A 72089-nucleotide genomic window follows, 5' to 3' on the forward strand; every position below is an offset into this window, starting at 1 on the left:
GTAAACGTAGTGGTGCTTGATGGGAGTGGGAGGGAGCAGGGTGAACTTATGGCTATGTTTTTTGTTATAGTCAAATATACATAACAGAAATTTTTACTTTTTTAACCCTTTTTAGGTGTATGAGTCAGTGCCATTAAGTACATTCACACTGGGGTGCAACCATCACCACAATCCACCTCCTCAGCTTGGCCATTGTCCCAAACTGAAACTCTGTACCCATTAAACAGTAACTCCTCACTGTCCCACTGCTCTGCTCTTGTGGTGTCTTTAGCTTTGGTATCAAGTCTCATACTTATTTTAGCCACTAAGAACATGATGATAGTTGATAAATGATAGGTAGATAGATAGATGATAGATAGATGATAGATAGATAGATAAATAGATAGATGATATTCATGTTTGCATAGGTTAGGATACACACATGTGTGTTCTAACTCAGTCTGTCTCCTGACAGAGCCTAGAAGTAGGAATAGCCCAGTGAAAGAAACTAGTGCTCCTTGCAGAAATGGTTGATTCCAGGGCTGGAGCAGGAAAAAGCCGAGATGAACTGGGAGCATCTCATGGTGGTAAAATGTAAAAAGGTGATTATAAAAAAGAAGAAGAGAAGGCATGTTAAAAGGCACAGGATTCAACCTCAAACAGCTTCCAATGACTGAAGCTGGAGTAATCTGGGCAATAAAATAAATAACAGTACTACTGGATTATAACCCCAAAAAATAAAATAAATACCCCTGAGTCCATAGTGGGTAAGTAAATGATTGAGTGAATGAATGAATGAATGAATACATACATACATACATACATACATAGGGGAGAAAGTACAACACTTCCTTACAGAAGAATTCCAATTAATAAATGTAAACAGAATGAGAAAAATAGAAAATCGCTATTAGAACATCACAGTAGTACCTACTGTGTACTGAGTAGGTACACAGTAGTACCTACTCAGAAGTACTGAGAGACACTGAGAGACACTGAAATTAGTGAGTGAAAATTTAAGAAGAAACAAGTTATTTCCATAGTCTCAAACGATTTCCCCCTGAAATAAATATTTATTAATTTCAAAGGTAAAACACAGTTATTTTACAGCAGAGAAACCATCTTAGCCAACTGATCAAGGCTAACGTTGCTAGTGATGTCATTATGATGGCATGTACCACCTGATAGGATCCACTCAGAAGGGCAGGCACATCACCTCTGTGGTATTCTTTCCCCAAATCCATAACTCATATGATCCTGAGAAAATGTCAGACAAACCCAAATTGAAGGACATTCTACAAAATACATGATCAGGATTCTTCAAAACTATCAAAGTCATGAAAAGCAAAAAAGACTGAGGAACTGTCCTAGATAGGGATGGGGGGAGGCCAAGGAGACACGATGCTTAAGTGCAACGTAGTGTCCCAGATTGGATTCTGGAACAGAAGACATCAGTAGGAAAACTGGGAAAATCCTACCATCATCTGTAGTTTAGTTACTAGCATTGTGCCAGTCTTAATGTCTTAGTTTTCTTTATTATACTGTATTTACATAAGATTTTAAGATCAGGGAGAACTTGGTAAAGGGTATACTAGGTAACTCCCTGTACTGTTTTGGCAACTTCCCTATAAGTTTAAAATTATCTCAAAATAAGAAGTTTTTTAAAAAATAGAAGTTTTTTTTAAATACCTGAAAGAAAATCAAAGCACACAGAGTAAATACTTTGAGAGTCCTGAAACACCATCCTTCCTGACAAAGAAGGCACATCTTCATTTTTCATGAATTAGTTACTCATAGGAGGAGTTCACCACCCCTCCCGCCCAGGAGTATAGAATCTAAGGGGCAATTGGTTGGTCGGGCGATGTATTTAGGAATCACTGTGGCATGTGGTGAGGCAGATTTAAATTTGAGTTGGGGGAATTTGCCAGGGGAAAGTTGTTTCATATCTCCAAAAGGTAAAAATATCTTTCCAGGGTAACTGTGGAAATTAAATGAGGTCATGCTAAGAAAGCATTTTATCCATAATTGGCATTCAATAAAAATCCTTCCTTTTCTTTTCTCTTGCTTTAAACGTTTTGGAATACAAAAGGAAAACAACATGGGGTAGCTTTTACATCCAGCCCTTATAATCTAGATTGAGACAAAATACACACATGTGTGAAACAATTACCAAAGAACAGCTTTACACTCTGATAAATCAAATGCTGAGTTCACCTGGTTGGGGGGGGGGGGGGGGGGGGGAGGGGAGGGGTTGGTACGTTCCAGAGCACAACCCACACAAAATCAGAGTTGGGAGCCACGGGAGCTAGCGTCCCCCTAGCACTCCCCAAAAGGATGGGACTGTCCTGGGTGGTGTGCACAGATAAAGGAGGGATGGGACTGGTAGGGACAACTGAGCCCAGAGGGGGAAAAGCAAAAGCCTGAAGACAGAAGGACCTCTGGGTGGGCACCAGGTATTCTCACCCCGCAGATTGGAGCAGACCAGGGGGAGATACACTCATTTGGAGCACAGGATGAATTAAGGAAAACACCAAAACCAGACTAACAAGGGAACGGAGCCAGATCCTGGGGAGGCTGAAAGGCAGGCTGAGTCATTCTTGATGCCAGAGGCAGGAGAGGCTGTGACGGGTCGGTGAGTAGAAGTGGGGCTCACGGAAGCATATAATGCCGAGGTTTGAACTGGATTTGCTAGAAGTGTTTTAAGCAGAGGAGACGTGTGATGCTAGCATGGTATCTCAGGCAGGGTTCTGTTGCAGGAAATCACAACCACTGTGGCAATGTTAAGTGGAAAGAGAATTCAGTGCCTAGAAAACCACTGAAAGGCCTAGAGGATTGAGCTCTGGGCTGTTCTATTAGAGACACTGCCGATTGGTGAAGCCTTTTTGGAAAGCTGCAGGATGGCACCTACCAAAACTAAATGTACATAATGTTTGACCCAGGAATTCCATGCGAGAACAAACAATTCCAGAAACATCTATCCCAGAAAAGATATATACCTATGAACACAAAGATAAATACACAAGGCTATTTGTTCATAGGAGCATTTTTTTTTCTACTAGTGAAAAATAAGAAACTCCTAAATGGGAAAGGTTAAAGTATGATACAGAATATTATGTGCTTGTTAAGAGAATATATGGAGCCTTTATGGAAAGAAATCCCAGACACATTGTTACTTGAAAAAAACAAGTCACAAAACAAAAGTCATAGTATGTCCCAATTATGTGTTTTAAAGTATATGGACTAAACAAATGCAAAGCAGCATTTATCGTTCCTGCCACGTGGGGCAGGAGACAAGATGATGGGGCCACCGGCCCAGAAGCCTACAGTGTGTTCCTCTGAGCTTTCCTGCATTGTTTGAACTTTTATGGGGAGCACGCATCCATGCGTGACCTGTGTGCTAAAAATATCAGTCACCGGTCACCTCCTCTGAACTTCTCCCTAAAATGCAATAAAGTAAACAAGCTTGGCCTTGATTCAGATCACGATAGGGGTGGGTGAGCAGTGACATTCCTCTTGGATAAAAAATGAACCATTGTCCATCTCAGGTAAAAGTGATGAACTGAAATGGAGCGCCAAGCCAGGGTCTTCTGATTTTTCTCTAGTGGCTTGCACGGTGGACAGAGGGGTGGGAGAGTTCATGTTTCCTTTGTGTGTCGGTTAGGTTGTACCAAAAGGGACGTATTGAAAGGATAAGGGAAGACTGAGGATCTAGGCATGGAAAATAGACAGAAAACAGGAAGCCGGGCATCCCAGGACCACAGGCAAGCCCCGATCCAGGCAGAGTGTTGTCACGCCATCCCCACCAGGGCCAATGCCGCCCAGCTCCGCCTGCCACAGCGCATCTCCAATGGCCTGTGCATCCTGCGTCACTCCCCGAAAATTCCAAGTTTGGGTGGAAGTGTCTTATTTCCCAAGCAAACAAGGAGTAAGGAATGAAGAGTATTTGTCACCCTCCTTGGTTTTATGGTGAGCATCTGGGTCCCGCCCCTCCCCAAGACCCCTCGAGGAGAGATGTGTCTCCAACAAGAAGGATGCTCTGATGCCGAGAAGGCCAACAGTGGCGAATGTCAACCACACTTGGGTTGGCTGAAAATTTTGCCTGATTATGAATCTGATACCCGCCTGCCTGTTCATTTAGTCATAGCAAATTCATTTGCTTCTGATTTCTGAACACTTCAAGCTAGCTGAGCACTTTACAAACTGCATGAAGGAAGAAGGCTCCACAGAGAAAAGGGAGCCCCGCTTCTGAAGAGGGCATCAGTAGCGACATCCACGAGACACGTATTTATTGAGCTTCGGAACAGAGGAGGTGACTGATGCCATGTCCCACAGGCCTCAGCTGAAGCTGTGTGCCCCATTTCAAGTGCCCCATTGTATTAGGAAATGAAGCAGATGATTGGAAAGAGTCTAGGCTGGCTGGCTGGGAAGGCTGGGGCAGGGGCGGGAAGGAGGGATTCGTATTCATTGCCTTCAGCGGACTGACAGGTTATATTCCAGAAAGAAGCTATTCAGCCTAGACAGGGAGACAAAAAAGCAAATTCAATTGAGGTTCATAAAACTTATGAAGCATATGCTGAAAAGTGCCTCAGCAACTCACTCCTCAGCCTTGTCCCATAAACATCACAAGGACAAAGGGGTAAGGGAAATGAAATTGGAGACCAGGAAAAAAATCTCTTTTGCGCAACAAGGAGTTTAGCTGAGGAGGAGCACACTTGCAGAGAGCAATAGTGGCCAGAGCTCACAGGATACAGCGTGTCTTTGGAGAGGCCCGTTTCTTTTTAATTTTTTTTTTACCACTTTTGGCATTTGCAAGTGTGTGGTATTGGCACTTCTTGATTTAGGGCGTAATTACATGTTTGTTGGAAAAGGAAGGACTCGGAGGGTGATTATTTCCCACATGTAAGAACAGTTCATAAATGCCATCCTGGCTTCTGCTTGTCACCCCAGGCTCTCCGCATGACCCTCAGCACGCTGAGAAAGGAACTCTGTGAATTTTTTTCTCTCAGGGAAGTCCCTGGCAGATGGTGGCCCCAAGCAAAGAGGGGTCGGGAGGTTTGGCCACCTCTCGGCACACATCCGAGTCCCTGTGTGCCGATGGCTGAAGGAGCACGCACATGCTGTTTCCAGCACTCTCTTGCTTTTACCAGGCCACATGGAGGAGTAAGCAGGGGAATACCAGCCTCCAAACTGTAACCACACACCAGAAGCCCCTTGCCTAAAACCACATTTCCCTTTCTCAGCCAGTAGACCAGAGGCCAAAATAAAGGGGCGAGAAGATACCATTAACTACGAATGTTGTTGAACTTTTTTCTAGTGGACCAAGAAAAGCAAATAGGACTATGGCCTGTCTCTCTCTCTGGCCATTCTCTTGGCTTTCGGTCAAGTCGCTCCTGGTCAAAATCAAAGGGCAAGAGCCGCCTCTGAAATCATAACTCAGGGAGAGCAGTATTTGTGTGGTAAACACAGCCAAGAAGTTGGGGCATGTGACCAAGAAGAAGAGACAGTACAAGAAATCAGGCTAAATAGGAACAGAATGAAGCCTCGCCAGATCTGGAAACCCAGTGGCTTGTCAGTCAGTGTCCTCACAAAGGATTGTTTCCATTTACATTTTTTTTTAAGGAACAAAAGACACAGGAAGACTCAGGCCATAATCTAAGACAAAGCAAGGGCTAGAAAGGCCAATTCTCCTGCAGAGAACAAGACTATCTATTGTTTCCATTACGCACTCATATTGCCCTCTGTTTTTACATAAAATCTAGTGCTTATTTCAAAAAGAGGAAATGTATTTTTGTCAGCTAGCTCATTGTTACGGTAGTTATTTTTATCAGTTACAAATGTGTGCAGCTGCAAATAACAGAAAACCTGAGTACCAAAGGCTTAAATAGATGAGGATTTATTGGTCTTCTGCGAAAAGCAGTCCGCGGGTCAGCAGTCGAGCAAGAGCTCAGAAGCTCAACATTGGCATCAGGATCCCAGGCTCCACTCTACTGTCTGCCCCACAAGCCTTCTATTTTAGGCCTCTGTCCTCATTCTTGTTGCCTCATGGTTCCAAAATAGCTGCAGCACCTCAGTTATCCCATCTACGTTCAGGCAGGAAGAAGAGAAAGAAACAGAAAGGGGAAGAATTTGTATTGAGAAAGCAAATACTTTCCCCAAAATCGTTTAGCAGCATTTTCCTTACAACTTAGTGACCAGAATGGTGTCATATAGCCACTTTTACCTGCAAGGGAGTCTGAGAGGTGTGCATTTTTAGCTGGACATATTGCCAACCCCTAACAAACGTACCATCCTGTTAAAAGTGCAAATACATGTTGGGCAGACCAGCAGCAGGGCCACCAGAATGGTTGGGCTGTGTATCTGTCATTTAGTGCAAGTGTTGTCATCTGCTGAGTTCCGATGGTTGTGTGAAGAACACTGGCATTTTATAGTACTGTACAAATGCATAATGCTGATAAGGTTGCCTATGGGTTCGTCTTAATAGCTCAGTTTTCCACACCTCTAAAGTGGGTCTAAGCAGAGCTGGAATTATCTGGTGTGAAACATACATTTCATTTAGTTTTCTCCTCAGTTGCACAGAATCTTCCATTTTCATAATTACCCAGTTTCCAATTCCATGAAAAGCCCCTAAGCTTTTCATGAAAAGCTGCCTTTGCGATTGTTGCTGTTAAGTGAGGGGGCACAGATCACATGGACCTTCGAGTCATATCGTCAGAACTCCTGCATCCCCACCTGCTCCTGCTGCCGGCCCCTGGGCGCTTCCAGGTGGAGGCCGAGGAAAGAGAGGAAAGAGAGCGAAGAGGGTGAGTGGGTGGGGAGTTGAGACAGAAGCTGCTCTGGCACCCGGTCTGACTGCCCAAGCAGTTCCTAGACCCAGCTCCCACGGCCAGGGCTCGCCAGAGAGGCTCTCGGTCCCTCGGGGTGACGCTGGGCTGGTCGGCTGCTCAGGCTGGCACTGGTAGCAGCTATGGAGTGCCCAGGAGAATCAAAGTCTCTCGGCCGTGGTCCCTCCCTGGGCATCACCTCCTCGGTCCACACCTCCAGAAAACAATGAGCCATCTGACAAGAAGGGCATGGGCTGCCACTTTGCACTGTCATTTCTTCCAGAGAATTCCTTTTTGAATGTACTCCACTCTGTGTGGATAACCTGCTGACAGGCCACTGCCAGTGCTCATGGGGTTGTGGAACAACATAACATCTCAGGGAGGTCCTGACCACAGGACCATGTCACAGGTCTGGAATCCTCTTGAAAGTTAGTCTTTCAAGGGGCGCCTGGCTGGCTCAGTCGTTAAGCGTCTGCCTTCGGCTCAGATCATGATCCCAGGGTCCTGGGATCGAGCCCCGCATCAGGCTCCCTGCTCAGTGGGAAGCCTGCTTCTCCCTCTCCCACTCCCCCTGCTTGTGTTCCCTCTCTCTCTGTCTCTCTCTGTCAAATAAATAAGTAAAGTCTTTATAAAAAAGAAAGAAAGAAAGAAAGAAAGAAAGTTAGTCTTTCTCTACCTCCAACTCTTACTATTGGCTCTAAACTCACCAGGCATTCATCATCTGTCATATCAAATGTCATTTTCCCTGGCCACCCTCCCTAACACATGAGGTGTTTCCTGGCTCTCCTTTATTTTCCTTCGCAGTGCTTCTAGTATACTACGCTGCTTACATGTGTAAGAGCTCCGCGAGGGCAAGCATTCTGCCGGTTTCGTCCCCTGTGCCTAGAGCAGTGCCCAGCAGAGAGGACGTGCTCAGTAAATGTCAGCCCAGTCATCTGGAAGTAAACATTCATTGAGTATGCTTAGTCATGATTTTAAATGCTTTACATATATTAATTCATTTACACTTTATAGCAAAGTCTGAGGTAAGTGCTGTCATCCCCTTTTCCAGATGAGAAAAGTAAAGCTTGGAGAGGTTAAGGTTGCCCCGTAAGTGGCGGAGCTGAGACGCAAAGCTAGACGGCAGCTGCAGAGCCATGATGTTGACCACTACCCTGTTCTGCCCCCACGTCGTAGTTCCCATAACACAGTGGGCTGGGCTGCATCACGGCCTATCCATTAGCATGGGAACCTCATTCAGCTCTGCAGTTATCTTTTTCTCCCTTCTCAGACGCCGCTTCCCCACAGCTTGAAGTGACCCCAGATCTCCATTAGTACTTCACTAATTGGGCACAAAAATAGACACTGATAAATGTATTTAAAACAGTCTTAAGGTCCTTAAATGCTTGGGAGAGTCCTAGGTTTGTTGGAAATAATATATATTTTAAAGCCAGCTGTGAAAATGGTTATCCTTTTCTGCTCAAGGAGTTTCAGTGACGGCACATAGAATTTATTGAGTACCTACTGCATGCCCGCAGGAGCAATGCTAATGCTTTTCAAATCCTTTCAACAATCCCGTAATGAAGGCAACATCATCCTGTTTTTGAGTTGGGAAACAGAAGCCTCACGAGTTTCAATTAATTGTCTAAGTTTGTGTCATAAGGAATAAGTGGAGGACTGGTATTCCCATTCACCAGGTTTCACCATTTTGTGAAAGAAGTAAGCACCTACCCAGGCCTGAGGTCCTCACAAAGAAAATTTATGAAGCAGTAAACATTCAACCATGGTCTCAAAGGAAATAAAGATCCATAGGGCATCATGCGATCCATAAGAGAGTTTAACAACCTGAACTTTTCCATCCCGATGAGAGAAGGTGCTACATTTCTTCCAACAATTGTGCTGTTTCTGAAATTATCACCGAACCAGTCGATAAATCGCATGAGGAAAGGAGCATCGTGACTGGGCCCTCACATCTCTGCCCAGCTTCTCCCAGAGAGACAGCCCACTTTATTCACAGCTCCTTTCTGCCAAGGTTTTTTAGCTTTATTCCAAAGACCAAACCCATCCTCAAAAGATAAAGACCGGCCCATCGCTGGAGATGATGATGAGCTTGTAATTACCTCCCTTTTACAAAGGAGGAAGACTCAAGAGTTTGAGTAAATTGCCTGAGGTCATTTATTTTGTGGTCAGTGCAGCCCAGGCTTGAGCCTCCACTGGATGACACTAAATCCTGTGCTTTCCCCCCATTTCTAAGAGGAGCTTCATTGTCCAGCATAGGATGTAGAGGCCAAGGAGAAGGAGGAAGAGAGAACATGTTGTGGGCATTGGCAGCGTCATTGGAACTAGCTGATCTGGCTCGGATTTTGACTTTGGAGAATGCTGTATCTACACGTGTTAAAAAGCCATTGATTTACTTCATAGTCCCAACTCATGAGCTTTGTTATGTGAAGCGTTGATGGTTCTTGTCCCCACAGAGAAACCTCACCAGGCTCTCTCTGTAAAATGTATCCCCCTAGATATCAGGGTTTAGAGATTTCTAAGATTCCTGTTCATGTCCTCAGTCAAGCAAGTGGTACGATTGAAGGACATCTAGGGCCTTTAGATGACAGGCCACATGTCATGATGGCTTGGAACCTTCCATGGGCTCTGGAGTCTGACTTCCAGGGCCAGGTCCCATCTCTGCCACCGACCAGGTGAATAACGTCAGTTTCTCCCGCCAGTAAATTGGGGTTAGCTGGCACATTCTTCGGGGTGGGCATGAGGGCTGGACAAGTTCATGGACGCCAAGCCCTGAGCACAGTGCTGGCACTGAACAAGCTCCGCTATTTTTTATTTCTGTCCCTTCCAGCTGGAAGTCGAGGGTCCCACAGAAGCCACTTCTGCCCAGCTGTGGGGAGTTAACAGGGCAGAGGAGGTAGAACCTGCTCTTCCTTCAAAGGTCAGCAAGACATTGCCTCAGGGCCCTCTGACTTCAGGCTCCCCGAAGGAATCACTCAGTGTGGGTGAGCCGGGAAGCAGCCCACATCCTGCCACCACAGCCCGTGGGCAATGTTTGCCGAGGAACACCATCACTCAGGGAGAAAAGTGAGGCGAAGGAAAATACCCAGGAGCAGCTTGTTTGCAAAGCAACCATCCAGACTCTAAGTACACTTTTTCAATAAAAATGCCTGAAAATACTGTTTTTCTTTGTTTATACCATTTCTAGCAACGAAACGTTGTCTAAGAGACACATTACCATAACTGTGGTCACCCTCTGTGCACATAACCTGCTTCTTTCACAAAATATAATTATTCCCGCTCTCCATGCTTTTAGCCCAAGATTAACTTGTAGCAATTTAAAAGGTCAAAGCTGGGATCAAACTGCGTGTGTTTTAATCTCCAAAAAAATGTAAATTGGGCAAAAATTTCAAAAATAACAAGCCCTGCGGGTAGACTATATATTCACGAAAAGATTTCCGTGACATAGGAACTGGTCTTTGGATAACCAGCTTTGCGTCTGAGCAGCAGATGTAACCTCTGATGAGGTATTAGCCATGGTACAGGAAATGCTGATGCTTTATCGAAAAGGAACACGCAAACAGAATAGAAACATCATGGCCTCCAACACATTCCATGGTTGAAGTGAAGGTTGTTTCCAGTGCAGTGGCCACAGTGATTTATTCAGCCAAATGTTTAAAATATATGCTGTGGTATGTTTGTAACTGCTTGCACTTATTTTCGCTGACAGAAACCGTATCTGCCAACTCCATGTCTGGGTAGAGGGGTTGGGATGTGGGGATATAAATTCCACCAATGGGCACCATAAACCGTCCTGAAAAAATGAGCTCCACTTTGCACAGAAACAAAATGCATTCCTTTCCACATGGCTGTTCTTCAACAAGAAATAATGAAGGAAAACAGTGCTGAAATGTGCCGTGCGATTCTTAACGGCATTTTAATAGTTTAAATTAGGAGCAAAAGGCCTCTCAGCATGCGGTTTTGCATAAACATTGCCCTTCCGTGAGAGTAATTGGGATGGGGAGAGACGAGCGAGGGGAGAGGCGTCAGACGGCAGGCCGCGGTCCCCGCACGGTCAGGTGGCCGGCCGCACAGGCTCCCCTCGGCCCCGCAGTAGCGGCAACCAGACCCAGAATGTCATGGCAGAGCAAATCCTCTCGGCACCCCTCCTTGGGAAATGACTTACAGTGTGAAGTGCCCTCCACACACGGCTGACCGCTTGCTGGCTTGGACGCTGCAACCGCTTAATTTATGTAACATTCAGCCAGGGAAGAAGGCTTGAAAGTAAGTAAGAGGCAAATGACTCCTCACTTGCCACCAGAATTCATCTTTTCTAATCGCTACAAAGAGGGCGATCATAATAATGAAATTCCAAGAGACAGACAGCCACGGGAGCGTGTGGATTTATAATCTGGTGATGTACCTGAGACCACAGCATAGCAATGAAGGAGGCACGTGGACTTGTTTCTCCCGGGCAAAGTTGATGGTTCTATGTACGAACTGACACGGGCATCACAGACCTGTTCTAAGACAGATCTCACCATTCCTGTTCTAAACCTTGGGTATACACTCACGACCAAAACAGACAAGGTCACGGCTTTCAAGGGGTTCCCATGCTAGCCCCAAGGTGTCCAATAAACAACTCAACCAATGGAATAATATCAGATAATAAGTGCTAGGAAGAAAATAAAACTGGAAGACGAGAAAGAGAGCACCCGCGAGGTCAGGGAAGCTTCTTTGAGAAAAGCATATTTAAGCTGAGACCTGAACGGCAAGAGAGGAACAGCCATGAAAAGATCTCAGGAAATAAACATTCCACGCAGATGGTACTGCAAGTGCAAAGGCCCTGGGGTGAGTCTGTGCTATGTTCTCTTCCTTTCTCCATTCAAGCAGGTCATGTTATGTCAGATCTTCTCACTGCAACATTTGTTGAACAGGGTAGAACATACAGAACATGACCACCTTATCTACATTCACTTATTGAAGAAGTGAATGTAGGGCACAGAATCCCAAGAGAAGGCACAGAATCCCAAGAGGGTAGGAAAATATAATTGCTGTTGTCTGGGTGCAAGAACTAGTCTATAGAACTCCCTCTGAACCCTCTAGGGCAATTACCAACAGCAACAACACCTGGAATCAAAAGGCCTGAGTTGGGGGGGGAGGGAAGGGGGGAGGAAGGGGATCCTGAAAAGGCGTTTGACAAACACCAGGCTGTTTGTTAAGTTTTTAACAAATACTGAAGGATGTTGCCAAGGTGGCTGATCTGGGTCAGTCATGCATTTTCCTCTGTCCCACAGTTTTCATGATGGCAACAATACCTCCTGTTGGGGGTCATCTGTGAAGGGGAGTTGAAATTAAGGATTATCAGCTGGAGCAGCAGGGGCCACCAGGAAGAGGAGTCTCTGTTCACTGAAGAGGGAGAAGTTGACTGTCTCTACATCAGGAGCCCTGGATGAAGAAATGATGCTCCCAAGTGGCTTCAAAATGGTATTATATTGTGTCTTGAGAGGATAGGATGGAAGCTGAATGGACCTTCGTTTTTCAGAATACAATTTTAGGGGAAGAACTACTCATATGAAGCACCCTTCTGTTGAAATAGTCCCTTGAGGCACAGAGGAAGTAGTAGAGATATCTGGGTGGCCTTTCCAAGCCTGTTGGGGATGTTCTTCTCTCTGGAACGGCAATGCCATTGTCAAGTCTGGTAAACATCCTATTCAGATGTAGCTCTTGAACAGCGACTACTTTTATAATGACAACCCAGGTTTGATCATATCAGGAGCTGCTCATCTTTCGGGGGAACTGGCTCAGGCAACAGTAACAACAAAAATGTATTTTTTCAAAAAGAATATATAGAATATTCCTCCTACGTTCTCTCTTGAAATCTTGCATTTTCCTTCTTAATCTCTCGCTTGGCGCCAGATACATCAAATACAATGTAGACAAGTCTTTGACTTTCTCAAGAAGAATTAGGTGTTTTGATTTATATGATTGCTCTAACTGCATTACCCATGTGGGAAATTGTTGGCTAAATCAACGTGATTAAATCGTGTTCCAAGGGTTTCCTCACTGCACTCTTGTTTGAGCTATAGAGTGAATTTGATGAGGAATCCATAGCAAATGAAATAGAGACAGGCTTCACCAAAACAGAATGGATGAGCTTTTGCACGGGGACATTTGGCCTTGGAGTTCATAAATTACCTGTTGACTATGCATATAACTCTACGATATCCTTCAGGGGAATAGGTGCTCCAGTGTATCAGCTATGCTGAAATTTGATACGATTCAACCATCTTGACAAATGCATTACAAACTGGGAAATTGAATTTCTAACTAAAGTCGGATCTACACAAGAGCACAACTGTTTAAAAAATGAAAAATGCAGCTAGTTAATTGGAATCTAACAATGCCAAACATCTAGCCAAACTGATTTTTGCTCCACTAAATTGAACAGTAGCTTGAGCAAATGGTTTGAGTTACCCAGTTGATAAGGAAGTAAGTAGATACCGTCTATTCACAACAAAACATAAGTATATAATCAGACTTAGATCACCCATAATCTCATCTCTTTTTGGCTATAGTAGCAATAAATTTTGATGCTCACAGGTAAAAAAGATGAATTGTTAGAATAGTAAGTGTCCCGTAAATATTTGTTGAAACATAGTAAATAAAAATAAATATATACACTGGTATCTCTGTAACTGTTAGAACAATAGCTTATATTCTGACACCTCACGGGTCAAAAATAAGTGGATGATAAAGAAGTGACTGAGCAGGAAAGAATGAAAAATGGTAACACACAACCAACCCCACGTATTGAGGTTTCAGTTATTCTGGTTTATGACCAGATCTAGCACCCAGATCTTAATTTCTAAATACCATTCTTCAATAAAAGGAATCTTGGGGAAATGGCTGATTCCAGGACAGGGGAGGAAAAGTAAAAGAAGAGCCTAGAGCATCTTATGCCAAAAAGTAAGACACGCTCAGGAGGGCCTGGCTGACTCAGTCAGTAGAATAGATGACTCTTGACCTTGGGGTTATGAGTTCAAGCCCCACATTGGGTGTAAAGATTACTTAGAAAAGAAAAACAGAATCAAGAGATGCTCAGAAAATGATGGATATGTCAAAACAACACAGAAACCAACTGACCAAATGTGTGACAATTATGACAACAAGGTTAATAGTAATAGTAATAAATAATTGTCCATACAATAAAGTAAAATTTGTTAATCCATACCAACATACATAACTGAATAGACAAATAGATGAGAGAGAAAGGAAAGCTCTTTTTTGCTATTGCAAAAATTAATGTAGAACAAATGGTGGTAATAGAGAATTACTATGTGACAAATACTGTAAAAAACAATATATTTACATAGGTCTCAGAGTATCTCCCCATAAAGTACTTACTAATTGCAAAGGGGAAAATAGTAGCTTGCCACTGGAAAAATCTTAACCAAGTTATCAAAGTTCATATCACCATTTATGGAACAGGTCAATCTCATGCCTTCTGATATGTTGCACAAGAAGGATACGATATCACTTCTGTGGTGTTCTTGTCAAAAAAGCATAATGTGAATTTAATCATCATGAAAACCGGACAAACGCTAATTAAGGGACATTCCACAAAGTAACTGGCCAGTACTCTTCAAAAATGTCAAGGTCATGAATGACAAAGACAGAGGAGCAAGCTGTCACAAATTAAAGGAAACTATACACATTTAGTATAACAACTAAATGTAACGTATTAACCTCAGTTGGATCCTGGACCAGAAAAGGGACATTAGATGGACAACTGGAGAAATGTGAATAAGGTCTCTAGGTTATACAACAGTACTGCATCAGTGTTACATTTCTGATCTTCATAATTTTACTGCGGCTATGTGAGATGGGTTAACATTTGGGGGATCTGGGCGAAGGGGTTCTGAACACTCTTTGTACTATTCCTGTGACATTTTGTCAGTCTGAAATTATTTCAAAATCAAGTATTAAAAAATAAAATGTTTATAATGGTTCTGGTTGGGATTTGGCTGGAGGTGGCAAGCAGGGGGCAGGATACTATTAGAACCAGCTTTGTAGGGGCGCTTGGGTGGCTCAGTCGGTGAAGGTCTGCCTTCGGCTCAGGTCATGATCCCAGGGTCCTGGGATCGAGCCCCGAATCAGGCTCCCTGCTCAGCGGGGAGCCTGCTTCTCCCTCTGCGTGCCGCTCCCCCTGCTTGTGCGCTCTCTCTCTCTCTCTCTGACAAATAAGTAAATAAAATATTTAAAAAAAAAAAAAAAAAAAAAAGAACTAGCTTTGTAGAGACCAGCCCGTGTGGTCTGCCAGAGAGCTAAGAAGTCAGCCGCCAACAGGAGGCAGCAGTGACCTGAAAGTGCAAAAGTTTAACTAAACCCTACGGAAACCTAATCCCATTCCTTCGGCCACACTTACCTATTTATACCCACAGGTGTTTCAGACCCCACCCCGCTTCCAACTGCTCTCAAAATGGAGAACAAACTTCTTAATGGGGCTTGAGACGAGTTACTTAATGTCTTCATTCCTCATCTGTAAAATGGGGACACAAACGCAGTTAAGCCATCGGGCTATGGTGAGGACTACCTGAGGTAATGTGACAAGTACTCAGCACGGTGTCCAGCAGACAGAAAGCTCTTGATCAATGTTGGCTGCTCTAATCATCTTCATCATCATCATCATCATCATCATCATTAGGCTTTGGCTTACAAAGCCCCCTACACATCACCACACGAGACTCGAGTTCCATGGGAGTGGGCGCTCTGCCCAGCCTGGTCACCATTGCAACCGCAGTGGTGGGACCACAGTCCCTCCACAGAGCAGGCTCCCAGTAAGCATGCTATTCAGATGGAGGAAAGAAACATCTGGCCCCAGCTTACCCCTTGAATGACTGTGGACATAAATATACCTACAATAACAGAAACCCCAATTACCAGTAACTTCAATAAGACAGGAGTTTATTTTTCTTTCGCATAACCATCTGAGCATGAGCAGTCGGTGACGGGAAGGTGTCTCCAGTTTCCCAGATCCTTTCTTGGGTGACCTCATCCACATTCCAGCCCGCAGGAGGCAGGAAAGGCAAGGAGGAAGGACACACTCTTTAAGGGCACAGCCAAGAGGATATACGCATCACTCCATTTCCTTTGCAAGGCCCCAACGTAGACAGGGACCACACCCCGATGCAAGGGAGGCAGGGAAATGTAGTCTTTATACTGGGTAGCCACGTGCCTCAGTGAAGTGTGGTGGTTCTGTGACGGTTGATGAAGAAGGTAATGCTGTTGGAAAGCCCCCGGCAGTCCTGCCAGTCTCTCCAGCTTCATCACGCACCCCCCACAACGCCAACCCTACTGCTCTCCTCCCAGGCGTTTGCACACCCTGCTCCCTCTGCCGGACACCCTAACCTGGTCCCAACTCCGCCCCTCTCTAGAATTCCTTTTTCAGCTTTCAGACCCCTGGAGAGGCATCACCTCTTCTTTGAAGCCTTTCTGAACCACCCCCAACCACCACCACCACCACCACCACCACCACCACCACCACCACCACCCAGTAAGAATTAGCTCTTCCGCCTTCCATGTAAGTTTTCCTTCTTCCACGAACTTGTCCCACGGTGGCACTTGTCACACTGTATCTGAACTGTTTATTAGTCTGTCTCTCCTACTCCTGCGTAGACTCCAAGAGGACCGAGGATATGATTTTCTGGGTCTGAATTATTAAGTATATACTTCTGAGAATCTGTATTTCAATTTCCAAGCTACTCTTGCTTTCCCCAATGGAAAACTATTCTTGGCATAAATATGACCACACCACCCCAGACCCAGGCAGTTTGTAGAGAAGGTACCAGTAAAATGAGACCCACTGCTTAAGAGAGAAAGGCATCCAGATGCTGTGGGTTCCACGGGACCCTGAGAATGCTTGTCTTACTCCTCACTTATGTTTATGTCCAACTGAGCTAGAGGACAAAAGAGACCCGTTGCCAACCCCTCCCTATGTGAAATCAGCTGGGCTGGGGGCTGTCTTTGGACTCAAGACATCACATGCTCACTTCCTGGGCAAGGAGACCTAGTGTGGCAACATCAGGACTCTGCTGGTTGAAGTCACAGCACAGATGGCTTATGAACATGAAAAGGCTGTTTAATGTTAAAAGCCTTTGATTTTTTTTTCCCCCCAGATGAACTCCTTCAGAGCCCTGCAAGCTGTAGGCAAAATTATATGAGCCAAGGAGAAAGGGCATTTCAACCAAAACACTAAATTTCCTTGCTTAATACCATTTCCATGAGTTCCAAGTCAGAGTCTTAAATACATGTTTGTGGATTCCAAGTTAGTTTTGTTTGTTTGAGAAAGGGGAGTGAAGGAATGGGTTTAGGCTGTTTTGTTGCCCAAGTTTTCAACAAAGGGGAAGAGGGAAAAATATCAAGCTCCGATGGAAGAACAAAGAGAAGTAACCATTTGCTAAAGATGTCCTAGCAAGGAAACCTAATTTTAAACCTAATCCTAACTCGCTATTACTGAGCTTAGAATTCCTGCTTCACCTTTCTTTCCTCGTTTAACACTTCCAGATCAAACATATATTTAATAAGTTCTGGGATTGAGGGCGTGCTTTTGTTTGTTTAAGGAAGAGTTCCTTCAATATTAGGCCATCAAGCACTCTAAGTGTTGGCTCTCCTGGGAGTTTCATCTCATCTAATTTTCTTGCCAACTCTATAAAGTCAGTAACAAAACAGGGTTCAGAATGGTCCCCAGATGTCTAAAAGACAGTGTCTTCTCCTCAGAAACCACCACCTGGAAAAAGAAACTAAAGACACAATGTTTTCTCTGGATATTCAGGGAAAGTTAAGGGGAAGCCAAGAACTCTTTCATGAGGAAGTAAATAAGCCATAGATCATTCTAGGTCCTTTGCCCAAACTAGTCTATGATGTTATCATTTGATAACATCACTTTTCGTCAACAGCTCCCTGACTTCCTGCCTCTCACTGGCTGCTCTATGGGCCAGAGTGATTTGGGTCTGTGCTCTGCAGTGCCCTCCTTTGTCAGTGAGCACAGAGCTATGACATGAAACAGTAGTAGTTGTCACACACACACAGTGTCTGCATCCTTATTGTTAAGTACATAATACTGTGGATTTTGTTTTCAACCTACTCTAAACATCATACGATATCTTCATAATGCTTTGAGGATCCCATCTCTGAAAAACAATATCCATGTGCGACTATGTTTTCATGTGGATCTTTATTAACAGTGGGGTCACTAAGGTCCCCTGCTTATACTTCTGATTAAGAAAACATGTAAATAAGTCCCCCTAAATCATTCCGTGTTGGCTGATTCTATATGGCACCAAAACAGAAATAATTGTTTTCCTCATGTACCCAGATTGGACATTCGCATTAAAACCATTCATTTGATTCAAAATATGGATAATACATGATGATGATTCAAATCAGAAATTAGAGGGGTGCCTGAGTGCCTCAGTCGGTTGAGCATCTAACTCTTGATTTTAGCTCAGGTCGTGATGTTGGGATTATGAGATCGAGCCCCGAGTTGGGCTCCACGATCCGCACCAGGTCTGCTTGAGATTCTCCTTCTCCCTCTCCCTCAGCCGCTCTCCTCCCCACCGCAACACCACTTATGCATACTTTTTCTCTCAAAAATAAATAAAATCTAAAAAAAAAAAATCAGAAATTAGATCCTAATGGTGACTCTGGATTAGATAACTTGAAGTTTTCTTTTAAAGATTTATTTATTTATTTTACAGAGAGAAAAAGAGCACAAGAGGGAGGGGCAGTAGGAGAGAGAAACTCAAGCAGACTCCCTGCTGAGCATGGAGACCGATGCCAGGCTCTATCCCACGACCCTGAGATCAGGACCTGAGCCAAAACCAACAGCACCACCCAGGTGCCCCCTGAACTTTTCTTTAAAAAAAAAAAAAAACCTGAAAAAGTGAGAAACAAAAGATTCCTCAGTCAGTATCCACTGGTAAGGAAGGAGTGAAGTGATGTTTTCCTCTTCTCAGCAAACAATCAGGTTTCGTCTAGGTTTTTAAATTGACAGAAGGTAGCCATGTCCGTCTGAGGTGAGAACGATCTTTCACTGGGAAAAGAAAGTTGAATGGTGAGAGCCTGGGCTCTGGGCTGAGACGGCAGGCTCTATGATCACTAGTGCGTGAAGCTGGGCGGGTTACTCCGCCTGCAAATCGATGTGAGTAGTGCTGCCTCAGAGGCCAACTGTGAGGATTAAATATGTGCACCGCACAGGGGCTACAACCGTACATTCGGTCAAGGTAGGCAAACTGTTCCCATCCTCTGGAAGTCAAAGGAAGACTCTTTTGTACCCATTCTTTGCAAATATAAAGTTGCTTTTGAAAAGTGAACCAACCACCAACTTGGCAAATCTCAAAGGGCTGGTATCTCTCCTGGAGGAAGAGGGCATTATCTGCCCCAGCTGGCTGTTAGGTTAGGTGCCTGTTAGATGAGATACCACCTGTTAGGTGTGCTTAAGCCCAAAGGGGGGCGTTTAGCCCCACCTTGTTCAGCTCCGATATATTAAAATGCTATTTGTCCATGAGATAGTTTCCTTAAAAATCCATATGTGTATCTATATAGACAGATATAATGTGTAAATAACCGTCTATTGCCATGCTCTTGATTTTTCCCCACACCTGGGGCTGTCCTCAGCCTTCACTGGTGAGAGCCAGCGTAGCCAACTGCACCGAACTCTTGCCCAAGGAGTGTTCTCCGGGCTGCCCCTGGTTGAGTGGGTTGCACTATGGGTCTTGTTTAGTCAGTGGTGACTTTGCTCTCTCCCATTTATTGAGTTGTAAACCACATTGGTTGTCAAAAATTGTGTAAACGAAGGCACTTAGAAACAAAGGATCCCACAAAAAACAAAGGATGAGTAGCATGTTAGATATTAACATGCAAGTTATCACACTGGGATATTTTTATCAGAGTGGGAAGGTCACAATCTATAAACAATTAAGAGCTCATGGAAGTCCTCCGAAGGTATCATCAGAACATTACTGCAACCCAGAGAACCGATGCACAACCCACCCACAATTGTGGACTGGAAGCTGGAAGAAATGGTGGCCAAAGTTCTGAATTATTTCAGGGGTTTCGAAAAGCCTAGAAGAGCAACTGCCCATGGCAATGCCAGAACCAGGTCCCCGTAGGGACGATGCTGAGTCAGTCATTGCTCCCACTTCCAGGAGAGCAAACCGCAGTTAGAGGGATATGAGTGTCTTCTTCTTCCCCCAGCTTAAAGTCTCCTAACAGCCAGTTTTAAACAAATTCTTAATTTGCAGAAAAGAAATGACTCATTCCTTCTGCCCTGTGTTATTCAAACGTTGTGCAGATCATTTATGTCACATGTACACATGTATAAAAACATGCAAATATGATTCTTACATGAGACTCTGTCTTTCTGAACTCATTCAGACTTCGTGTGTTATGGTTGGATGTAAAACTAATGGTAAAATATATTCACACTAAATGGAGTGAGCAGAAATGGGGGGGGGACCACAGGGAATCTACATTGTTCTTTAATAGCTAACATGCAATTTTTAGGGGGTCTGGGAAGCCAAACTTTCTCATCACCTGAAAATAAGCTAAGAAATCAGAGCGTTCCTCGTCTTTTCTATTTACACAATGCTTGTTTGCCTTTACCTCTCCTAATAATACATGCTCAAAAAGACGCCTAAAAACCAAATTCTTGAGTCAACCACATGGCTAAAACACCGCAGGATGGAAGCCCAGAATTCATTTTAATGTGTAGTATTCCCTAGACTGTGACAGAATTCAGGTTTCAATTAACCTTCTCCAGGCTCCCCAAACCAAAAAGAATCTAGCGGGTTGTTAACATATTCATAAATAAACAAATGCTCGGTCTCTTGGCAGGGTGCCAGGATGTGGTGCCAGGGAGGGATCCAGGCATCTATGGTGAAGCCATGGGGGTCTTTCACTTCCCTCCCTCTATGGGACTGGACCAGCGACGGATGCCACTCCTGGCTTTCTGAGCATCTTTATCTCTACATGTATGGAACCCTGTGGGCAAGATGTCCACGGAAGAGGCCTGACATGCAGCCAGAATTGCTGAACGAGGCGCTGCTTCAAGTGCATGAGCACTCCAGGCTGGGTGTTGGCAAAAGGGAGTTGTCTATAGGTCTGCGGAGCAGTCCTTCCCAAACGTTAATGTGCATACACATCACCCAGGGATCCTATTAAAATGCAGATTCCCATTGGGCAGGATAATGGTGCACTGATGCTGCTGGTCTGAGGACCCCACTTTGAGTAGCGATGTTGTAAAGTGAGCACAAGAGTTGGGACGCCTGGGTGGCTCAGTCGGTTAAGCGGCTGCCTTCGGCCCAGGTCATGATGCCAGGGTCCTGGGATTGAGTCCCACATCAGGCTCCTTGCTCAGCAGGGAGCCTGCTTCTCCCTCTCTCTCCCTCTGCTTGTGCTCTGTCAAATAAATAAAATCTAAAAAAAAAAAAAAAAGTAAAGTGAGCACAAGACCATTTGGTTCACAATTAAATAAACATGGTTTGGACACATCCCAGGTGCCAGGCAGTGTGCCCTCCACTGAAAACACAAAGACAATAAGACAAGGGCCCTGCTTAGAGGAGCCTGCCATGTAATAGGAGAGGGAGTTTATAACGCAGTATTCACTGAGATTCTTTGCATTACAAGGAAGAAAAAGCTCATCCAAAATGGCTCAAGTGAAAAAAGGGAATGTCCCTGGCTCCTTGTATTTGCAAAGCCCAAGTAAGGCCGACTTCAGGTCCAGTTGGAAGCAGAGCTAAAATGTCACCAATACCTAGTTTCCCTTTCTCCACCAAGACCTAATTTCTCTCTCTCCATCGTTTTGCTCTTCTTCCTGTGGTTTGACTCCTTTCTTCTTTTTTTTTTTTTTTAAGATTTTATTTATTTATTTGACAGAGAGAGACACAGCAGGAGAGGGAACATAAGCAGGGGGAGTGGGAGAGGGAGAAGCAGGCTTCCCGCGGAGCAGGGAGCCCGATGCGGGGCTCGATTCCAGGACCCTGTGATCATGACCTGAGCTGAAGGCAGACGCTTAAAGACTGAGCCACCCATAGGCCCTCTCTTAATGAGAGTGTCTGTCAATTCCAGCCATCTCAGAAAAAACTCAAGGTATCTATCTCATTGGATCTAATTGGGTCATGTGCTCAGCCCTTAACCAATCACTGTGTCCCGAGAAGTCAGACGTTCAGCCTGGCAAGCCCTAGAGTTTAGGAAGGAGTTAGCTCCTGCAGAACCACCTGTACCAAGAGAGCAGAAGGCATGGATTCCCAAAAGAAAATCAAGGGTTGGATGCTGAGCAGCCAAAGCCCACAGTCACCACTGCAACGGTGTGATACAAGCTTGTGCAGGGGGCAGTGGGAGCATGGAGAAAAGCACTGATACTTGATAAATACTATCAACAACGATGGCGGGGGGGGGGGGGGGGGGGGCCGGAAGGACCAGCCGCAGGGCAAAGCATGCAGAATCTGGAAAGGACCGGGCCCTGGCTGGTTCGTTGGGGGTCTTCAACTCAACACTGCCCCACCTCCCCCTCAACCGTGGTGTAATTCAGTCACTCCAGAAATATTTCATTACACTACTTCCTGTGCAGATGAGAAATGAAAAGTGTGGTTAAATTGCTCCCGAGATTAGAGGTAAATTGGAATGTAGACTAGCTTGACACACATCAAAGACTTAGAAGCCAGTGTAAGTACTCTACAGCTGCGTGCTAACTGGTGCTCACAGGGAAAAGGCATTGGTGTGAACTGGAATAGAAGCTTCCACAAGGCATCAACACACAGATGCTGGTTTGTGCATTGGGATGTGATAAGACCAAACAAGTAGTGGGCAAGGACAGTGTCATCTTCAGAAACCAGGGACACCTGCAAGATGTGAGCACCCAGGTCAGTGACCTCTTCTCCACCACGGCCTCTGCCACCATTATCCGTGACTTCAGTATTCACGTTGACATCTGACATCTTAGCCCTTCAGCATCTTAACATCTCCACCTTCAATCCAACACAACTACCAACTGCCTTAGCCCTTGACCAGTAACAACTACAGAAATGTAGGTTTCAGGAATTCCTGACCAACATTTTACATTTTATCCTGCCCGAATTACTTGTATTTTTTTATTTTATTTTTATTTATATAAAATCTCAAATCTTGGATCTCACTGAGTCTCAACCCAGCATCCCTCCTATTTTCCCCCCAATCCATTACACATCATCCAGTAAGCCGTCTTCTTTACACTTAACCTAAAACAGCAGGATGTAGCTAGAGAAACGTGCAACTTGTAAATTCATTATCACCACAAATGCCAAAAAATAGCAGTGATAATTATGCTAATGACGATGGTGATATCATTATCATTTCACATGTGTTGAGCATCATTTATGAGCCAGCCTGATTCTCGATTTTGAGTCAGTAAGTACATAATTCTCTTTGGTTTAATTTAGCGCAGTGTTTCTCAATGGAACCACTATTGGCATTTTTAGTGGGACAATTCTTCATACATGGGACTGTCCTGTGCATGGCAGAACATTCAGCATTACTCCCCAGGCATGGCAACACACACACACACATACACACGCACATGGCCCCCAATCCACCCTCCCAACCAGATTGTAGGAACATTCCCACACCCAGTTGAGAACCACTGGCTGAGTGAGAAGAGCACTAACTTGAGCATGAAAACTGACATTGACTATACTTTGAGACCTTGAGCAAACAACTTAGCCTCTCTGACTACCAGGTTATTCTCCTGTAAAAGGTGGATCATAATCTTACTTCTGCCTAGAGGTGGCAAGTTTCAAGTGATCTCAGAAAATACTAGTGAGAATATTTAGTGTATTCATTAAGATTATGTTTGGCCGTGACAAAAAAGTGGCAGCAACAGCATAAACAGTTAGATGTTGATTTTTCCCACATCACAGGTATCCTGAAGGCTGGTCGTCCAAGGCCGGTGCGAACCATCCCCTGTATCATCAATGTCCCCAGCTTCTGTCTTTCTGCAAGTTGCCTTTACCTTCATGGCTGCCTCTCAGTCATGAAATAGAGTCCCCACTTCCAGACTCAATCTGCAAGAAAGATAGAAAGAAAGGGAAGGAGGAAGGAAGGAAGAAGACAAAACAGGCAAGAAAAAGCTTTGTCTGTATCAGAAACATAACACTTGCTCCAAAATCCCCAGCAGACTTCCATTTACACCTCACTGACTGTCACATGATCCTTCCCACCTACAAAGGAGACTGGAAATATTTTCAGCTGAGTACATTGCCTCCTTGAACAAAATGAAGGTTCTGTGAGTGAGAAAGAAGGGGAGAATGGATAGTGGGTGGGAAACCAGCAGTATCTGCCATCCTGGGCAAGTTACAAAGCATTATGGAAGTATAGGGTGGCATTAGGATTAGAACCTGAAGGAAAGCACATACCAAAATACAGTATCTACATGAATTTCACTACATAAATTCCATCTGGAGTCTCATTTATCCACATTACTTAAGACTAAATAAGTGAATGTCCTTATATATGTCCAACAGGCATGGTGGCCCAATTAGCTAATGAGGCACATCTCTGCCTCATTTTAACTTAACAATGCAGAGTGAACCACCTTGTGTGTAGCGGACTCTAAAGAAAATAGCCCCCAATTATTCAAGATAACAGGAGAATAATACGTGTGTAAATGAATATAAAAAGACATCTATTGGTTTAAGGCTACCTGACATCCACCTCCCTACTTTTAATAATTGCATTCTGATTTTCTTGTGGGAAAATACTTCCCCACATTGTGTGCTCGTTGGTTGGACTGTCAGTCAAGGTGCCCTGCTCAGGTGCCAAGGAACAGACACCTGACCTAACCTCAGCCAATGCAACTCTCTCATCCAGCACTTTGAATATTGAATGTGTGAAGCAAGACAAAGAAGGGAGAGAGGGTGGGAGGGACAAAGGGAAAGGGAGAGGGAGAGAGAAACGGAGGGAGGAGGGAGACAGGGGAAAAGGAAAGAAAAAAGAAAGGATTGAAGAAGGGAAGGAAGGAAGGATGGAAGAAAAGAAGGAAGGAAGGGAGGATGGAAGAAAAGAAGGGAGGGAGGGAGGGAGGGAGGGAGGGAAAGAAAGGGGGAGAGAAAAGAAGAGAGGAGAGAGGTGGGGAGGGCATGGGAGGGGAGAGGAGAGGACTCCAAATTGTCCAGCCTTGCTCCCTAGCTGTTCTTCAATTCTGTGGGCTCCCCACATCTTTTCCAGTTAATTTGTTATTTTTCTCAATGTAGATGAGTCAGTTTTGCAACCAAAGAACCTTGACCGATGCCTAACAGAATGACATTTTCAGACCACCCAGAAACTCAGCCGTTGGCTTTGGTTTCAACCTCATCTCCTACTAAAGCTTGACCAGAATCCCAAACGGCACTCCTTCTCTGATCCCCAGACATTCTATAGAGACATTGAGAAATACTGGAGTGGTCAAAAGACTGGTGAGAACCAAGAAAATAAAAAGTCCTAGGATGGGAATGTCAAAGAGCCCCCCATTGGGAATCAGGAGCTGTGATTTCTAGTTTGTGCTCTTCCTCCAACTGGGGACACAGAGCACATCTCACGGCCTTTCTGCACCTCAGTTTCCACACTTGTAAATGACTGACCTGACTCTATCACATCTGTTTTTATAAGATACCAACACTTCTTAACTTTGCTAGGTCTGCACATGCCCACTGAGTTCCTACCCTCAAACAGTTAACAAACCATATATATCAGCCTCCTGACATTCTCCCTCCTTGAGCCCTGCTCCTCCGCCTACCTTGTCCTTTATAATTTACATAAGATTGCCTAGAAGCCCCATCTCACACTTGGACAGAAAATCCCCTCCCTTCCAAACTACCCCCGCCCCCGCCCCGGGGTCTCCTAGGGTAAGTCAACCCTTCCAGGGTGGACTACAGAATTTACGAATTCTTCTCTGCATTTCACCGGTTGTGGTTTCTTGACCCATGCCATCCTGGCTGGCACTACTCTGATCCCTTCCACCTGCAAAGCCCCAACCACCCAAGGTGAAGCATGTAGCAGCCTTTACTGGAGGTTTGGGCAACAGAGGCAGCTCCAGTGCAGCTCGATGGGGCAAACGATGCCAAGCTGAACATGAATCTTCCTGCCCTTGGCCATTCTCTTCTTGGGAGCATCGCGGCAGCGTCCCTTCCTTGGGCGCCAGCATCCTGAGCCCCCTGTCAAGTTGCTTATCCCCTGTCATTCCTCCCTTTACCTCTCCCCTCTCCATTCACTCTTTTTCTCCCAACCCCAAAATGTCCTGTCCAGGTGTTTTCTTCCCACCACCTAAAGGGCCTGTTACTTGTTTGGCCAACAAAGGCCATTCTGAAATGAATTTTGTCCAACAGTACTTAAAACAACAGTTAACCTTTCTCTTTCTGCTGCATAAAAATGCATCTCTAAAGATACAGATAACACCTGTTCTTTGGCTGAAGGCATAATGCCTCAAGCATTCAGGAGGTATTTCTCAGAAAGCATTTGGCTGGGACAAAAAGACTTGCATTTTGTTGGTATCCCTTAATGGAAAGAGTGTGATCTCTGATCTACCAAGCAAAAAGAAAGAGGCTTTGTCACTTACTAGCTATGTGACCTTAGGAAAAGGACCCATCTAAACCTACATTGTTCTTCTGTAAAATAAAGACAATACTTATTCCATAGGATTGTGGTGAGGATAAAATAGAATCATACATAAAAAGCGCTGTGCACAGTGACTGGCCCATAACAAATGATCTACAAAGGGTAAATGATGGTATTATGATTATTACCATCATCACTGCTACTTACGGCACTTAAAAGTGAAATCAAAATGGTGATAGCAAGTTGTAAAGAGCACAGCACATCAAGAAGTCACTTGGGAAGTGCGGAAATATAAATGAAAAACTATGTGCAACAAAGACTTAACCTAAATGAAGGGCACTTGGAACTCATGTCCTGGGAAGGATACCGGTCTCGCTAGCAAGTCGGGCTGGTTAAATAACGGGGCTAAAAACTATAAATGTGAATACCGTTATTTCAGAAAGAAAATGTGTTTCATTTATATTTTTCTTTGAAAAAGGAATCACATAATATCCTCCTTCATCTAAAGATACTGAGCACCAAGATGAGAACATCAAATATCTTAATTCCTCCCAGGAGCTCGTTCAGCCCTAGAGAGAATAAGAGTTTGCCAGAGTAACTGGGACATCTGAAAATGGAAATGGAATATTTAGACCTCCATGTTGTTTCTTGAAAATTTCCAGTCCCTGGAAAGGTTAAAAGAGAACCACAGTGGAGGTAAGCACCACACATCAAAAACAGATACACAGCCTCAGCCTCCTTTACAGTAATACATTTTCCTACTGGGCTCTTTAAAACTTGCATCATTTCTGCTGGACTGTAGTTCAGTTGTTACTTTTCTTGGTGGGGGGGACTCCATTATTGTTTCTCTGTTTCAAACACTAACATGGAAGGATCACATTCGAGGCCTTCCACGGGCATGATTTGGTATATTCCTTTTGTCCATATTAATTTGCCTTCCTTTTCAGCTTTTGTGTGCCACACATATGAAGTTCAAGACATCATGGAATGTAGCATACTACTCTAAAGCTTCTTGGACAGTGTCTGCCCCTCAATCCCTTTTGCTCTGTCTTCTTGGGCTACGTCTTTTATTTCGCACTCACTTACTAAAGACCTGTGAGCAAGACACTGCTTTGGTGCTGGGGAGATAAACACACACACAAATAGGATCTGGTCCCTTCCCTCCTGAAGAACTTAGACTAGGAGAGGAAGTAGGCTATGAACCAAGAGTCTCGATCTGCAGTGACTCCCACTGATAGATCTGTGCACAGGGCAGTAAGGGGAAGGGGGGACAGAAAGACACTTGTGCATCTTAGAGCTGGGCCAATAAATAAAACCTTCGGAAAGATCCAGGATCTTCAATTATGAGTAGGAATTCACAAAGCAAAAAGAAGAAATGGGAGGCAGGAGGTGGAGAAGGTGGAGAACCTGCTACCCAGAGGAAAATGGGACATATCACACCTATAATAAAAACAAACTTAGCCAACTAAGCACAATGAGGAGGCACACCAGTTGGCTTAATACATCTTGCACCTTTACTCTTTGAGTTTATTGTGACTTGACCTTCTTCTCTTCCATACATAAGCTTTCTCTCTCTATTATACACAAAGCAAAATCAGAGTCCCACGGTAGTTCCAGAAGGAAGGGAACATTGTCATTAGTGGAACTCACCAGTATCCACATGCTAAGGACAAAGAGGGCATGCTCGCCATCCTCATGGAAGACGTCTAACCTGTTCTTATGGGGATTCCCACAACAACACAAGCTGTCTTGCACCTGACCAATCCCGAGAACACTCAGTCTCAAGTGTTCTCAAGCCCAGCTGATGACTCACAGGGGCTTTTCAATCACTTGCTGCAATTACTAAGGATCATTTGTCATGTGTGCATGCACCTCCTTAGAATTCCATCATGCAAAGTGCATTTGTCTCGCTAGGATGTCTTTGCTTTAATTATAGTTACACACAATAACTCCTACCTTTGCACCGATTTCCCAGGAACTTGAGGGCCACTATTATTTGCTCTCTCGTCTAGCTGGGCGTTTCAGTCCCTGCACCCGGATCCAGGAGTGCCTCCAGGGCATACAACCTGCGCAGCTGGCCAGCCCCACGCACAGAAGGACCCCGTGCTTGGCTTAATTCTTATGCTATTGCTGAACTGAAATGCTTAAAAGCTTTTTAACAAGGGGTTCCACACTTTCATTTTGCACTGAGCTCCACAAATTATGTAGCTGGTCCTATCTAGGGGACTAACTGCTTGAAGGTGAGTTTCTGTCAAGCCCTTGCCTAGACACCCAAGATGGGAGCCATTTTGATCATAGCGATCATTTTCACCCTCATTCTCATGGCAGGGTGACTATCACAAACCTGCAAGCTCAGGCAGCCCCAAAACACCTTTTGACATCTGATCACAAATAACCAGTTCCACCAAAAGTTAAGCTTTGGCCTTGGCCATACTTGATCATTCTTTATCATCCTTCCAAGTCTGCAGATAGGCTCCTACTCCTTCAAGGCTCCTCCAAGTTTACAAACAATACCACCTCCAAACACTGGTTCATAAAGTTTCCCATTCTATAAACTTAATGTGTTACTCAGGATTTAACAGTTTCCTTAGCATAATTTGATTAAGGGTGTGCAGAATTGCATCAGCTGTAATAAAAGTCAAGTCCTGTAATTTCAGTTACTAAACACTTGTACAAGAAAGAGCCTGTACCCAAGCAGCTGTGAACTTGAACCGCAAAAGTATCAGCCGGGATGCCCAGAAAAGTGGGAAAGGATATGAGCAAATCATGTTCTTCCTGTGACAGATTTGAGAGGGCCCCCTCAAGGTGAGTGACAATGGGGTCTGTAAATTGCGCATTTACCTCAAGCCATCCCCTCACGCAGCTCAGACCATTCCTCACATTGCGATTGTCATTTACTACCTGTCCACACTGGATCCTGACACAGAACTGTCATAGGTTGTGATAGAATCATCGGCCACTCACTCTCCTGAGGCCTGAAATCAAAAGCATCACTCCCCACATACCTCTTTACAGGCATTAAAACATCCTCTTCCCCTCCCCCCGCCCCCGCCCGGACCTGAAGACGATGCAGGAACTCAACTGCATGTGTGCGTGGGCGGGGGTGTCGTGTGGACGGAGGGAAGACGGTTGGGGGAGGGTGGTAAAGTGACGCCTCGGCCTTATTCACAACTACAGATAAGACATGCTTTTTTATTTCCCTCTTGGTCTTTCTGAAGTCATCTCTAGAGACGGGGTTTCAAACATGATCTTTATTTCATTGCTGAGACCCAGGGAATATTAATTAACAGCCTTACTCAGATTCACATTAATTTCAAACTGACAGCATAATCCAGCCGCAACTACACCGTCTGCTACAAGAAATCCTGGACAGGACTGGCCACAGCCAGGCAGGGATGCATGGGAACAGGCAAGCATTGTCTCATTCAGCATCCACAAGAGGCCAAACTTCCTGAAAGTAACTATTCCTCTGCCTGGTTAAACTGCACATTCAAAACCCTCAAAATAATAAACAAATATTATAACCTCAGAGCCCTCCCTTAGGTACCAAGGCAGCATTTGTTCTTCAGGGATGTTTTGGTCCCTGCCTTTATCTTGTTAATGCAATTGAGAAAACAAATAATAAACGTCACATCCTTCATTTGGAAATTTTAACTTCTCCACCTTCAGAAATTCTGAATTTTCGTTTCTAATTCCTCCGTGGGAAATATGAGCCTCTACCCGGTCCCCCTGGAAATCTTGCAGATGTTCCTGTTGCCCACTCCCCACATCTAAATAGAGCCCAAGGCTCCCTTCCTCCAGCAAACTTTGGTGAACAGCCTGGCAATTTTTCTAAACGGGGAACACATTCTTCCACTCTTTCTCCCTTCTGAGCGCTTTGCACTTTTGATAGTTCGATACTTCATTCACTTACTTATCGAGTGTTTATCAAGTACTCACTATGCGGTGGACAATGAAGGGTCCAGGATTGCCCCAGTCCCTGCCTGCAAGGTGCCCACGAGTCAGCCTGAATGAGGCCTTTGAGTGCCTCCGAGCTCCCTGAAATTCAAGCCCCCAGCCGTGTCACTGCCTTGTTCCAAACTCATATTTGTTGACTAAATGCACCGGGTAGACTTCGTTTTATAAATAGAGCTTTCTAATTAACAAAGGAATTCCAAAGTCAAAGGGGTCAGTCAGGCGTGCTATCAGCTGAGCAGAATTTGAAAATAAAAATCACTCTGATAAGCCGCTCTGAAGAATATTTCCTCCTGGCTGATGGACATATTGCCAAGTTGGGAAACGTGAAGGGATCGCCTTCACATCTGCTGCCGCAGAAATGGTCACGGGCGCGGCTGCAGTTTGCTGTGGCCCAGGTCTGCTCGCACCGGGGGCTGACAGAAGCTTATTAACGCCAAAAAATGCTTCACTCCTTCTCAGACCCGTGGAAGCTGAATGTCACTGATACGACGATCTCGGCCGTTAGTGGGGGCTACACCTGTCTTGCCTTCCTAGAAGGCAGCTACGTACAAAGCTCCAGGAGTCACAGTTCGCCTTTTCCAATTACAGAGTGGCAGAGTGGAGAGAAAGCATCTGCCACAAACAAGGGTATTGGGCAGAAACCCCGTTCCAACACCGCGAGGGGACAAATGTTGGTGTTTATGCTTCAAATTTCCTCTGAGCAGAGGCCACGAATGCGCTGCCCGCGGCAGAGGCTCCACGCAGCACCCGGGATTTTTTTAAAAACAAAAGATCCAAACACATCGCAATTCTACTTTAACACAAAGTCCTTAGACATACTGAGAGAAGAATGAATTCCACTGTTTAAAAAACCCTTCACTCAAAAACGAAGCATGAATTTTACTGTGATTAAGTGAGAAGAGCTGATTCTAACGCCACATGAAATTTGTTTTTAAATGGTTATTTTATTCAGAATGGTTGCCTTTTAATGACGCTGTCTTGATTTCCTGTTAAACCTATTTCATCGATAGTCTTCCAACATTAATACTTATTTTTTTCATTTAATTTTAAAGTATTCTTAAATTAAAGCTATTGCAATATTCTATTGCTGCCGATGATAATTCCACAGAGGCGCTACCATGAAAATATCATAGAAAACATGATCAATGTGTTATAGCTGTCATCTGGTTTAATAAACACAATACTCTAAACTATTTTAGGAAATTAAGAACTAGCCATCCTAGAGTATGTTATAAAGTCCACTGCTAAATACAACTCTTTTTTTAACTTCTGTGCTTCTTTATCTTGAATTCTTAACAGTGTAGTTAGATTTCACATTGTAATGAAAATTATACTTAAGATTCTTACATTCTTATACTTAAGGATCACCTTGGGTTAAAATCTTTCCCAAGTACATATTATTTTTCATCATATTTTCCTTCAAATCCCCCGCATTTAACCAACACGGGTTGGCCTGCGGAGATTTCACAATAAATTATAGTAAAATAAAGTCATGATGATCTCGAACTTGTACCGTCTATAATGAAATATATAACTACACTGTCTCTTTTACCTATTTAGGCTTTAAAACTTCGTACTGTAATATGACATTCTACAGAATGCTTCAGTAGAAATGGGCTCAGGACGGCAGCACACCATTACCATTGCCAGAAAACTGGCATGGTTTTCTCCCTGGAAAATACCAAATCTCAAAATCCAACACATTTACTCATAATTCATTTTCATTTCCTCTTTCTCAGAATTCATTTTCATATCTAAAAGAAGCTCTTGGCTGAAGCCTTCTACTGTCTGCAACATGTTATAGCTTCTTTGCAATTTCACTTTTAGGAAACACAGTAAGGAAAAGTAATGCACCCTCATGGGCATCCCACGTAAGCCATGAGAAATTCATATTCTTGTTTTGCACTGATTTGAATGGGAAGCAAGAAAGAAAAGGAGAAGCCTGTGAGTGCCCTGATAGCTCACAGGTGAAACTTCCCTTTTCAAATGCCTCCATGTACTGGGTCACAGGCAGGAAAACACTCCAGACATAGAGACTTGTCATTTTTCTAACCAAAGAAGTTGCTACCATCGTCAACAATACCTTCACGCTGATTTTTGAGGTCTGTTTTAATCATCAGAAATTTTTTTTTTACTTATATACTTTTCTTCCAAAAAATCCTTTTTCTGAACTAACCTCAGAACCAAAACATGTCTCCGCTTCAAGGTTCCCCAGTCTTAACTGAACAGTAATCAAAACCCAATGCTTCAAACCCCCAAGGGAGTTGCTTCTTCATTTCTGTGCTCAAAGTGGAACAGGAAAGGAGTGCGAGCTTTTCCCTCCACTGCCTTGCTTGGTGTTTGCCTTTAGAATTCGAAGGTCTGTCCCCATTCCTGCGCACCTGACAGGCTGTGATTTATATGTGAGAAAACAACTCCAAGGTTCTTATCAAGGAGTCAGAAGCTGCTCCCACCCACCTTAGCGGTTTTCTAGGAAACAGACTGGGAAAGGGGGGTGGGGGGAGGGGAAGCAAATTCTGTCTGAAGCTACCCAGGACAAGTAGCATAGGTAAATCCAAAGTAATGGAGGCAAATATTAAAAAGAATATTATTTATTATCTTTTTTATTAATACTCACGGAGAACCTTTGCTTTTTACACAAGTCTACTTTTAGAAGAATGCCTCCTCGGCTATCGTGCCCAATGGAGCTCTGTGCTCGGGCCAACTTCCAACTTCCCCTTTCTCCACCCCACCCCTCACGACCAAATTACTCTTGTACATGTTCACAGATACCACGAAAATTTTGTAAACAAGATTTAGGTTACTGGATCTTGATTTAATCAACATCCCACTTCAAAACGGAAGGTAGGTAGGAGAGAGGGTAGGAAAGGGGAGAAAAAGGAAGGGAGAAAAGGCAGGGGAGAGGAGAGGAGGGGAGCTGGTCAGAACTTTCAAGTCTTGCCTTTGCTGAGATGTGTGCGTATTGTGGCTGTTCCTTGAAATTCAATGACTCAAAACATTGACAGCAAGTGCCTGTGTGGTTATTTATACTATATATCTATAATAGAATATGTGGGTTTCCTCAGTTTGGGTCTGGGCTGTTTTTGTTGCAATACACCACAATCCTCCTGTGGGTGTCTCCACAGGGAGTCAGGTCTCCCAGGAAACCCTCTCAGAGCCGGGGCTTCCGGAGCAGGGTCTTACTGAGGTCTTTGACCTCCTCGGGACTATTGACCCGCTCATAGCCCAGCACCGCCATGGGCTGGTAGCAAAACTCCTCCACCTGTTTGATCTGCTGGAAGGTGAGGGCCGTCCGCCAGGCGTTGGCGGCCTGCGTGGCGTTGCGCGCGGACACCACAAAGGGTTTAGAGGAGGAGCCTGAGCCACTGGTCATGTTGAGGGCAAACTGTTCCATTTCGGGGCTCACCAGCAGCCCCACAAAGTCGTACACCCTCCGTAGGGTCTTGACGGGGTCTCCCACTAGGTCCTCGTACCGCACTACCAGGTAGTGGCCTTGCAGCCAGTCAGGGGGCTGCAGGGCTGTCTGCAGTGTCTTGGCCATGCTGTTGCAGATGACCTCCATAGCGCCAAGAGCGTGGTAGTCCGCCGGGCCGCCCACACCCTCCTTCTTGACGCCCAGCTTGTGGCCAGCGGCCTCCAGGAAGGGCATGCGGTGGGCGCGCGGGTCCCGGCTGCGCACCACCTGAAGGCTCTCACGGATGAGACCGTGGCGCGAGCGGATGCGTGAGCTGGCCACGGCACGCGGATCGCGCACTAGGTGGATGACCTTGAGGTCCAGGGCAGGGTCGCGCAGCAGCGGCGCCAACACGGCCACGTCGAAGACACGCACGCCCTTGATGACCAGCGTGCGGTACTTGCGGCACTCCTCCTCAAAGCGCGCCAGCCGCTGCGGCGGACACTTCTTGCACACGCGATCGTCCACCAGCCCCACGACCTCCTTGCGGTAGGCGGGGCAGAGTGGCGAGGAGCACACCACCTTGTTGGTGGCTGCACCGAAAATGCCCAGCGTGGTGAGGTTGCGCCCCCCGCTGCCCGCGGGGCTGTACAGCTGGAAGACCGAGAGGTCGCAGCGATAGAGAGCGCTCAGCATGTCCCGCGCAGCTCCTTGCAGGGAAACAGCGTCCCCTGGGTACAGTTTTTGCCACACGTGCCACACTGGCTCGTAGAGAAAGAACACCTCGGGGTTCTGGTTGAAGAGCTCACCGAAGAAAGAGGAGCCCGAGCGCCACGTGGTGAACACATACACCAACTGCCTCTTCTCTCCGCCACCCCCGGTGCCCCGAGTGCCATTGCGGGGAGGGGCCACCGCCCCTGCTGCGCCTGCTGCTGCGGCGGGGGCCGCCCCGACGGCGGCGGCGGCGGCGGCGGCGGCGGCAGGAGGGCGGTACGGCGTACGGGGGTCCAAGCGGGTGTGTGCGCGGGGTGGCACTGCCGGAGGAGGCCCCGGGCGCCCCCAGCCGCCCCCAGCCGCCCCCGCCGCGGCACCCAGCGGCCCCTCGGGGCTGCACTGCTGCAGCGGCTCCTTGTGCCACTTGTAGTCCAGGAGGTTGAGCATGGTGAGCACCAGCAGCAGCGCATAGCCCGCGCACAGCACCAGCGCCTTCCTGCGGAACACCTTCATTCCGAGCGGGGACGCGGGCCAGCGACGGCCCGGGCGCCGGGGCCACGGCGGGAGCAGGGCGCGCGGCGCGGCGGCAGGCGCGGCCGGGAGCAACCGGGGGGGCGCGCCCGGGGGCAGGGCTCGCGGCGGGCTGCGGCTCATCACAGGCACAGCCGGGGCCGGCGGCGCGGCGGAGGCGGCCCTGCAGCCCAGGAGGGGGACGCAGCGGGCCGACTTCGGGCGCGGGGACTGGGGCCGCGGCTCCGAGACGGGCGCGGCAGCAGCGGCGGCTGGTCCCCGACGCCCAAGGCTGGCTCTCCCATGGCAGCGGCTCCGAGAAAGACCTGCGAGCGGAAGCGGAGTAAGCCGATGCGCCCCAATCCTCCTCCCCACCCGCCTCTTCCACCTAAGTAACGCCCACCCTCGGGTCAGCCGGGCTCCCCCGCTCACCTGGAGCCGCGGGCGCACCCCGGAGCCGCCCGGGATCACGGCCGGGTGGTCTGTCCTGCTGTCACTCGTTCCTCGATTTCTCGCTCACAGTCCTTCCTGGGAGTCCCCGCGCCTAAGAGGGGGTCGCGGGACTCGGCAGCCCAAGCCCTGGGCAGTTTCCGGGCAGTGGGCGCCCTGCGGCTCGGGAAGGGAAACTTTCACCGGGCCTGGAACCCTGCTCCGCGCTCCGCTGAGCCCAGCGTGCCCAGCTCCAGCGGCGTCTCCGCCGACCTCTCGAGACCGCAGCTTCCTTCCTCGCTCCGGGGGGCGAAGCCGGCTGGGGGAGGGGGCTTATACAGGACCCAGCTCCCGGCAAAGCGGCTCCGCCTTTCTCGCTGTCGGCCTCCGCGCCCGGAATCTTCCCATCTCTCTGGCGGCGGTGGATGGGGCGCAGCGCGACCCTGCAGCGACAGCAGCTGCTTCTTCCATCACTCGGAGGATGCCCGGGCCGGCATAGCCGGCAGCGCCCGCCGCTCCGCAGCCTCCGACTGGCCCGGGAGGAACCCTACACACACAACAATCGGCCAAGGAGCCCGAGTCTGCAGCGCTCCCTTGCCACCGCCTCCCCCCCGCCCCCGCCGGCACCAGCCGCTTCTGGCCAACGAGGTATCGGGGCAGAGGAAGCCCCCGCCGCTGCCGCCGCCGCGCGAAAGCGGCGCCCGGGAGGATGCTGCTACCCGACTCCCCCTACGCGGAGCGGCTGCAACGCGCTCGGGCCAGCCTCTGCGCGGCTCCTGCCAGCCTGCGCCGGGTTGGTGCGCGCCGCCGTCTGTCGCTGCGGCTCCTCCCCTTCGCCGCGCTGCCCTCCTCCTCCGCCGTCCCGTGCCCGCCCCCCTCGCAGAGTCGGGCTCCAGCCGCCGCCGCCTCGGGGACTGGAGATGCGGGGCTCGATTCACCGCGACGCCGCTCGGGCTGCCACCCACACGACCGAGGCCGTAGCAATACGTGCGCAAAGCGCCTGGACGCGGACGCGGGGTTCGGAGAGATCGGGCGCCCGGGGCTCTGAGAAACTTGGGAGTCTCCTTGCGGCTGCCGGGCTCAGCCGCACGTTTTTGCTCTCGGAAAGAGTTGGTGATAAAGTTTGGGCAGAAATCCCCCAGCGGCCGCCCACTCCACTCTTCCCTTCGGCGTCGGCACCGCCCGCCCCTCCAGGAACCGAGGACGCACCCGGATGCGGGTGCGCTCGGAGGACGCCGAGCGCCGCTTGCAGGCTTTCTACTCCCGGCTCACGCGTTCCAGCTGGTCTGGGGCTTCTCCCTCACCGAGGAAGTAATAAATCTTTCTGACCTCGGGGTCAAAGAAGACGCATCAGTTCTAGGGAGGAGTGTGCAGGCGGGGCGCCTCGGCCCCCCCCCCCCCCCGTTTACTCCACCTACGGATAGGGCAGCCTGGATTTCACTACGCCCCCCGCAGATGCCCTCGGTCCCCGCTCGTAGTGACGCGTCCGCTGTGAGCGAGTGCTCGGGAACTGGGGTGGTGGGGGGTCGGGGAGTGACTCTATGTTGTTCTGCTATACAGTAAAATATTTGTCTTGCTTCTTGCTTTTACAAATGAGTTTAAATCATTTGGCTAAAGGACACACGGTCGTTGGAAGTAAAAAGAACTCATTTTGAGTTGGTTTAAGTTAGTTTAAGTTCTTTTTAAAAAGATGAAAACTCGCTCCCTCGCGCTTCCTCTCTCGCTCTCAAGAGAACCAAAGGCGACTAATACCCTCAATTGCATCCGTAAAATGGGGACACTTCTAATAGCATTCAGTAATTCAGCGGTGATTGGGTGTTAGATGCCCGAATGATTTAACCCCCTGGAGGCCTTGCCTAAATTGCGGCGAATCACTAGGGGTCCTGAAGCTCACTGACTGCGGATAAACAGAGCGCTGATCTCCTGGAGGTGTATCTGTTGCCTCCTACCCCATGAAGTTTTTGGAAGTTTGACAAAGTTACTACAAAAGTATATTTGTATTATTTTGGGTACATTCTTTTAGCCAGAGGATCCTAAATATAAAATGTTGCTGTTTGAGCTATTATTCCTCACTGAGTTTTATAGAATTTTATGAATGCAAGGGCTTTTAGAAAGTGACTTAACTCGCGGGTTTTCAGGATAGAAAAATATTCAAAGAACTTGACTTAACCCCGTTTTAAAGAAAAAAATTCCATAACGCCCGGAGTCAGTTCAGATAATTATTCCCCCTGTGGTTCTGATAAAGTGTAAGGATGAGGTATATCTAGGACAGGTTTTATGCAAATGGGAGGAGGCAGAGTAGATTTTAGGCGGGGCTTTCTCAAGTAGCAAGCGCATCACCTCTCCAAGCAGGTCAGGACAGACGTCTTCAATCCCTGTTTACAGAGGAAGGTGGTACAATTTAATTGAGTGACTTCCATCTCTCCATTTCTGGACCCACCCACCTCCCTTCCCCTGCTGTCTCAAAAGTCCCTGTCCCTTCTTCCCTCTTCCCTTCCCCCGCCCCAAACAAAAAATAAGTGATACTGGCTCATTAAAAGAGTGATGGAAGAGAAGGAGTTGTGGAAGAGAGAAAATCTCAATCTTAATATTCAGCATGATTCCAAGGAAAATAATTTCTAATACTTTTAATTTAGTCTCTGGCTTTGTGGTTACTCAGAAAGCACCATGAATTGCAGTTACTTGATGTAAGACCCTTTCTTAAACAATTGTTTGCATAGAAACAATTTTGTTGCAATTTCCTAACACTTTACTAGAGTTGGCAAAATAGTAAATCCACTTGCCATACGCCCCCACAGTGAGTGCTCAGCTGTGAGTGCTCAGCCGGCATAAATTTACAGCTTCCGGCCTCTCCACCCTCTCCTTGCTTGCAAATATTTTACCATTTTGCATGGTGTCATGATTAATTCCCAACTTTGTTACAACTAATGACATCCAAAGACTTGATAATGTCTTCCTTCCCACATTTGTTCAGAAATTCTTTTCATTTTAATCCATTTATCCTTTTTGCATAGTAATGACCCAGACATAAAATAAGTCACATCATAATTTCATTGGTGGGGGGAGCCAGTCATGCCACTGGGCTGTCCTTAATTCAGCTGGTAGTTTAGTTCGTTGCAATTCAGAGTCTTTTCCAGGAATGCTCCTTCAGTCTCTTCTTCGGTGCCTGTGATGTGGAAAGGAACTGCCATTGGAAACTTGCCGTGACCTTTGCCTAATCCTGGACAAATAGGGGCCTAACATCCAGGGGTGCTGTGGGCCCAGGACCCGGCCTGTGGAATAGGGCAGAGAAATCTTCCAAGACCTTCCTCCATAATCAGGATTGGGAAAAAATGTAAGGCAGGGCTATCTGGTCAGTTTCCAGCCAAGCCTGTCCGTGTCACTGGGGCCTACAAGATTCATCTTTGGGAAGTATCTGTCCCTGGCAAGATAGATTGACTCACTCAGATTTTCAACAAATACGCATTTTCAATGGAACTTAAGCACACAGAATTGGATTAATCATAATCCTTGATTGAAAACATACTGTCATTAGCCCAAGGGTGGCCCTTTTCTATTTTATATGACTTTAAATAACATAATGAATACTCATGAGCCCTTTACAGAGCCCAAAACCTCCAGAGATAACCACTCTACTTAATTTAGTTTAAAAATTTTAATGAAATGTTTTAAGTTCAAAAAAAAAAAAAAACTTGCCTTAATTGTCAAAAAAAGAAATAGCCTGAATAGTCTTATGATTATTAAGGAAATGAAGCAGTCATTTAAATCTTTCCATAAGAAAAACAACAGGCCCAGAGGGCTTTATCAGATTTTCTACCAGACTTTCAAGAGCTAAATAATTTCTATCCTACTCAAACTCTTCCAGAGAACAGAAAAAGAGTGAATAATTCCCTCCAACTCATTCTAAGGGGAAAATAACTAGAAGGGGTTTTCAGAGGAGGCAATAGGTCCTTTTCATTGATTAGTATACACATCAAACTCCTAAATAAAATACTAGCAGAGCAAATCTAAGTGAGTGTGGGAATAAAGACAAGATTGGCAAACAAAGCCTTGGAGTTTCTTCCTGCAGTTTTTCCTTCCCGACCTTAGGGACAAGCTAACTGGACAAGGAGATGTTTTCCTGCCACAGCAAGTGACACCACCTCCTCGAGTCCACGAGCCATTTCTCTGCTCCCTGTATGGGGCATCCTCCTGGGTTCTGCCTGACTCCCATCCAATCTCCCTTCCTTTGGGAACGGTGTCTGAACCACCCCACCCCACTGAGTGTGGCTTTGATGGGAACTTCGGCCAAAGTACTCCTCTTCACCCCCTCCTACCCAAACTCAGCAAGTTAAATGTTCTGTCCATGAAAGTTCCACTCATTCATTCATTCTTTTCTTTTTAAAGATTTTATTTATTTATGAGAGAGAGAGAGAGAGAGAGAGCATGAGCAGGGGGGAGGGGCAGAGGGAGAAACAGACTCCCCACCGAGCAGGAAGCCAACCATGGGGCTTGATCCCAGGACCCCAGGACTATGTCCTGAGCCGAAGGCAGATGCTTAACCGACTGAGCCACCCAGGCACCCCCATTCATTCATTCTTTATGTATTGAACTCCTACTATGTGCCAGACAATCCGAGTCTTCATCAGAGGGACTGAAAAATAGAAAGCAGTTGCAGCCCCCTCATCCCAACAGTAAAGCCTAGAGAGATGCTCCATTACCCTTTCAGGGGGCCCTTTCTTTAAGCCTATGAACTTGGAGGGGTTTTTTTAGATCCTGTGAGTTACTCCAAATGCATCCACAAATTCTCCCTGCTCCCCATGAAGTCTGTCAGAGTCCGTTTTGTTACTTACAACCAAAAATTCCTAATTGATGTGGTGGCTTACCGCCTAATTACAGATTTGGTTTCATTCATGCTTTGTCTTTGTGCCTTATTCTCCACCTGCCCTTAAAGCAGTGCTTTCGCTTTTGAGTTTGCACCTTTAAATTCTAGGATCTAGCCAAGCAGTGCTCATAAGGAGCTCCAGCCCCGCCCCCACATTGGCATCAGTGACCTCACCCCTCACACCTTTCCCTGACCTTATTTATCACCAACACTGGCTGGGCTGTTCACGTGTAACCTCTGCACCCCTCGGCCACACAGCCAGGACTGCTCTCACACTAATTAATATAAATTTTCAGTCAGATCTACTCTCAGAAACCACATCTAATCATCAGTATTTCCTGAACTTTGATCCTAAGGATCTGCTGGGCTCTTTTATTATTATTTCATTATTGCCCTCTACTGAAAGAAAGAAAGAAAAGGATGAAAGAAAGAGATAGTAGGGATATGAGATGGCCCACAAAGATAAATACAAGAAAATTGATCAAAGGGAAAATAACATGAACCCAAGGGTGTGGTTCTATATAGCAATTCATTCCATGAGGTCCTATTCGATTGCTAGAGGTGAGCCAAAAAATAAAATTGGCTCTGAGCTTCCTAGTAGCCAGAGTAAAGAAGGAAAGTTACTCAGGAGCTCAACAGCTTTACCTGACACAGAAAACTAAGAAAAAATTTTATCTGCCTTCTCTTGTAAGCTTCATTCATGTGTTTTCTTTGTTCACTACTCTTTTCCCCATACTAGCATAGTATCTGGCATGTAAGTGCTCAATAAATATTTATTGGCTGACTTACTGTGGGTCCTTAAAAAAGAATTATGCAGTATAAAAAGTGGACTAAGTCCTTAAATTTGTCTCAATAATCTACAATGAAAAAAAAAAAACAACAACAACTATAGAGTTGGGGCAGAAAGTGCTGGTTCTTATAAGATCAATCAATGCAATCCAATGTCATAATGTCAATGCTCAGTTCACCAAAGGCAATTTAGGGTGGGCTACAACCACCCCTCTGATGGTCTCGCCTACTGCTCATCTCAGCATGCTGAATGAAGCTGTTTATCACGCTGAAGCATATAAGGATGAATAACTTCTAGGACAAGGCTTCTTGGAGAAACTATTACCTGTAAACAAGAGACCCAGCTTCTGTCATCTCTTTCCACACATCCACGCCAAACATTGCCCAGTAGTCGTTAAATCTGTGTCTTTTTTTTTTTTTTAGATTTTATTTATTTATTTGAGAGAGAGAGCATGAGATGGGGGAGGGTCAGAGGGAGAAGCAGACTCCCCACCGAGCGGGGAGCCTGATGTGGGACTCGATCCTGGGACTCTGGGATCATGACCTGAGCCGAAGGCAGATGTCCAACCCACTGAGCCACCCAGGCGCCCCAAAGCTGTGTCTTGTACTATCCTCAGCTAGAAAGTGATCTTGAAGCATTTGAAAATCATTTCGTTTCCCTGGCTTTCCCCCTCAGTGTGTCAGGACTCGTGAGTTATGAACACACTAAATAGGGTTGAAACTGGGAGTGTGCTTCAACAGTGTTGAAGAGTGCTTTGCTCTGACTACGGCCCCTCATCCCCAGTGTGCAGCTCCAGTTCACAGGAATTCCTCCTTGGAGTAAGCCTGTTCTCTCCACAGAGGGTCTGTCCCCTGACAGCCAGGTGCTCAGAGGCCTGGCCTCCCGGTATCTGCTGAGAGGTGGCCTCCGCCTCCCTGTGGACCGTCTGGACCCAACTCCACCCCGCCGCCCATCCTTATCAGTCAGCACGGATGACTCGCAGAGTATTTTGAAATACAACGTTTGAAAAGAAGAGAAGCTTTGACCCTGAAGTTTTAGTCCATGATCAGAAATGCTTTAAAAATCATCAACCAGTTACCGAAATCAAAAGTCAGGAGGACACAGAGATAACATCGCATTAGCAGAAACTCCATGGGACATCCACGTGGCTCTGCACTAATAGAATTCTGTTTAAAGCAAATAAAGTGATGTCTACCGTAACACCCTCATGCCTTCAATGTGACTTCTACCTCAGGTGCGACAGTATCTGATAAAAGGCTGTCAACTGGAAACCCCTCTCTTTATTAACAGAAAGAATTAAGTTCTTTGAGATTTAAAAACAGAGTGGCTCGTGTACAGAATTTGGAACCAGCCCTGGATTTAATTCCCCACAAGTTTACTTGTAAGTCCTATGTTCTTGGACAAGATATGCATTCTCTTTGGGCCTCAGTTTCTCATCTGCAATATAGGAAAGTAATATATGGATAATAATATCTGACTCATGGAATAGACAGAAGAAGCCAGGGAGGGTGCAGAGGTCAAGCACACAGCATGGCTTGGAGTGGTTAGTAAATAGTAACTCCTGCCCTCACCCCAGGGGAAGGGCCTTTTCCCTCTGGGGAAGAATGAAGCAAGTTGAAAGAACTTAGGATCTACAGGAAAGAAGGATGTCCTACCACTTTCTTTCCCCCTTTTTGTTAGGGGTATTTGGGGATTTGGTTTGGTGAGGGCTTTTTTTCAGGATGGGGAGGGTTCCGGTTGAGGTTTGTAGGGGCAGAAGGATGGGGAGAAGTGTTCAAGTGGTTGGCAGAGAGGATGGAGCCCATCCCAGCTGGAGTTGACCTGTGTTTCGTTGGCCTTGATGTCCACTGAGCCTTGCTACCCAAAGTGTGGTCAGTGGATCAGCTGAACGGAGGTCACCTGAGAGCTTGTTAGAATGCAAAATCTCTGGCCCCAGACGTCTTGCACCAGTATCTGCATTTTAGCAAGATTCCTGAGTGACTGACCCACACATTGGAGTTTAGGAAGCAAGGTAGCAGCCACTTTCATGTTTAATAGTGGGTAAACACCTACAATAAATTACTCAGGGTCATGCGGGTGGGTGGACTGGTTTCCCCCGCATTCCCGCCTCTGGGCTACATAAGATTATCGGATGGCTAGCAGAAGATTCTTCTGGAGCAGTGCAAATTGAAAAGAGATGCCTCCCTAACCCCCTTCCTTGCCCCAGGTACAGCCCCACATCAGGGTACACAGCTAATGAGCAGACGCTGGAAATCATATGGGAGCCTGCGCTTAGCGCCAAAATAAGTAAAATAATGTGTACAAATTCCCAGAACTAGTCTGTCACTTCTGTATTTACCGAAAGCAATAGATATTGCTGCTTTGCTTGCATTAAACAGAAAGGAAAAGAAATTATGGCAGCATTTAATTACAAGAACAACATATTGTGACATCGGTTCTTCCAGCAGAAAAATGAGTGTTTGGGGCATGTCATGAGTCTCACGGTACACATTGCCACACACAAAAGCAAATTCCACTCTAGGCAATGTTATCTCTGTTCCTGTAACTTACAGACAAACTAGTACGCAGAAACATCACACTTTTCCTTAGGTGACCTTGGTGCTTATGCGTGTAATTTCTAAGATGTACTGGTGAACAAAGTGAAATGTACGATTTCATACGTGCATTGTTTGGGCAGGCACAGGGGAAGAAATTGGATATAGAAAGTAGCCTTCAGGGATGCCTGGGTGGCTCAGTTGTTAAGCATCTGCCTTCGGCTCAGGTCATGGTCCCAGGGTTCTGAGATCGAGTCCCGAATCGGGCTTGCTGCTCAGCGGAGAGTCTGCTTCTCCCTCTCCCTCTGCCAGCTGCTCCCCCTCCTCGGGCTCTCTCTCTGTCAGATGGGTAAATAAAATTAAAAGAAAGAAAGAGAGAAAAAGAAAGAAAGAAAGAAAGAAAGAAAGGCCCTCGAAAGAAAGAGAGACAAAGAAAGAAAGAAGAAAGAAAGGAAAGAAAGAAGAAAGAAAGAAAGAAAGAAAGAAAGAAAGAAAGAAGAAAGAAAGAAAGAAAGAAAGAAGAAGAAAGAAAGAAGAAAGAAAGAAAGAAAGAAGAAAGAAAGAAAGAAAGAAAGAAAGAAAGAAAGAAAGAAAGAAAGAAAGAAAGAAAGAAAGAAAGAAAGAAAGACCCTCAGCCTGGATAGTTTCATTCTGCATCTTCTCAGCTCTATAGTTCATCCTTCGCCCCCGTTCATTTTCTTTTTTTTGTTGTTGAAGATTTTATTTATTTATTTGACAGAAAGAGACACAGCGAGAGGGGGAACACAAGCAGGGGGAGTGGGAGAGGGAGAAGCAGGTTTGCCGCAGAGCAGGGAGCCCGACGCGGGGCTCAATCCCAGGACGCCGGGATCATGACCTGAGCTGAAGGCAGACGCTTAACGACTGAGCTACCCAGGTGCCCCCCCCCCACACCCCGTTCAGTTTCTGTCCGAGTTCTGAATTCCCGAAGTTTTGTTTTGTTTTTTTTAAAGATTTTATTTGTTTATTTATAGGACAGAGAGAGACACAGTGAGAGAGGGAACACAAGCAGGGGAAATGGGAGAGGGAGAAGCAGGCTTCCCGCCGAGCAAGGAGCCCGATGTGGGGCTCGATCCCAGGCCCCTGGGATCATGACCCGAGCCGAAGGCAGACGCTTAACGACTGAGCCACCCAGGCGCCCCTGAATTCCCGAAGTTTTATGTCAACTCTTTATCATCTGGCTCCACTCTTGCCTAGTTACATGCTAAAAAGTTGGATGCGACTTTGGCTCAAAGTGTAACATCTCATTAGTTTTCAGATGATGTATCCTTGTCCTTCTACGGATTCCTCTTTTCTCAGTCACGACACAACATGTGGTTTTACTCACTTCAAAGGAGCAACCTTTCGGCTCAAGTGCAGTTTCTGTCACATTTATTTCTAGAACACAAAATGTTTTGTTGATTTGTTGAACTGTTTCTTTTCCTTTGCCTTGTTAGCTGTCTGTTTTTATGCACGATTTCATTGTTAGGGCACAACCTACTATGCAGAAAAGTCTCTTCTGCAGGTCTGTGTCCCACTTACAGTTTTTGGGAGACAATCTGCATTTTAATGCCACAGGTCAAATTTCAATCCAATAAATATCTAAACTCCTAGCCTTCCTATGAAAATATATTGCTATCGTCATCTCCAGTCAATGCCCCATTTGTCATTTATTTTGGGATCTAATCGAATTGATGAAATTTCAGCACGACGTAAGAAATTAGGGATTTATTGCACTCAGATATCTGTTTTGATTTTTATGACAAACACCTGGGTTCATTCAGACTTATTTTTCCACTGTTCTTTTAATGATGAATATGTCGTTTCCTTTCCCCCTCCCCCCCCCCCAGATCTCCTCTGCACAGAACATAAGAGACTGGGGGGCTTTAGACCTACTGGTTCAGTTCATCCCTTTATGCTCATCCTGGAAAACCAGTGTTCCACCAATGCCATGGCCTGGACTCTGTGCCTAGAGAATGAAGATTTGATGTGCAGCTTCATAACACATCATATTGACACAAAAGCAGTGCCAACAAAATGGGAATAACAGTCACTGATGACAGAAAGAAGCCCTCTCCCTCTGGTGAAAATTAATTGTTCTCAATTAATATGCATGGCACGGCTCTGGAAGCTTTTGGATCCCCGGCTTGTTTAATTCTGTCCATAATGATGTGGAGACCACAACACCTTCACATATTTACAGCACTTTTGTTGTGTCACCAGGTCAGGACCCCTGGGTGTCCCTCTCTCAAATTTTACCCTCTTGCTTGACACGCCATATTGGAAATGAACCCAAGAAAGATGATGCCATTTGGTATGTGTTGGCTGAATGGCTTCGTTTCTGTAAACAGCTGGATTTGTCCAACCATTCTGGCCATCAGCTTGGGTGTTTATGGCCCTTAGGAAACTCCCATATCACTCAGGCAGGCAACTGTTTACTTATGTTTTGCTGGAAACCCTTAGAAATATGTGCTCAATAGCTGCAGATGTGCCCACAGCTTGCATCCAGTCCCAGCCTGGGTCAGCAATATTTTCTATCCTTTTAAATAACCCATACAGAATATCCCCTAACAGATTATTATCCATCTGGTCGTTCAAGGCAAAGTGCTGAATAGGCACTCTGTGCATTCGGGGCTCACATTTAGTTTAATCCCATGATTCCTTCTGATTCACAAAGCCTTTATTTACTACAAGACTCCCCACATTGCTGATTCTTGCTGTCAGGAAAGGGTAGATAATGTCATCTTCACAATCATGGTTCACTTTCAAAGCAATTTACAGATGCTCATCCTTATAATCGCTCACCAGAGAAGGATAGCTATTTCAAGAAGACTGGAGATGAGGCACCAATTTTGCCCATGAATAACTAAGTCCAGTAGAATTTTAGCATCCTGACTTCATGGTGTTTCCCAAGGACCACTGAGAGCCGAACCCTGCACTCAGTTTAGATGGAAAGCACGACCAGAGAATTCAGATAAGATCTCTCCCCATTCTCTCACATCCAAGCATTCTCCTCCTAATCTCTCCCACAAAAATGCCACCCAACTGGTCGCTAATATGCATGGAAGCCTCACGGGCAATGGGAAAGATACATAAATATGCTGAAACCGAGCTTACTCATTGATGGCAGTGAAGAGCTGAGAAAGTGGAAGCACCTAGTTGAACTGCAAGTCCATGACCACAAGAGGATGCACACTCCAAGCTCAGGGGCTCCTGACCTCCAGCTCTGTAGGCGTTCTCTAGATTCACAGGCCTTCTCAAATTGCCGTCCAATGACTTCCTGAAGATGAGGTTTAAACACTCCCTTCCTCCCACTCACTGAACATTACCTCCAAGGGTGATTCCTGGAAAAGTCCTCCTGCTGATTCTGATGGACACTTACCGTGGGGCACCACCGGCACCCGCCGTCCACACCTCGACCCTCAGGCTTCTCCAATCATTTCTGCCATTTGGAAAACCCCTTGCTCCAATGCCAGTCTCTGTCCACAGAAAGGCTGAAAAGGCTCCGGCAGGGAGCTTCCACAGTTTCCATGGGAAGGAGAGGTGGCCAGTGCCCAGCGCTTGCCATGGTTCGTGCTTGAACCACTGAGTTAGCTGAGCAAAGAGTGTGTGCATGCCTTATTTCTCCTTCGCGGTTTCTCAAACCTTGTTCATTCCACTGACTCTCCCCCTCTTCCTTGCCAGGTGCACACACTACTTATTCTATGATGTATTTACTATTTTCTTTCATCTGACTCCTTGTTCAAGACCTAACCTATGTTTATTTTTTTTTTTTAAAGATTTTATTTATTTATTTGACAGAGACAGCGAGAGCAGGAACACAAGCAGGGGGAGTGGGAGAGGGAGAAGCAGGCTTCCTGCTGAGCAGGGAGCCCAATGTGGGACTCGATCCCAGGACTCTGGGATCATGACCTGAGCTGAAGGCAGCCGCTTAACGACTGAGCCACCCAAGCGTCCCCTAACCTATGTTTAAATAAAGACTGTATATCATATGGAAAACCATTATATTCCAGAAATGAAGGGTAACCAAGAAACAAAAGAAAGTTATTAAATCCTAGTTAGATTACTGCCTATAAAAGGTTTAGACATGATCTCTGGGATTTTTTTTAAAGGAGGGGAAGAGTAGCAAGTATTAAAAAATGTTAAAGACAGACCAACCCCAGACTAAAATTAAAAATCACCCCCCATTCTTCAAAAAACTCTCTGATATACCATGAGTAGTAGGGTTCTAGTCTTTCGGAAAACACTGTCCCAGAAATGAAGTTTCTTAAGACAAAGACCATATTTTGTGAGAAATGTAACAATTGAAAGGTAGACGTGTTGCCACTTAAGGAATCCATGTGGACATTTATAGTACTGCCCACGAGCATCTTTAAAACTGCTCTAGGACTTAGCATGAGTACTTTGCATATGGAGTACACTGAGCAAATATTTGTTGAATGAATGAATGAAGGAATGTACAAACATCCTGGCTGTAATACTGATTTTGCAACTTTCCTCAGCTGAACTGCTCCGTTAACCTTTAGTGGTTCAGTTCAGTGTCTCCCTAGTACACTCCAAAATCAACCCTACGAATTTCTACACCGCCCCCCCTCCCGCCCCGTGTGATGAGTTCCAATTACACAATTCAAGTAGACAGCACCTGATTTGCATGTGATTTGATTGCGGTCAGAATGCTCATTAACGGAGGCTTTTTTGTTTGTGTGTTTGTTTGTTTATTACACTTTCCATCTTGTGTGCCAAATCACCCCTTTCATTTATATGGTAGGTCATGAACCACACAGTTTATTGGAGCCACTGGTTGGTTTTTATGTTTGGATTTTGGTTCAGGATTGTGTGTCTAATATTAATCCTTTAGTCGCCAGCTTCCCTGCCGCTAAGGGTTTGTGTTTATGCCTGTGCACCTAAAGTGGTTTCACTCAGCCTGCAGCTCTGGCTCCAGCTCACTGAGCAAATTCTTCGTGCTATTTTCTTATTAACTTAACTGTAAATATTTTCATTTCTGGCTCATGAGCATTGCAAAGGTGCTTGCAAACTCCATGCAACCAAAATCCGATAAATCCTTTGAATGCTTCTGCAAACTATATACATACATACAGTTTGCTCTTGCTGTTGAGGTTTAGAGTTAACAAAGAGTTGTTTAAAACACTCACTTTGCCTTTAAGTGTGTCTGGGACTTCTTTTCAGAATAGTGTATAATCAACTATTTTCAAATATCAGATCCGCGTGGGTATCGCACACGCAGCTACAATGATAAGGGAAAATAGATTCCGCTTGTCATTACCCTTGGTATTTTTATCATCCAAAAGATTCATATATTCAGCACATACTTTATGAGCAGCTACAAGAGGCATGAGGTCAACATTATATCCCCACCCAAATTAAATCGCAAAACATACATAGAACATTTTTCCATTCCAAATCTCGTTATGACCCACTTGTGGGAGTGTACCTTGGTAGCTCACATTTTGCAGAGTGCCATTTGCTGTGATATAGCTAAATCCAAATTTAAAATGTTCTACCCAGAAAGTACTGCTTTCACTAATAACAATTGTGGTTATTCAGATCAGCATCCCCACAAACTACAAAAGCTGGTGGATATATAACATAAAGGGCCAAGAAAAAGCCAACAAAAGCTCCAAAGAGAACAAGTAGGAAGACTTGCTTTTGCAGATAGAAGATCTTGATAGAACGCTCTCATTATTAAGACAGTATGATATTGGTACAGGGACAGAAAAATAGACCATGGACCAGAATAGACCATCACGGACTCCATCACAGACTCGTGCATATATGGACCCTGAGTTGTGACAAGGTGTCACTGCAAAAGAAGAAGACAGAGACAATCTTTCAATAGATGATGCTTGGACAACTGGATGTTCATACGGCAAAATGACAATGGACACCTACCTCATGTTATACACAAAACTCAATTCCAGCTAAATTACGAATCTGAATGCTAAAGGTAAACACAAAAATGCTTTTAGAAGATAATGTAGAAGAACAACGTAATGATCTCAATAGGGGAAAAAATGTAACACAAAAGCCCTAACCATGAAAGAAAGAAATATATGTATTTAACTACATTAGAATTATGGGCTGGGGCACCTGGGTGGCTCAGTCTGTTAAGCATCTGACTCTTGATTTCGGTTCAGGTCATGATCTATCTCAGAGTCATGGGATCGAGCCCCAATCCGGGCTCCACGCTGAGCATGGAGCCTGCTTGGGATTTTCTCTGTCCCTCTCCCTCGCCCCTCCCCCCGCTCGCACACATACAAATAAATAAGTAAGGGCTTCCGTTCATCAAAAAAGAACATAAAGAAAGTAGAAAATAAATGGAATGGAAGAAGATATCGCAACACATATAAATGGCAAAAGATATCTAACCACATGACAAAGACTTCCCACAGATCAGTAGGAAAAAGGTAGGTAACCTAATAGAAAAAACGGCAGATCTGAATAGGCTCTTCACAAAGGAATAAATTGAAACTGCCAATATACATGAAGAGGTGCTCATTAGCAATCAGGGAGATGCAATTAAAAACTGCAATGAAATATTACTACACACTACCAAATTGCTGAAGATGCCAAAAAATCTGGCAATGTCAAATGTTGGTAAGGATGGGAACTCTCATTCACTGCTGATGAACATCATCAATTATGCACATTATAGGGAAAAGGTTTTGGCATTATCTAGTAAACTTGAAAATGCTCATACCCTATGACCCAGCAATTCTACTCATAGAGCATATTGCTAAAGAATCTGGGGACATGTGCACCAGGAAAGAGACCAGAATCTTCAAAACGACACTGTATATAAAATCCAAAACATCAAAAGAGATAAATAAATTGTATGGTCAAACAATGGAATATGAAATGAAAAAAGGTGAACTAGAGTACAAACAAAACATGATGAATCTTACATACACTACTGAGTAAAAAGAGAGAGACATAGAGTATTATTTATATGAATTCCAAGAACAGGTAAAATTACACAATATTCTTTGGGGATATATATACATAGGTGACAAAATTATATTAAAATTATATTTTTTAAAAATCAAGGAACTGCTTTCCACAAAAGTCAGATGGGGTCACCTCTGTGGAGGAGAAGGCTCAAGGGAGACTCACAACATCACATTTTTTTTTTTACTTAGTTGATGGTACATTGCTCACCTTATTAATATTAATTATAATGTACATTTTATGTACTTTTCTTATGCGTGGTGTATTTTATAAGATAAAAGGATATTTTATAAGATAAAAGGAAATAAAAGGAGAATGAAGGAAGACAAAGCCGGGAAAGAACAAAAGGAGGAAGAAAGGAAAGAAAGAGCGAGGGAGGAAGAAAACGAGAGAGATCAGACGCAGAAAGACCAACATCTCTGACTAACATCTTACTTTAGAAATGTGTGCAACAAAAATAGTAAGGATGTGTCTAAAGTTTTAGTTAAAAATGTTCATTATGACACCATTTCGAACAGCAAATATGGGAAACAATCTAAAAGTCCAACAATAGGGAAGCAGATGTGTATGCTCATATGTTGTGGTCTATCTGTATTATCAAAGCCTAGGTAACTATTAACTAACAGTGTTACAGAAATACACTTGTTGACATGGTGGGTCGTGTCATGTGATACACAGAGCTGCACTGCCCAAATACCCCTTCGTGGAAGGACTTGCCCCCGGGGCTGCAGGGCATGTGGTTGGCCGACTTCCCCCAACTGTCAGGTACTTCGGGGTTGTCCTCAGCTGCAGGCAGCCTCTGGATCAGAGACAGGCCCGTGACACAGCGTTGGTCATGCAGCTGAGGACAATATCCTAAGGGGTGGCAGAGCAAGATGGAGGGAGCGCGGGTCCCTGAATGACCAGATGCAGCACAGCTGGTCCCCCACCTTCCCGCCCTCCATCTTCTTCAAGGCACTGTATTTTGAAGTGTATTTGTTCCAGCAGTCTTCCCTTTGAGTTGTCTACATTGTAATTCAGGAGATTTCACATAAAAATGCAGATTTCTGATGGAAATGTGAATCTTAGCAACACTGGACCTGGATTCTTGTAAGATGATCTTCCAGAGCTCAGTGGTAGCTGCCCCCTCAGAGGGGCCACGAGATGGATATCTCACCAGAGTCTGGTTGGTCCACGTCATTCTCTCGTGGTACCTGACTGGTTTCTGAGGAATTTGCAACTCCGGAATTAAATGCACTTTTATCAATCCATTCTCCTGATCCAAAGATTTCATTCATTCCGCACTGCCGATAGATCTTGCCCAGCCTCCTAGGCCCAGTGTGGGAAGTGCTGCATTCCCCGGCCCACCTGTGCGGCAGCCCTCCGCTCCGGACCCCGGGGTCCGCTTCCATGTCTTTGCTCGTGCTGGTTCCCCTCCTCTCTCAGCTCAGGCCACAGCACCCCTGTAAAGCTCCTCAGTGCCCAGCAACCTTGTCATTCTCTAAACTGCTAGGACACAAATTGTGCTTCTCGAACAATCACAGAATTTCAGAGCTGTAAGTGAACCATGAGAAAGGAGATAGGGTTGTAAAGAAAGTGTTTGAAATGACAAAACCAGGTAATTGTTGGTTTCTGGAGGGAAAAACCTCAACTCCCCAACGCCTAGCCCTTTTCACCCCCGCTCATTCATTAACTCTTCCAAGCCAGAGTTTTATAACTATTTTTTTTATCACAACACCCAGTAGGAAACCAATTTTACCTTATAACCAAATTTACCTTATAACAGACACACACACAATTCACAAAACATGAGATGTACTCTGATATTCTCTCGTCTATTCCATTTTCTTTCTTTTTTCTTAAGATTTTTATTTTTATTTGTTTGAAAGAGAGAGAGCGCGCACAAGCAGGGGGAGGGGCAGGCAGAGGGAGAGGGAGAAACAGACTCTGCCGAGCAAGAAGCCCGATGCGGGGCTCCATCCCAGGACCCTGGGATCATGACCTGAGCCAAAGGCAGACGCTTAACCAACTGAGCCACCCAGGCATCCCGTCTATTTTCTCAATGTTGTCCTTAAACCCCGGTTTCACGGTGACGTTCATAACCCATTAATGGTTTACAATCCACAGTTTGAAAAGCAGTCTGTTCCGTGATTCCTCCTTGTCTGGCCAGGTGGCAAGGAGCTCTGCTTACCTCCAATCCTGAATCAGCCACTGAAGGAGCTCTGGGGCCTTGAGCAGTGTTCTCATCTGTAATATGGTCTCAGTGTTCTCATCTGTAATATGGGATAATCATGTTTACTGGATTGTCGTAAGGATTCAAGACCATGATAGAGGGATTTAGCACACAATGCCTTGTACATCATGAGTAGTCAATCAACAGTGATTTTGTTGTCAGTTTTCCTTTACATCTTGGTGCCGTGTTCTTCAACTGCAGGGCACTTTGTTTAGAATGCCATGGCACCCAGAACGCTGCTGTGCACCTGCTACGATCTTAGTATGTGCATCAGAGACGGTGTCCTGTCACCTCTGGATTCCTGCCTTGAGGACGCAACCTCTGGGGTGAGCTGGTAGAGTCCAAATGAGAGCCAGGGATGATGAAGCGTGGGAAGAAGGAAGGAAAGAAAAGGCAGAGTTCCCCCCCCCCCCCCCGAAGCCCGTGAGCGCTGACCATCCGATCCTCCTGGGCACAGATTCAGAGGCTGTCAGAACTACAAAGAGTCTTCAAGATGATCACAACACAATTCTTACCGTGGGGTCCCAAGGGAACATTACCTGGCAGCAGCAGGAAGCTGGGCTCAGAACCGTGGTGCTCAGTTTGGGGAGGGGCAGTTTTCTGGGGGGCAGCTCTAAAAGTGACAACACACAGACTAGCACAGACACGCACACACGCACACGCACACGCTGAGCTGGCTGGTGAGAGCTGTAGCATATGCCGCATGACAGCCGCATTTGCTGGATGAGGAAGCTGAGGTCCGCGCAGGGGCTGGCTGAAGGTCACAATTGCCCCGGACCCGGGCTGGGACCAGAGTTCTCTCAGCCACTGCCTTTCTATCTGTGCACCTGCCAGCTGGCTTCTTCCAAACCCGGCCCCCAGATGCCCACTCCGCCTCTCTGCCCTAGATCCAGTCGGGTTTCATATTGGTTTTGGAAAGCCACGGGCGCCTAACCTTCTGTTGCCGTTTTTATAAGAACCGAGGTTGGTTTTCTGTTCCTTTTTGTTGTTTAAATCTCTGAGGACAGTAAGACTGATTACATGTGATGCTGGAAGTACCCAACCATCCTCCTGGCCTTGGCCTCTGGGTTAGCAGCCGCGAACCATCAACAGTGAAAATGACTCCAGGGGTGGTCCTTTCTGAAGGCACTGCAGTGGCCATGGAAAAATTGTCTCTCTTCCCATCCTCACATTTGCCTCCTTTGAACTCTGGAAATCAGAAAATAACGGCTGAACCATTAAAATACTGCTAAATCACTGAGTGATGAGAAACCGAGTAATTTCATTGGCAGCTTGCGCGGCTGCCTCCCCACCCAGTCTGGGGAAATGCAGGCTGGTTAGTCCCTAAAGCACAGGGCCAGGTCCAATCCACTGTCTGCAAAACGCAGGAATTTCCCAGAGACAGAGGCCGAACAACAGCTCAGGCTCTAAGTTTCTGAGCCTTTGTCAATTTAAGTTAGTACTTTAATGCAATTTTAATAGGTAGTGATTTCATTTTGTATCTAATGAAATCAACAGAGCGTGAAAACAGACATCAGAATTTGGAAGCTAATGAGTCTGTTAGCCCTGCTGCCAGTGTGGCCGAGCTAGGTACAGTACTTAAGGTACGAAGAATAGACTGCTTCAGAAGAGGCTTTTATTAGCTTCATTAGGGGGGTCATCAGATGAATGATTTCGTAGCAGATCTAATTAACCAAAGAATGTACAGGACTGCATCTTCTTCCTGCTAATTGGGCATAGAGACGCAAGGCATATTAGCCACCTCAGAAATTTAGCATACAGATAAACCTGATAGATTCTTTGTGGGGAAGCACTTCCTGTGGGAGGATTTCAGAGTAGGATTTTGAACAACTCAAGATTAAAAAAAAAAAACTTTCCAGCTTCTGGCTCCTGACGTTGGGCTGAGGACCCAGGGCTACCTCATCTCTCTTTCCCGAGCCACCAGGAAAGGCAGCAGCAGCAGACAGAAGTCTTGATGGGTCCCTGACAAATGGCCAGACTGAGGGAGAAAGAGAGGAAAAGGCAGTGCCAGAGGGAGTAGCCGTGCAAGTGGAGGGTGCAGGTCTGCCTAAGGGAGCTCTGGAGAAGGGGCAAGTTGTGCCAGCCCGAGAGGGCTGGAGCAAATCGTGGCATTGCCGAGAAGGAAGGCATGGAGGGCAGGCAGGGCTCTGGGCAGCGCCTGCTCAAACAGAGCCGCGGTGAGCTGGCTACTCCGAAACGCTCCCCCTAAGACTGAAACCTCCTAATGCGGGCAAGTGCGGGTACCTGCCAACTTGACCCATCAACATTCCTATCTGGTCGGCCTTTCAACATGTCCCACCCACGTATGTGAAAGCACCAGGCTCCTGCTTCGGGAAAACTCAGAGCCCACCCATCTCCAAAAGAAGTTCATGTCAGCTACTGGGTGCTATGGAAAATGGTCAACCCGGGCAAAAAAAAAAAAAAAGATTTTGATTATATAAAAAATACGATCGTCGATATAAAAAAATAGAAGGAATAGTGGACAAGATTGAAGAATGAAGGGCGCCTGGGTGGCTCAGACGGTTAAGCGTCTGCCTTCAGCTCAGGTCATGATCCCAGGGTCCTGGGATCGAGCCCCGAATCAGGCTCCCTGCTCCGCGGGAAGCCTGCTTCTTTCTCTCCCTCTGCCTGCTGCTTCCCCTGCTTGTACACTCTCTCTCTCTCTCTGTCAAAAATAAAATAAAATTCTTAAAAAAAAAAAAGATTGAAGAATGAGTTATTGATTTGAAAGACAGAGTCAAAATCCCCCCCAGAATATATAGAGTAAAAAGACAAAGAAATAGAAACTAGAGAAGGAGAATATATTCAGGCAGTTTGACTTAGATCTAACAGTAATTCCAGGAGGAGTGTATGGTCACACCTGAAGAGAAGAAATAATCAAAATTATAATAAAAGAAAATGCCCCTGAACTGAAGAAAGATGTGACTTTTCAGACTGAGAGAGTTCACCAAGTTCCAAACAAGATTAAAGAAAGAGATCCTCATCAAGACACATTCTGCTAACATTTCCTGACTCCAAAGATAAAGAGAAAAATTCTAAAAGCTTCCAGGAAAAAAAAAAAAAGAGATTACAAAAAAAGAACAAAAATTGGGCTTTTCTTAAACAACACTGGATTCTGGAAGGCAATCTAACAATGTATTTAATAGTCTAATGAAAAATGACTTTCTATCGAGAATTTTATGCCCTGGCAAATTGAGTCAAATACTAGAGTAAAATAAAAATATTTCCAGTCAAATAAATACCAAACAAATACCAAAATATTTATCACACGCATACGCTATATGAAAGAACTAAACAAGCAAGATTAGATGAAGCAAAATAAATCTATCTTAGGCAATAGAAGAGTGGCCACCGAATATGATGGGGAGCTAGGGAACTAGGAAAATTCAAGGGAAAATCCACTGGGATGAGATGCTTGGAAAATTCTTCAATGAGCAAAGTTTTTTTGTTTTTTTTTAAGATTTTATTTATTTATTTGACAGAGAGAGACACAGCGAGAGAGGGAACACAAGCAGGGGGAGTGGGAGAGGGAGAAGCAGGCTTCCTGTGGAGCAGGGAGCCCGATGCGGGGCTCGATCCCAGGACCCTGGGACCATGACCTGAGCCGAAGGCAGACGCTTAAGGACTGAGCCACCCAGGCGCCCCGAGCAAAGTTTTTTTTTTAAAAGATTACGCGTTCCAACTATATGGCTCAAATCATAGTTGGCCCTACAACGACCAACACCTACCTAATAACTTTATTGTAAATGCCATCAATAGGTTTTCAGTTTTTAGAATTAGCCTAAAGACAGGATGGGAGCCTTCGTTATACAGATGGGCCCAACTCACAATGGTGCGACTCAGCATTTTTTGACTTTATGATGTTGCGAAAATGATACGCTTTTCCGTAGAAACCATACTTCCAGTTTTGAATCTGGATCTTCTCCGGTGCTGGTGACGTGCCGTGCGGTCTTCCCTGGTGATGCCAAGCAGCAGTCGCAGCTCCCAGACAGGCACGCCACCGCAAGGATGAGCAACCGCTACACTAACAACCGTTGTGTTCTCTTACAACCATTCTGTTTCTCACTTTCACTACAGTATCCAACAAATTAATGAGACGTTCAACACTTGATTCTAAAACCTGCTTCGTGTTAGACGATTTTGCCCAATGGTAGGCAAATACAAGTGTTCTGAGCACGTTTTAAGGTCAGCTAGGCTAAGCTATGATGTTTGGTAGATTAGGAGTATTAAATGCATGTTCTACTTAATGACATTTTCAACTTGCCGTGGTTTTATCAGGATGTAAACCCATCTCAAGTGGAGGAAGATCTGGACTGACGTGAAGAAAATGCAGTGTGTCAGACGGTGACATTGTAACTAGAACAAGGGTATACTGGGAGGTAGAGAAAGAGGTCAGAGAGATAGAGGAAAAGATGGAAGGAAGAGTAAGTGGGTCATCTGTAGGGATTCTCTCGGCCGAGGTAAGCAACCACTGGAAGGATTAGGTAAAATCACAGGCAGCAGGTAGCCAGTGCGGGGAGTGGGACGTGGACAGAAGCATGAGTGAGCTAGTCTTCTTTCCAGATGGCAGGAAGTTAAAAGATTCCATTTAAAGATGATAAATCAAGAAATAGAGGTACAAGCATAGTACATACAGTGAGGATGGTAAGTGCCAGAAGGATTTGTTTGTTTGTTTTTTTGCTCTTCATGAGGTTAATAGGAACATACTGAATTGAATAGCTTCATGGCTTTCACCAGATTTCAAAATCCACTTATCTTTAGAGAATTTTATTTAGCGGGATGTTAAAGGTCAAAACGAAGTCTTAGAAATGTTTCTTTTTTCCTCTTAAGAGAAGAAAAAAAATGAGTGTCTGTATGAGAACTCCAAACACACACACGCACACAACGAATACAAGCTTTTAGGCTCAATTATAAGCCTAAGTCTCCAAAACTATTACTGTTGCCCCCAAATATTTCGTGCCAGTATTAAGGGAAAACATGTGCAATGTTTTATCCTCTTTCTCTCATTCTGAACGGTAAGCTCTTCGGAAGCCTGATGATGGTGATGATGATGTGAGGACGTGTATATATCTCCTAAATGGGGTTGGATGAGACAGCCGGAGACTAAGGAAAAGCCCTAAGGAAATCCCAAACCCCTGTGACTTCTAGGATCTTTGCAAACAGTATCAGAGGTCCCCTCTCCATAATTCCTCTGATGAAATCATTGGAAACTGTTTCTCTCTTCATATCTCCATCAAAACCCTGGCATGCTTGTAGAACAGCAATAAAAATGTATTGTCTCGCTATATTATATTATAAAAGAGCAAGGCTCTTTTCCTCTCTGGTGTCAGACGGTTTCAAGGCCTTAAAAATCTCGGCTCTGGAATGTAAGTCCTGGCCCCAAAGCGGAAGGCATACCTGTTGCTCCCCACCCCAGACGTATGGCACCAGAAGGCAGCTGTGACTCGGGGCAGGGGAGAAAGTCAGGTGGCTCAGATCATCTACCTGAGAATTTTTTTTAAATCTCAGTAACTACCTTGATGGTTATGTATACATGTGGTAAGAGAACAAAGTCAATGTTGAATTGCCATTAGAAAAATACGGTTTTGTGCATTAGTTGGGAGTAAGGGGAAACATCCATCCTCTGTAGTTATTGCAAGACAAAGTGTGTTTCCAATGGTGGTTCGAGTCCAGGTACCACTGTCTAAATGGACTCTAGAAATCTTCATGGGAATACCTAACATTTATAGCACACTTACTTTGCAACTGTTCTAAATGTTCTCAATTAATATGGGTCACTCAACAGCCACATGACCCTGTGAAATAGGTGTTATTATTCGTGCCCCCATCTTTTAGATGAGATAACTGAGAAGTAGAGAAGTAGAGTAGCTTACTTGAGGTTACACAGCTAGAAAGAAATGGAGTTGAGATCTGAACAAGGCAATTGCCTTCTCCCTTAAGCTTCTCCTCCAAAAGCAATGCTCTCATATCCACATTTTTAAGAGCAATTGATTTTTTAAGAATCATAGTTTGTGCCAGAAGGGATTTTAGAGATTAGGCAGGTTGTTACAATGATGTCCGGCTGTCTCTCCATGATTCACACCTGCTGGGTCTGTACCCCTTTGCAATGTCCGTTGGATGCTCCCTTCTAGAGAAGGAATCCATCTCCCTACTCGTTGTATCTGGGCTGACCTTATCTGTTGCTTTGACCAAGAGAATGCAGTGGAAGTAAACCTTGTGATTCAGAGCTAGGCCTCAAGAGGTCTTGCAGCTTCCAGCCTCATCCTCACCAGAGACCCTGTGACCAACATGGCAAGAAGCACCCCAGGATGAAAGACCTCACATGGAAAGAGTGTCCCAGATGTCCCAGCTGATCCCAGTCCCCGGCCAATGCCCCTGCTGAGGGCTGATCCTGAGTGCACATAGGGAGACCAGCACACAAAAACCCAATTAACAGATTTTGCAAAATTGCTGTTGTAGGCCATTAAGGTGTGAGATGGTTTGTTAGCAGCCATAAAAAACTGACATAGAGATCAGATAGCACAGCCCACCAATTTTACAGCTAAGGAACTAGAGATAAAGCAATTTACCAGGTCCTTAATGGTGGAATTAGATAGAGCCCCTGTGACTTCCCAGCTGACCCAAGGTCTTGCTGTAGACAGAATAATGTCTGTGTTGAGGAAGCCACTGGGTATTGTGGGGTTTGCACCCACCATGCCCTGGAAGGGTGAGCAACCAGCCAGGGGAGCAGAGCCACAGGTGGAGGAAAGTTCCAGCGTCAGGCTGCAGCGGTCAGACCCTCTCCTTCTCTGCAAAGTACCAGGAAACTTCAGCATTCATGTGTGGGGTGGGTGGTGAGGGGTGGTAGGGAAAGGGGCCTGCCTCTGGATGCTGGTGGGTTCCCTGCCTTAAACGTGGAGGCTGAGTTTAGAGGTTGGCAAATGGGATAAACAGCAGAAAGCATCTAGGGGCCCCTCCTGGTGACCTGAGCCTCAGCTGAGGTGCAGAATCGGAGTTACAATCCACATTCATCCCTTTGTTGGAGGCAAGGGGCCTTGGAAGCCAGACAGGCCTGAGGTGGGGGTAGGGGGAGGAGTCAGGGCACACTGAAATGATAAGAGGAGGAAAAGAGGGGAAAAAGAGGGGGGACAGGAGAGAAATAGAAGAAGCCCAGGGAGCGGCCCCCGGAAGTGCCCTTTCTCAGCTGACCTCTCTACACCTGCGGGAAAGGGGGCAGATAAAGGATCACCTGGTGGTCTCAGAAGTGGTTCAGCCCCCCACCTTCCACAGTGAAGGGAGAGAGAGCTTATAGGGGACCAAGGGCAAGAGGGGAGAGTAAGTGTTTCTTGTGAGTCCTCAAGGCTCCTAGTCTTCCAGCACATCAGTTCCACAAACTCAGTCTTAACACTCAGAGTTGAGATCATAGGGATCAATTCTTTAAACAACGTTGGTCCCAGGATCCCTGTGTGCCAGTCCACATGATTTCCATGAGAAATCCTATCACCGGAAGTCAATGAAAGTTCTTACTTGCTCGGACTATAGAATTGTTCTAAATCTAGCAGAACACCACTCTACCCTGATGCCTAAACTCTCCCTAGGGGCCTTTGGATTTTGTTTTCTTAATCTGGGAGCTCTCCAAGATCTCCCTTGTTTTGCATTTGGTCTTTGGAGGTAAGATCTGGGGAGCTCCTTCCCCTTTCTCATAAAATCTACTGACAGCGGTCACTGCCCTGTGGCGGGCAGATGTGTCACAGGTATGTGTCAAGTACGTGTCCCTCTGGAGAGGGAAGGGGTGAAGGAGAAAATGGAGCCCCAGAAAGGTGTGGGCCCAGGCAACAGGGAAATCCCAAGATGTAAATCTTAGCAGAGACTGTGAAATATCTTGACCAGATCATCAAGCCAGAAATCAGGTGGTAAGCATCCTTGCCTGACTGCTCCAAAGGCTGGGAGGTTAAACAGCTCTGCTCCTTCACGAAATGTAGTAACTAAATGTTCTCACAGGGAACGGGCCCACTTCACCTAATTAGTAAACGCTTCAAGATTAGGTTTTTCTACATCTCCTTAATGATAGGTTGTACTGAATGTTCAATACATGTTAATAGATGTGGTAGGAAGAATGGATTGTGCAATTTGAAGCAAGAGGTATGAAATTCTAGCAGATCAATGCACTCTGGGTTAAATGTTTTATTACAATTACAGAAAAACTAAGATACTCAAATAATGGGCTCAAAATAAACTGTTCCTAGGTTCTCTGAGGTTCTGGCTTTAGAACATTACCTTTTCTGATAGTCAAAAACATAATAAGTAAGATTTGTTTTCCTTAATTGTTTAATTATTTTCCATTCACCTCTGGGATTATGCCTGATAGCTAGAAAAATGAGAAATCAAAGCATCCCAGGGCTCCTTATTAATTCTGCGCACCAAACATTCCCAAATAGCCTTATGTAATACACTGCTGCCAATAAATACATTGGTCTGAGAAATAAATATATTTGGTTTTAAACTTATAGTCTGGAGATAAGCTGGCTCTCTGTTTCTTAAGTTTTTACTGTTTCCCAGAAATTTCCCAAATACAGATGCTAAAGAAGGTCTCTTCAAAAGGAATTTTTAATGAGTTATCAACTTGATAAAGAAATAAGCAAAAGATATGAACAGACACTTCGCCAGCAATCAAATCCCTTTCCCCTCTTTGGAAACTTCCTCAGGGTGAGTCCAACCCTGTAGAGAAGCCAAAAGGGATGACACACGCATTCCCAGACTCCACATGGAGCACCCAGGCCTGTGACCTCGTGCAGCTAAGAACCATGATATTTTTCAGTATCAAATCAGGAATGTGGGGACATGGTGCTTGGTCGGACAAGGTGCCAGACCTCATCAAGTGTGCCCCAGTTTCCCACCGAAAATATGGAACTGCTAACACCAGCTTCTATTTCACTGAATTCTTGAAAAGAAAAGCTTGCAAGAATGCAGAATTTCGGGGCGCCTGGGTGGCTCAGTCGTTAAGCGTCTGCCTTCGGCTCAGGTCATGGTCCCAGGGCCCTGGGATCGAGCCCCACATCGGGCTCCCTGCTCGGCGGGAAGCCTGCTTCTCCCTCTCCCACTCCCCCTGCTTGTGTTCCTGCTCTCGCTATCTCTCTCTCTGTCAAATAAATAAAAAAATCTTAAAAAAAAAAAAAAAAAGAATGCAGAATTTCTTTGGGATTTTTTTTTTAAGATTTTTATTTATTTATTTGACAGAGAGAGAGAGACAGACACAGAGAGAGCACAAGCAGGGGGAGCAGCATAGGGAGAGGGAGAAGCAGGCTCCCCGCTGAGCAGGGAGCCCAATGTGGGGCTCGATCCCAGGACCCCGGGATCATGACCTGAGCCGAAGGCAGCCGCTTAACAACTGAGCCACCCAGGCGCCCCGAATTTCTTAGGGATTCTTAAGTGAGATGGACAAAACCAGTGTGGTACATGTTTTTGAACCAGCATGTTTTAATAAAAGGAATGCAAATTTCAAAGCCAGAAGAGAAAAAAAAGACTCCGTGCAGAAATGCCATTGTGTATCCGAATTCCAGTTCCTTCAGGCAGGGAGTGGAAATCCAGCCTGCACGGCAGCCGGACTGGATTGCAGAATTTATGGAGCCACCCGGGAGAAGAGCTTCTTCGCGGACCCAACAATACCATCTAACGCTTTGCAAAGCATTCCACGTAGCCAGAATTCCACCTGTGTGTCACAGCTTCTGTGTACTTCCTCGCCCTCTATCTTTTTCAAGCAATGGAGATAAATACACGATGTTGGTCTCCTAAGAATTCATCTGTTTGAGCCTTTTTCTTCTCACCAGCTGTCAGCTCCAATCCTAGACGTCCAAGGCAGAGGCTAGGGACATGGTCGTCATGGTCATCATGTCACGAAGAACGAGGCCAGAAGGACAAACCGCAGCAAACACGGGGAAACCCTGCACGTCCGAAGCCCGTTCCTAAAAGAAAAAATCACTTCCGGGGACAAAGAAAAACAGAATATTGAGGGGCGCCTGGGTGGCTCAGTCGGTTAAGCGGCTGCCTTCGGCTCAGGTCATGATCCCAGCGTCCTGGGATCGAGTCCCGCATCGGGCTCCTGCTTGGCGGGAAGCCTGCTTCTCCCTCTCCCACTCCCCCTGCTTGTGTTCCCTCTCTTGCTGTGTCTCTCTCTGTCAAATAAATAAATAAAATTTAAAAAAAAAGAAAGAAAGAAAGAAAAGAAAAGAAAAAAAGAATATTCAATGCAGAGCATCTGGAGAATATTCCGTCATTAAGACTTTGTTTTTAATCCTGGAAGGTCGGGGTACCCACAACCTTCAGAGAATATCACCCCCTCTTGTTCGCCAGTCCACCCAACAGCATCATGTGCCCTCTCGGTGCGAACATGCTGGAGAAGCCGAGCAAGAGTCAGCCCCTGGGCTGCCACCGCGGGCAAGTGTGGAGCCCCCCGGGGACTCCGGGCCATCAGACCAGAGCAAGCGCCGGGGACGAGTTAACATTTTTTTTTTTTTTAAGATTTTATTTATTTGTTTGACAGAGAGAGAGAAACTAAGAGAGGGAACACAAGCAGGGGGAGTGGGAGAGGGAGAAGCAGGCTTCCCACTGAGCAGGGAGCGGGATGTGCGACTCGATCCCAGGACCCTGGGATCATGACCTGAGCCGAAGGCAGATGCTTAATGGACTGAGCCACCCAGGCGCCCCACGAGTTAACATTTTCCCGCCGGTGTCAATGACTTGGAAAGTCAATTCTGTTCCGCTGAGCCTTTTCATCAGTGATGATACCCTGAACCCATCTTCTTTTCACACCTGCCGCTCAGAGAAAATTCTGCGAGTCAGTGTGTCACCAGCCCGCCCTGGGCATGCCTCCAACAGGTGCAGAGGCGGCTGCAGCCAGCTGGCCTAAGGCAAACACAGACACTCCTTTCAGGGGAAGGTGCTACCGAGAGAATGTCAAAGTCTGGGCGCGCAGAAGGGAGACCTGCGGGCCTTCCGCTGTCTTCGTGGAACCAGATGCCCCTTACACGGCCCGGAGGGCAGGGAGAGGATGACCGTTGTCCAGCTGCAGAGGCTGAGTCGGTTCCTCCTTTCACACTCCTGGAGGGCATACCCAACACCCAGAGGAGCTCACAAAGCACCAGCGCGGAGCCCTCCCTGCAGCACAGAAGGCACCCGTCAGATGTGGCTCCCGAAGATTCCATTCAGGCCTGTGCGGCTCCCAGGGGAGGGGACATGGGGCACCCCAGGGTCGCCCTCAGCCTGCCATGCCCCTCACTCAGGGCGCCATGAAAGGACTCCACTCAATCAGAGATGGGCATTTCCTTCGCACGGTTCCAAAGTGTATGCAGCCCCCTGAGCTTCGGCCACTGCAAGTTCGAGTGGCTTCGGCCCTTTGTAGCCCTAGCCCACAGGGAAGTGGAGGAGGTGGTGCAGACCTGGCCTCAACGACAGTGCCCAACGTGTCCCTGTAATATCCATCCCACGCAGTGTACCCACAGCCCATTCTTCCAGCCCCAGCAGAGAGAACCCACTCTTCAGGGGGTTTAAACAATTTGTGTTAGCATTTTTCAATATTATTCCTAGATGAGAAACAACTTTATTACCATCTCTAGCTGCCCTTTCCAATTCTAATATTCTCATATTCTGTGCATCCCAAGAGGCCCCTTTCCTGACAAAGGTATTTACCTTAGATATGTGTAACTTCCAGGAGTCTAAAATATGAGCATAAACCATTTGCTAACCCGGTGTCTTTTAGCTTCTTCAAAGCAGAACTCACATCATTAATGTCTTTTAGGATACTTATCTTTGCCAAGCTCTCCTTTATCCTCCAGCGTGGGGAGGACTTACTATAGACTATATGTTGGCCCCACCAGGGGACCACAGAAATGAGGCCTGCATGGCATTTTATTGGCCCAATAGATTATGTTCACGATGGAGAGGGAGAAATCACAAGTTAATTCCCCCAAGAGACTTGTAACGGTCCCAAACTTTTCCTTCAGGCTGAAAAAGCAGGGAGAAACCCCAGCCTGGACAAGGAAAATGTCAGGCTCCTGGGTCTCCTCTCGTAGGGCTCACTCCCGCCCTTGAGAGGCCAGAGGTATACACTTTTCTGGAAACCAACTCTGAGAAGTCCTCTGTGGATTCAGAGTTGGTTTCGACCGCAGTTCTCAGACTTGAGCACCTATCAGAATCCCCTGGAGGGCTGGTTAAAACCCAGATTGCTGGACCCCGCCAGAATTTCGGGCTCTACTGATGTGCAGTGGGGCCCAAGAACCTGCATTTCTAACCAATTCCCAGGGCTGCCGCTGGTGCAGGCCTGGGGACCACACTCTAGGATCACTGGAGTTCCAAGACGGGTCCCTGGTTCAGGACACTCTAAGGGAGCCAGGCAACACAGGTTCTCAGGGATGTCCCAATCCAGCTGCTCTTCGGGCCCCTGGTTCTCACTGTGACACCTCTCCTCAGAAGTCCAGAATTCCCTGGACCGGCCCCAGGTCTGTTCCCTTTGATCTCAGCGCCAAGTGCTACCCACACAGCAACTCCCTCACCACAAGGCTGCTGGCTCTGCCCATTTTCCTCCCCCTGCAGGAACCAGCTACATAATTTGTGTGGCCAAATGGAAAATGAAAATTTGGGGCCCTTTGTTGAAAAATTACTAAGAATTTCAATACACTGGGGCGCCTGGATGGCTCAGTCGGTTAAGCGTCCGACTCTTGATTCCAGCTCACGTCACAATCTCAGGGTTGCAAGATCAAGCCCCACATGGGGCTCTGCACTGAGGGCGGAGTCTGCTCGGGATTCTCTCTCTCTCTTTCTCCCCCCACTCACATGCTCTATGAATAAATAAATAAATAAACAATAAATAAATAAAATATTTTTTTAAAAAAAGAATTTCAATACACTGACAAGAGACCACTAAATACAGCATGTGTCTTTTTCCCCAGGGCTTAGTCTCTGGGCCCCCACAATTCGGACCAGAGAATTATGACTCCTTCTCAGTCTGTCCTCCTGTTCCCCTCATGTCTTCATACAAGAACTACGCCCCATCTCCTGGACTGCACAGCTTCTGTCTCTCAAAAAGAGGGTATTGGTATATATTTGGAGGGAAACCTAAATATCTATCAAAATTATTAAATATTCCTACTCTGTAATACAGCAAGTCCACTCCAAGGAATTTATTTGTCCTCCAGTGGATAGATTCTTTGAAGTGCTCTTACAGTGCTCAAAGGATGTTCACTGATGTCGTGTTTGTAATAAGAAAAAAATGGAAACAACTTAAATGTCTATCGATAATAGTTAATGAATAAAGGATATTTACAGGCAATGAAAAGGAAGTATATTCAAGATGGAACAAGTACAAAAAGCAATTTGAAAGTGTGTGTGTATGTGTGTGTTAGCACATGAATAGGAAAACATTCAGGTAATCTAAACAACAACTTCTTAGCCATTACCAACGGGAATTTTCACTTTATAGCACATACACTTTAAATTTTCAAATGTTTTATTATTTCTTTTATTATTTCTAAGTATATATGGAACTAAAAAGTGCATAAGACTTCCACCAAAACTGTTCTCAGCCAGAAACCTTGACTACCAGGCAGGACTGCTCCTTGGCCCCGGCCCCTTGTCCTCCCAGCCCCGTCCCTCCTGCACTGTGACATGTCCCATCCCTGTCACTCTCCACGCCTGTTGCCAGGAAGCCTCTCAGGCACCTGATCAGAGTGAGACCACAGCTGGATCTGCTCATCTAAATATATTCAGTTCTCCCCAGAAATAGGCTCCTGTGAAAACCGAATAAAACTATGGAAAGGAGAGCATTTATGAAACATCTTTTAGACTATTGCCTTACTTAGTTTTCACTCTGAGGTAATGGATTCTTATTTATTCTTATTTTTGTGTTTGGAGATGGAGCAGAACGCCACCCACCCAAAACCTCCATCAAAGCTGTCTCAAGGTATACCCCAAGTTGAATTTGTATCTTGACTAACAGCCTCCAGCCTCCCCACTTCCTGAGAATCTAAACCATCCTCTTCCTCACTCTCCGTCCTGAACAATAATCAGTTAGTTGAGGGGCGCCTGGGTGGCTCATTCGTTAAGCATCTGCCTTCGGCTCAGGTCATGGTCACAGGGTCCTGGGATTGAGCCCCGCGTCGGGCTCCCTGCTCCGCGGGAAGCCTGCTTCTCCCTCTCCCACTCCCCCTGCTTGTGTTCCCTCTCTCGCTATGTCTCTCTCTGTCAAATAAATAAATAAAATCTTAAAAAAAAAAAATCAGTTAGTTGAGATACTATGATGAATAACGTTAGCTAACAACAAACTCCCAAGTTTGGGGGCTGAACACAGAGGTTTCCTTTTCACTCAGTTGGGGGTTCAATGTGGAATGTTCCAGCGGCAGACAGTGTTCTGCTTGGTCATCCACGCTCCCAGGCACCTCCACCTTCTGGCCCTGCCCTCCTTTGTATCACTGGTGCCGGGAGCATGAGGACCACAAGGGAGATCTTATGGGCCAGGCCTAGAAGGGAAGAATAAAAATCATATTCTTCTGGTCACATTCTACTCGCCAGAATTTGGCTTCAAAGGCCTGGAACTCTATAGGAGACAAGGATGAGTGGTGTGGCGGACAGAAGAATGGCCCCCAAAAATGTCCCTAGAACCTGTGTTATCCGTTCCCTGACAAAGAGGACTTAGCAGATGTGATTAAGACTCTTGACATGAGGGGCGCCTGGGTGGCTCAGATGGTTAAGCCTCTGCCTTCGGCTCAGGTCATGGTCTCAGGGTCCTGGGATCGAGCCCCGCATCGGGTTCCCTGCTCAGTGCAGAGCCTGCTTCTCCCTCTCCCTCTGCCATTCCCTCTGCTTGTGCTCTTCTGTCTATCTCTCTGTCAAATAAATAAATAAAATCTTTAAAAAAAAAAAAAAAAGACTCTTGACATGAGGAGAGTGTCTGGGCTTACATGAGTGGGACCAATGTAATCACAGTGTCCTAATAAGAGAGAGGCAGAGGGTCAAAGTCAGAAAAAGGAGATGTGAGGATGCGAGTGGCGCCTGGGGTGATGTCCTCAAAGATGGAAGGAGGAGCCCAAGCCAAGGAACACAGGTGGCCTCTAGACACCAGAAATGGCAAGGAAATGCATTCTCCCCGGAAGCCCCGGATAGAACAAAGCCCTGCCAACACCTTGATTTTAGACTTCTGACCTCCCTGAATTATAGGAGAACAAGTTTGTATTGTTCTAAGCTGCTAAGTTTGTGGCAATTCCTTACAGCAGCAACGGGACCAACACAAGTGGTCAGGCTGAGTGCTAAGGAGGAAAAGGTGACAGACTCTGGTGAATAGTAGCTGCCCTTTCAAAGGTGGGCAAATCCATCCTGCCCTTCCTGCTGCCGCCACCTCTCCTCAAGCTCCTGTGGCCTTTCTTCACCTGACCTGTGGTTTCGGCTGCCCTCCCACTGACTACCTCATGCCAACCTCTTTCCTACACAGCTGCCAGAGTGGCTCTCCTAAATTACAGGTCAGATTGTATCACTCCCTTGCTCCAAACCCCAGTGGTTCCTATATGAGAAAATCCGAATGTCTCAGCCCAGCATTCCACGTCCTCTGTAATGCGGCTCCCACCTGCCTTCCATCTTACCCCTCACAAGGTCCTCTCTCCCAGGAGGGAGAAATACCGACAAGTGCGCGTGAGGAGCTGTCAAGACAAGTGGGTGAAAGAGGCCTGGGTAGGTGGGGCTTATCTGCTTCCTCAGCCTCAGTTTCCCCTCAGGCACCACCTCCTGTCAAGAGAGAGAAAGCCAGGGCAAGGCCTTCCAGATGTTGGGGGTCGTGGGGCTTGAGAAAATATGCCTCACATACCAATAAATACAACCCAAAAGAGCTTGTTCTAAGGTCAAATAACGAAAAGGGCAAGGCCCAAACAAATTTTCATTGACATGCCTTTGGTTCCTTGAATATATTGAAGCCAAATTCCTCAGCATGCCAGGCTGGACAATCATCCTTGCCATCGAGCCACATTTTTTCAAATCCTTGGTGTGGAAACTCTCCACATACTCCCAATGAGCAAACGCCAGAGATGTCCAACAAGGAGACTGAAAAGCTTTTAAAGACCACTCATGCTTATGGGTGAGCCGTTTGTGAGCCTCACGAAGACAAAGCTCAGGTAAGACTGAAGGAGAGGCATGGTGATGTCCACTGTCACCACCCCCTCCACCCCGGCCCTTCTCAGCCTGCTGCTCATACCTCCTCTGTTGCTCCCCAGATAACACCCCAAACTCTGGGCTCTGCCTTATGCTCTGTTACCCTCCTCCCTAAGCCCTGTTGTTTCTAAATGACAAGGGACTGCAAGTCAGTTAATCAATGTAACATCACAGACTTGTAGAATTTTCAAATACATGTTTAACTCATTTGGGGGCAAAAAAAAAATGGAAGAGGGAGCGGGTAGAGAGAAATCAACCATTAGGCTACTAACCAACTGCTATCAGTTTGGTATATTCCATTTTAAACATTTTCATGTGCATATTTTAACATAATGCCATAAATACAATTTTGCATCTGGCTTTATTGGTCCTCCCAGGCATCATTTAATGGCCTCATGATATCCCTTCCAGTAAATTCTCTGCAATCTACCTAACTACTGTCCTATTTTTGGATGCTTGAGCCATGTCTAACTTTTTACAGTTTGCAAATAAAACTTTGATGCATGCATTTTTCCATTTTTAAAATTATTTCCTTAGACCAGATTTCTAAAAGTAGGATTTCTGGGTCAAAGTGTATGAAAATATTTAGGGAGTGATAGATTTGATCAACTGCATTTTTAAAAGTGTACCAACTTAAAGTGCAGAGAGTAAATGAAAAGAATATCAGTTACTGAAATGTATTTTTATTTCATGTAAACATTTAAAAATCATTTCAAATATATTTCTGCTACTTTAATTGGCAAAAGGAAAACAAAATGGAATTTTGCAATTGGAAGGAACCTCAGATTTAACCCAGTGGCTCCCAAACCCGGCTGCATGTCAGAATTAACTGAGGAGTCTTTTAACGATATGTGTTCTGCTAAAGCTTGAGAAATGTTTTAAGTCTGGAGTAAATCATGGACAAGATGAGCCTGGAGAACTTGTCATTTCCGAAAACAAGGAAGCTCTAAAAGACCTTTGTCATGTGTCAAAAGAATTCAAGAGGCAACTTGAAGAAGCTCCCACTGGCCAAAGACAGGAATTCTAAGAATAAGAATTGCAATGGACCAAAGCATATCAAATACGTTAAAATCCATGACGTTAGAATGATACTAAAAATAATTAAACTTCAATGCTCCTTTTGGAGGATAGTGATATCTCAGCATCAGAATGACTTTGAAAATTAGAAGTAGAGGGAAAGAATTTAGGCTGTATTTCCTATTGAACTGTACTGTGAAATAAGTAAATAGTAGATGAGGGGAAGTTTCTCTGTATTATTCCAGCTAATAAGTGAAAAAGGAATGATAAATTTAGTAGATCATCATTTGCAACCATAATGAATTAATGGACACAGGCAATGACCATCAGTGGCTGCTGATGTTACAAAAAGAGACACAACCAGACATTATGTGACCCTAATGAAAGTGCCCACCACCTCTTTTTTTTTTTTTCAGAGTCCATAGTCTCTCATGGTTCGTCTCCCCCTCCGATTCCCCCCCTTCATTTTTCCCTTCCTACTATCTTCCTCTTCTTTTTTTTTTTTTAACATATAATGTATTATTTGTTTCAGGGGTACAGGTCTGTGATTCATCAGTCTTACACAATTCACAGCGCTCACCATAGCACATACCCTCCCCAATGTCTATCACCCAGCCACCCCATCCCTCCCACCCCCCACCACTCCAGCAACCCTCAGTTTGTTTCCTGAGATTAAGAATTCCTCATATCAGTGAGATCATATGATACATGTCTTTCTCTGATTGACTTATTTCGCTTAGCATAATACCCTCTAGTTCCATGCACGTCATTGCAAATGGCAAGATTTCATTTTTTTATGGCTGCATAATATTCCATGGTGTATATATAGATATAGATACCATATCTTCTTTATCCATTCATCTGCTGATGGACATCTTGGCTCTTTCCATAGTTTGGCTATTGTGGACATTGCTGCTATAAACATTGGGGTGCATGTACCCCTTCAGATCACTACATTTGTATCTTTGGGGTAAATACCCAGTAGTGTAATTGCTGGGTCATACTGTAGCTCTATTTTCAACTTTTTGAGGAACCTCCAGAGTGGCTGTACCAGCTTACATTCCCACCAACAGTGTAGGAGGGTTCCCCTTTCTCCGCATCCCCGCCAACATCTGTCTTTTCCTGACTTGTTAATTTTAGCCATTCTGACTGGTGTGAGGTGGTATCTCATTGAGGTTTTGATTTGGATTTCCCTGATGCCGAGCAATGTTGAGCACTTTTTCATGTGTCTGTTGGCCATTTGGATGTCTTCTTTGGAAAAATGTCTGTTCATGTCTTCTGCCCATTTCTTGATTGGATTATCTGTTCTTTGGGTGTTGAGTTTGATAAGTTCTTTATAGGTTTTGGATACTATCCCTTATCTGATATGTCATTTGCAAATATTTCTCCCATTCTGTTGGCTGTCTTTTGGTTTTGTTGACTGTTTCCTTTGCTGTGCAAAAGCTTTTTATCTTGATGAAGTCCCAGTAGTTCATTTTTGCCCTGGCTTCACTTGCCTTTAGCGATATTTCTAGGAAGAAGTTGCTGTGGCTGAGGTCGAAGAGGTTGCTGCCTGTGTTCTCCTCTAGGATTTTGATGGACTCCTGTCTCACATTTAGGTCTTTCATCCATTTTGAGTCTATTTTTGTGCACACCACCTCTTATGAACTATTCTCACCAAAATTTTTGAACTTAAGTCAGATCAAACCTCTAGGTCAAATTATTGCTTTATAGAAAATAAACATGGGGGGGTGCAATCAGCAAAATCCAGACTATGGGAAAGTCCTCAGGACAAACAACCCGGTTTCTTCAACACAAGATTTAAAGGGAAAAAAATGAAATTAAGGCACGCCAATGGATTAAAATTTACTTAAGAGGGGCGCCTGGGTGGCTCAGTCGTTAAGCATCTGCCTTCGGCTCAGGTCGATCCCAGGGTCCTGGGATCGAGCCCCGCATTGGGCTCCCTGCTCCGCGGGAAGCCTGCTTCTCCCTCTCCCACTCCGCCTGCTTGTGTTCCCTCTCTCGCTGTGTCTCTCTCTGTCAAATAAATAAATAAATAAATAATCTTTAAAAAATAAATAATAAAATAAAATTTACTTAAGAGATATATTGACCAATCATAATGCATGATCCTTATTTGGATTTCAATTCAAACAA

At 45.6% G+C, this 72089-nt stretch overlaps 2 protein-coding genes across 2 annotated transcripts; one reads left to right on the top strand and one right to left on the bottom strand.

Annotated features, from left to right (window-relative positions):
* Positions 1-31283: 31283 nt before the first annotated feature.
* Positions 31284-36141, bottom strand: CHST2 (carbohydrate sulfotransferase 2). Its single transcript, XM_032408525.1, has 2 exons — positions 35410-36141; positions 31284-35303 (listed from the first exon to the last, which is right to left on the bottom strand). The coding sequence occupies exon 2, from the start codon at positions 35119-35121 to the stop codon at positions 33511-33513; it is 1611 nt and encodes a 536-aa protein (XP_032264416.1). The 5' UTR covers positions 35122-35303; positions 35410-36141; the 3' UTR covers positions 31284-33510.
* LOC116634964 (atherin-like) lies at positions 35813-36970 on the top strand. The gene has a single exon (XM_032408526.1). The coding sequence runs from the start codon at positions 35832-35834 to the stop codon at positions 36732-36734; it is 903 nt and encodes a 300-aa protein (XP_032264417.1). The 5' UTR covers positions 35813-35831; the 3' UTR covers positions 36735-36970.
* Positions 36971-72089: the final 35119 nt, after the last annotated feature.

This window comes from Phoca vitulina, unplaced genomic scaffold, assembly GCF_004348235.1.
Source record: "Phoca vitulina isolate PV1807 unplaced genomic scaffold, GSC_HSeal_1.0 scaffold10, whole genome shotgun sequence".
Taxonomy (NCBI): Eukaryota; Metazoa; Chordata; class Mammalia; order Carnivora; family Phocidae; genus Phoca; species Phoca vitulina.

What these genes read in the sequence shown, in the direction of transcription:
- CHST2 (XM_032408525.1), bottom strand. Translation starts at nt 35,121, where the DNA reads ATGAGCCGCAGCCCGCCGCGAGCCCTGCCCCCGGGCGCGCCCCCCCGG.
- LOC116634964 (XM_032408526.1), top strand. Translation starts at nt 35,832, where the DNA reads ATGGGGCGCAGCGCGACCCTGCAGCGACAGCAGCTGCTTCTTCCATCA.